This window comes from Dipteris shenzhenensis, chromosome 32 (genome assembly GCF_047967505.1).
Source record: "Dipteris shenzhenensis isolate YYH24624 ecotype China chromosome 32, Dip_SZ_1.0, whole genome shotgun sequence".
Taxonomy (NCBI): domain Eukaryota; kingdom Viridiplantae; phylum Streptophyta; class Polypodiopsida; order Gleicheniales; family Dipteridaceae; genus Dipteris; species Dipteris shenzhenensis.
The window spans coordinates 3,382,694-3,454,782 of NC_141627.1; the positions used below are offsets into that span (position 1 = coordinate 3,382,694).

The following is a 72,089-nucleotide window of genomic DNA, read 5'->3' on the forward strand; positions in this document are numbered from 1 at the left end:
CCCATGAGGGATGTGGAAATGAGGAGAATCACTTTCCAGGATGTGAATCCACCTGCCTATGTTGATAGACAGCAAGCTGTCCATGCACCAAATGTGCAAGAAATGGTACCACCAAGTACTCCCACAGGTATACAATCAAGGGTAGATGATGGATCATCTATTGGTGGAAATGATGAGCCAAATGTGGCTGATATGCAAGTGGGACAGCAAGCTGAAATGCCATTGAGAAGATCATCTAGAGTGTCTAGACCGCCTGATAGGTTTGTTCCAGGGGTAGACTATGTGATGCTTACTGATTGCGGGGAGCCTTCTTGCTACAAAGAGGCTATGATGCGTGAGGATCAACGCAAGTGGGAGTATGCTATGCAATCAGAGATGAGTTCACTTATGAAGAATAAGACTTGGGACTTGGTTTCTTTGCCACATGGAAAGAAAGCATTGCCATGTAAATGGGTCTACAAAATGAAGGTCACAGGTGATGATGTGCCTAGGTACAAGGCCCGTTTGGTTGCTAAAGGGTTCAAGCAAGAGAAGGGTGTGGACTTTGATGAGATATTCTCTCCGGTTGTGAAGATGACCACACTTAGATGCATGCTTGGACTAGTGGCAGTAGAGGATATGGAGCTTATGCAAATGGATGTCAAGACAGCTTTCTTGCATGGGGATTTGCATGAGGACATCTACATGGTGCAGCCGGAAGGCTTTGAAGAAAAGGGTAAAGAGCATTTAGTTTGCAAGCTGAAAAAGAGTCTCTATGGTCTTAAGCAAGCACCTAGAGAATGGTATCAGAAGTTTGATGCTTTCATTCGGTCCCAGGGTTTTAGAAGGAGTGAAATTGATCACTGCCTCTACACTAAAAGGGCTAAGGAAAATAGCCTGATAATCCTGGCACTATATGTGGATGATATGCTATTGGCTAGCAAGAATACTTATGAGCTAGATGCATTAAAGGCCAAGTTGCATGAGGCCTTTGATATGAAGGATTTGGGATTTGCAGGTCATATTCTTGGTATGCGCATCACGCGTGATCGGAGTAGGAAACTCCTTTGGCTTTCACAAAAAGAGTATGTTACAAAAGTATTGCAGCGTTTCAATATGGAGGGGGGGAAGGCAGTGAGTACTCCATTGCCTCCATATGTGAAACTGAGTCATACAGATAGTCCCAAATCAGATGAGGAGAGGGCCATGATGGCCAAGGTTCCTTATGCATCAGCAGTTGGGAGTCTTATGTATGCTATGATAGCTACTAGACCAGACATTGCATTTGCAGTGGGAGTTGTTAGCCGGTATATGGCTAATCCAGGAAAGAGGCATTGGGAGGCAGTTAAGTGCATCATGAGGTACATGAAGGGTACCAAGGAGATGTGCATTTGCTTTGGTAAAGGAGACATGCGTGTACTTGGGTACATAGATTCAGACTATGCAGGGCATGTGGATAGTAGGAGATCCACTTCTGGTTATGTGTTCACCTTTGCAGGTGGTGCAGTGTCGTGGATGTCTCGCGCACAGAAGTGCGTTGCTTTGTCTACCACAGAGGCTGAGTATGTTGCAGCCACAGAGGGTTGCAAGGAGGCTATATGGCTTGATCGGCTAGTGGGAGATTTGGGGATTCATACAGGTGTACCGACATTGCATAGTGATTCCATGAGTGCTATTCAGCTAGCACGGAATCCGGTCTTTCATGCAAAGACCAAACACATTGAGGTCAGGTACCATTTCATCAGGGAGGTACTTGAGGACAAGTGCATAGAGCTTGTCAAGGTTCATACAGATGATAACCCTGCAGATATGCTGACGAAGAGTCTACCGAGTCAGCGGTTTGAGTATTGTCGTGTATTGATGGGCATTGGATAGTATGCTCACTAGTTGTTCTCTCTTAAAGGCACATTGTCCTTTAAGTGGGAGGTTGTGGGGGTTAAAGGTCACTGTGCCTTAACCCCAGTTATGTACAATACTCAAACACATATATAAATGAATGAAAAAGAAGATTAGGGTGGTTCTGCACCCACCAAAACTTGTGTGGCTCTCTGTCTCTCTCTCGCTCTCTCTCCCTTCTTCCGTTCTTGCTTCTGTTGAGACTAGAGTAGAAACTAGTCGGGAATTTTGAGCATGGCTTAGATTGGCAACTTGGGGAAATTCAAAGTGTCCCCTCTATGGCGATCTAGTCTACTCTGATCTAGATCTATACCAATCGTCGATCGATGAAAGAACATCAAATAATTTCTTTTCTTTGGTTCTTTTCATGTGTTACGTCAGATGCGTCAATGTAGAGGTGGATGTGCATGTAGGAAGTGGATTTGTCAGCGAGGCTCAAAAGTGACTGTAACTTGCACCAAAATGTGTGCATGATGTGACGAGTACATAGAGCACAAAAATTGATCGTTTCACCTTTTTGTAGCGCCCTCAAATTCTTCTTGGATCAAGAAATATAACATGATCTAGGTGGAGGGGCAAAAGGAGTGCAAATATGCTCAATGATGATGTGGCAATCAGGGGGTCACAAGCAGTGACTGTGCCTAGCAGGGACTATGCCTATGGAGTAGTGATGCGGTGGTAGTTGTGTGTCACGTGAAGTGCATGTGGAGCACTGTGTGTGCTTGCAAAGGGTCAATGTTGACTAGTCAAAGGGTGACATGGCACTTTAACTTTGACTACTGAGGTGTCAAAAGTGACATGGCAATGAGGATAAGGGTGCCACATGTCAACTGAGGTGGCAAATGAGATGATGTGGTAGGTCGAGGATAAGGATGCCACGTGTTAAAGGCTAAACCAAGCCTTGTTGACCATGGGTTATCTTCACCATAGGGACTGCCACATGGCCAACTGTGGATCAACCAGTTAACCCAGGTCATGTTCACCTGACCCTGGTTATATCCTATCTGCAATGTGTTGAGACGTGGGTAGCCACAATCTTTTTGATTTCGATGAAATCTTGAAGTTTCTGTCGTCTTCCCCGTGGCTGCCTTGCTTGAAGTCGATGAGGGTGTTACAACTATTGGTGATGGCACTAGAGGCATGGCTATTGGAGTCGTGGGTGGTCCAAGGTGGCATTTGCACTAAGGTTTCGCTTGTAGCTTTGTAGTTGGAGCTATGAGAAAGTGGTGCTGCCAACCACAGGACTAAAGCTACCTCATTGCAGTTGGTTGGCTTCCTCAAGGTGCTGTTGTTCGATGAGATGAGGTGTGTTGTTGGTCGTGCGGTGCACTTAGGTGCTACTAGAGCTAGCGCAGAGATGGTTAGGATGAAGCTTGTGGTGCTGATTGAAGATGGAGCTCTATGGAGCATTGCGTAGAGGGGTTGCCAACATGGCTCATGCGCTTAGTTGCCTCATTAAAGGCGTTTTGATGTAGTCACTTGGCCTAGCAGGAATTCGGCAATGCTCCTCCAAAAAAATTTCAGAGTCACTTCGTTGGAGATTACTACCAGTCATTTAGGCTTGTAGCTACTGCAAGGCTTGTAGCAGGAGGTCGTTTAGGCTAGCGAGCTGATGGAGCATTCATCTTGGCTGGTAGGAGGCCGTTGTAGATGGCAAGCAGCTTAGGAGGCCATTATAGGAGGTAGGCACTTGCTACTCAGGTCATACAGTGTGGCTTAGTTGCAGGAGATGTAGGCTGTAGCGTAGCCAAAGTTGCTATTGTAGAAGGAGCTGCTAGTCGAAGCTGGAGTTTGTAGAAGGAGCTACTAGCCGAAGCTAGAGTTTGTAGCTGGAGGTGCTAAGGATGTATTTGCAAGGCTGTGTTGAAGGAAGCCTTCAGCAGCTAGTGGATTGGGTGCTTTGGAAGCTTTCTCTCAAATGATTTCTCATAGTTTGTGCAGTTGTTGAAGTCGATCTCTCTCTCAAATGACTTCTCACAGACTCTCTTTCTCACAAGCTCTCTCTCTGATAGCAACAAGATCTCTCTCTCTCTCTCTTTCTCAATGGAGAAGAACAGATCTCTCAAGAAACTCAATAAATTGGGTAAGGAACACTCAAAGAACTCTCTCACATGAATCTCTCATAGAGATCACTCACACAATCTCTCTTTCTTTCAATTAAGGAACTCTCTCTCACATAGAGATGAACGGAATGGACTGAAATTCTTCCAAGTGGATGGAAATCTCTTTCATCAACAGAATGAAAGGATGCTCACTCAATCGGTCTCAATCTCTCAATCTCTTGATCAATCTCTATCTCACTCTCTCGCGAATTGCAATGCCTCAATGTAAGGCAAGGGAGCTCTGATACCATGACAAGATATGAAGAGGGGAGGGGAGAAGAGTGGAGATGAGGAGAGAGGGCATAGCTAGAGAGCACACCACAAATGACTAACTATACACCAGATTTAATTGAAAATGTAGAATATATACAAACCCACTTAGGGTTAGGGTTAGGGTTAGAGCATCTAACCCCTTCCTTTATAGCACTCTATTGGGTTAGTGCTATGCACATATGATCACATGATGGTGCTATATACATATGATCACATGATGTTGAGCATGATCTCTCAACAGGACAATGCCTTTCCCTTGAACTAGATTCAATGTGTTATCTGCCATGTAGATGACATTCTTCTGGCCTTCTAATGGTTTCATCTTTGTGAGACATTCTTGATGTTTTGTCATATGAGATGATGCGTTGTCGATGTAGCAAGAATCTTAATTTGCTTGGTCGACTTGATAATTGCATTCCCCTTTTGAATTGCAATCAATGTCAAGATAGACTGTTTCAGTGTTTTGCATATCCTCACTTGCAAGAAACATGTTCTCAGGTTCATTGGCATAATGATGACTGTGACTTGATTGTGACTTGAATGTCCACCACCATGATTTCCTCTTCCATGGAAATTCCCTTGATTGCTACTGGATTGACCGCTTGGTTGTACTGCTTCTTGCGGCAATCTCTTTCATAGTGTCCAAATGAGGATGATGTTGATGCTGATTCTGACTTTGATGCTAACTTTGTTGTCGATGATGACCACGTTGTTGGAAAGATCTACCTCTGCCTCTGCCTTTGCCTCTACTTCTATCTGAAGCTATGAATGCTTGATCATTGGAATGACCTTTGCATGCATTAATGGCTCAAGTCTTGAGTTCTTCACCAAGTAAAACTGATTGGACTTCTTCCAATGTCAAAATTTACCGTTGAATGGCAATACTCTGGACTCAACTCTTGTATCCCTCTCCTAGTCCATTTAGGATGACTTGAAACATTTCTATGGGATTCATAGTTTCTCGTGCTAGTGCGAGTTGATTGTTGTAATCCTTGATTCTGAGTACATAAGCATGACCGGTTTCACTACTGTTGCGAAAACTCTGGTTGATCTAGTTTCTCAGTGTGAGAATCCTAGAAGTGTTCTTGGACTCATAAAGAGCTATGAACATATCCCATGCTTCTTTTGATTGTCCACCAATTGCAAGTTTTCCTTGAGGTCTTCCCCAAGTTTTAAGCTCAAGACCTCTTAAAATAGAACCTTTTTGTAACCATCTATCATGTGACCACTTAACCATATTAAAGTCCCATAATATCACACAGTCGCTACCAATATCTACTAAAGAATCCCATGTGGCTCTTCTAGCCATAGAACCAGTAGGGGCATACATTGAAACCACTATGAAAGACTCTTTTCAATTTGAAGATTAATGGAAATCCATCTGTGGTTTAAGTCTTGCTGAACGTTGGGCGAACAATATTTGTAGTGAGATAAGACCCCTATTGTAGTCCCACCCCTACCCTCTTCATGAGAAGAAAATACCAAACTCTTTTATTATTAATACTTTTTAGTATGTTCACCAGAACTTCAATAGTGACCACAACTTCTTGTAGAGCAAGAAATGTAGGGGAAAGAGAGTTTCCTCTTAGCCAGTTGGCTAATTCTCGACTCCTCAAAGGATCAATAAGTCCACACACATTCAATGTGAGGAAGGAAAAAGGGCTACTAACCATTTTTTATTTTCCCCCTTTTTTGCCTTGGGGGAAGGGCTTTTAGGAGGGACCCCTTCAACTTGGGATATTCTTCTCTTGTTTTGCTCTATAGCTTGGGGATTTGCAAGCACCACAGTAATCTTTTCTTGCTATTTAACCAAAGGTAATTCCTCCTCTGACTCATCCAAATCAGAGTCACTCATACTTGCATCTTGATGATTGACATCATCATCAAACTCCTTTGACCATTCAGGTTTCACCTCATCTTCTCCATCTTGGCCTCCTGAATCCATTGCTCAATTTCATGCTCTATCAAGGCCTCATAAGCATTGTTTGTAGCAAGAGGAAACATGACTCTATCACTCAACATATGATTCTTGATGTCCTTTACTTCTTCTATCCCTTTAACTAGACATTGTCGTCTCTTTTCCCTTTCTTATGCTCGAGGATTTTGCTTTTCTTTGACAAACAATTTGGGTTTGGAAGGTTGCTTTGGAGGTTGTTGAGGAGTCTCTTGGGGAGTCTTTGCTTTATTTCTTTTTAAAGGGTAGTTTTTGACAATGTGGGAGGATAATCCACAAAGGAAACAAGAATTTGGTAAGTTCTTGTAAACTAAAGGTTGCTTTATGAAAATGCTCCCATTTTTATTGACAATCACCAGTGTGTCAGGGAGCTCTGCAACAACCACATCCAGTTTGATACAAACTTAAGGATGTCCTCTAGGGTTGATAAACTATTCTTTTTCCACATCAATAACCTAAACTAGACTCCTACAGAGATTGGGAGCTTGATTGACCAAAGAAAAGGGGAGGTCAGGAAGTTCCACCTACATTGGTAAGAAAGTAGACCTAGGTCTCTCAGGATTGAAATCTTGGGACCAAAATTCCAAATATAAAGGTTGGTGCTTAGTGGTCCAAAGACCATGATGGAGGGCTTTCTAGGCCATATCCTTTGTTTCAAACAGGAGAAAAAGAAACCCTTTCTAAGAAATCTCACACTAGTGACAACTAGTCCCTTCCTAATCCAATTATTTCTATGGTAGTTTTCAAGAAACACTGCTGGAGGCATAGGGCCAGTAAGAAGATATCCTATCAAGGTGTGAGAAGAAAGCCATTCAATAGATTTGATCTAATCTATCTTCATCCAAGAAGGCTACCACTTTACCTTTAAAATATGAGTCCTCCTCATCTTCAGACTAAGGAGTCTCCTACTGAGGTGAGCATGGATCTGTTGATGCAATGAGGGTATTGAGCTACTAGTACTTGCTCTATTGGCAATTCTACCAGCACTTCTCTTGGTGTCTCCTTCTCTACTATCGGTTCTATCTGCTATGCCATCATATGCTCCTTCTCCTTGTCCTAAGCGTGTAGAAGGGTCCTTGCTGGTTCATTGCATATTTGTTTCTTTCTTGCCTTGAATGCCTTCCTTTGGTGGAGAGCATGGAGAGGTAGAGATTGTTTTTTTTCATTTTTGGCTCTATCTTTTGGGGCTCTTGTCTTGAGGAACTTCTATCACTCCACTTGAGATTCACTGGGTAATAAAGAGAGGCACGTTTTCAGCTACACGGGGACCTTTCTTGCCTCGCTCATCATTGGGATAGCTAAAAGCACCACACATGAAGGGAGGAGTAAAAATCCCCTACCTTAAACTCATGGATGACACCCACATAAGAGGGCCTAGAAGCCTTCTACAATGATCCATCGATAGTAGTTGGAGGCTTGACAACACTGATGCGTTTATCTTGCACCTTTTCTCCTCGGTTGCATTCGTCGTCTCATTAGGACTGAGTAAGGGAGGAAAGAGGACAAAAGTGACAAGATCCTAGTTCACATCGAAACACAGTCTCCATATCTCTTTTTCATGATGAGCAGATGATATCTCATAGTTCAGAGATCCAATAGAAAAGCCATGCAAAAAGGAGAAAGGGGTCACATGAGTAGTTAGATTTGAGATAGGATAGATAGCTGGTACTAAGTTGGGGGGAGGCTCTTTCCCTCTAGAGTCCATCCAATCTCCTTCTCTGCTCTATCTGTTTTATTCACATCCATTCTTTTTGTGATTGGTGTCCTCCAGTAGCTCTAGCTTTAGGCTTCTCTGGTCTCCCAAATGCAACCCACTGACTTCATAGCTGCTTCACTTATGCTGCATAAGGTGCATCCTTCATGTACTTCTAAAGTTCCTTATTGGCCTTTCGTGAAATTATTTGACACATTTTCTTTGAACAATTCACAACTATTCTTGTGATTGTTTTTCCATAAACTCCTTTTATTTGTTGAACCACTGGGAAGTCACTCAAGTGCAAAATTTTAGTTGCTTCAATTGAGTGATGCCCTGATAACACCCAATAAGAGTACGTGTATATGTCTTTAAATGACACTTTGGTGAGTGGGAAATTGGTGTTTGGATCATATGGCATTCCATTGAATTTTGTGGAGTAGTCCCTTGGATTCATACATAATTCTTTGACCAGGTTGCAAACATGTGTGTGTTGTTCCATGAGGGGCCTATACACATAATCAATTGGTGCTTGTGTACAATTATAATAGGATTTGAGAGCAACATGTTTCCAACCTGGTCGAAGAATTCTATATTTACTTTGCATTTTAGAATGACTAAGATTGTAAAAGGAACACAAAAACCTAAAAAAATCCATGCAAGATTCAAATTTAAATGCAAAATGTAGCCCTAGCATTTCAACTCCCCATCCAAAATCTGTTCTAAAATTGATCTTGACTAACAATGTAGGGCCAAGCTAGGCCCTTCATCTCCCCCTGTAAGATCGGTTTTGAAATCGATCTTACATGGAGAGATGAAGGATGAAGGGTAGGCCTCTCATCCCCCAACTAAGATAGGTTTCAAAATTGACTTGGGTGAAATTGAAATTGACGGGTGAAATTGAAATTGGATTGGGGGATCAAGGAAAATATGTACCATGATGGACCATAGCATGTGCCAAAAACATATGTTCTTTCATCTAGTCTTTCACCTACTCAAGATCAGTTATAAAACCGCTTCTGTATAAGGGATGAAAATGCTCACCCTTTTACCCAACCAAGATCGGTTTGAAATCTGATTTAGGAGAAAGGTAAAGCCTAAGTCTTTCATCTCCCTCCTGGTTAGGGATGAAAGGTAAAGGCTTTGCCTCTCACCGAGATTGGTTTTAAAACCAATCTTGGTTGCATAAGTTTAAATTTCAATGAAGAGCTAGATTTAAATTTTGGCTTTAAAATTTGAAATTTGAAACCCAAATTTAAAATTTGAAAGGCTTATTTTTTACTTTTCACTAAAGATCGTTTTTAAAACCAACCTTAGATGGGGGATGAAGGCAAAGGCTAGGCCTTCCAAACCTTGAGCCAAGATCTAGGTTGCAAGTTTGAAAGGCCTATGCTTTGACTTCACCAAGATTAGTTTTAAAACCAATCTTAGATGGGAGAATTGATGCTTAGACTCTCATCCCTTGGTTGTAAAATTGATCTTGATGAAAGGCATAGCATTTGAAAGGATTATGTTTTACCTATCACCCAAGATTGGTTTAAACCCATCTTGGATGGGGTATGAAGGCAAAGGCTAGGCCTTCCAAACCTCAAGCCCAGATCTTGCTTGCAAGTTTGAAAGGCCTATGCTGTTGAGATATCGAGCTCCACTCGCGATATGCCAGGGTGACTGTTGTGCATTTATGTCACCGACTTGTTAGCTGGAGATGCGGTTGGTACACCACCCACGAATAATAGCTGGTGGATGACAGCTATCCTTATCTACACTAGTTCGTGGCTCAGTTAGTATGCCACCTTAGTTAGTTGAGTTTGGTTTGAGACCCACATATAGGGTTCTTCTATTTCTTTGTACTAGAGTTCTTTTGGCTTTCACAACTAAGAAGAGGAAAACTGTTTTCAGCCTCCACCTTTGAGTGTATTCCCCCAATTGTTCATGTGAGAAAGCCGCAAGTGAGACTCCTTCCCTCTCTCCCACTATCTTCACATGGTATCAGAGCCTTGTTCATGGTAAGGAGCTCAAGAAAGCAAGCCAAGTTCGTGGTGTCCTGGTAAGAGGACCAGTGTTGCTTTCCTATTTCGAGTTTGGGAGCAAATCTCTGCAGGTAGCACAGCCAGAAGTGCAAGAGTGCACTGTTTCAGATTGAGATGCCCTTCGCGGTGTGGCAAGAGTGCAGTATATGCTGCGGGGGCCATTTCTGATTCGAGGCCATTTCGGGGCCCGTTTTGGAGACAGAAGTTCTCCGCAGGCACTCAGAAAAAAGGCCCTATTTTTGCTGTGCGACCACTGTTCGGCGGGTCGGTGAAAAGTTGCCGCAGAAATTGCATTGTATGCCTTTGTGCAGAGATATTGGGAGTTGCAGATTCATGCTTGTTGCCTGTTGATGCAAAATCGTCACTAGGAAGTGACTGTGTGGTGAAATACCACTTTCGTCAGTTTTGCAGTTCTGCCCGTGTGAGGCAAAAGCTGTGTTTTTTGCAGTGACAAAATATTTTGCAGTGTTCTGTAATGGCATCTGATTCTCTTTCACAGATTGTCACTGAAAAGCTTGACAAGAACAACTTCTAGGCATGGCAGTTTAGAATGATGAATTTCTTGATGGGAAAAGGCTATTGGGAGTTCATTACAGGAAATGAAGAAGAACCTGTTCTTCTTAATGTTCCCAGTCAACAGGAAATGCAGGCATTCAAAGGATGGCATGAGAGAGCCAGGAAAGTTATGTACAGGCTGTCTATCAGTATTTCGGACTCCATGATTGTGCATATTCAGGATGCAAATACGCCAAAGGAGGCATGGGATACTTTGGCAAAAATGTATAGCACAAATACGCAAGCCAGGAAAATGCAACTCAAACAGGAGTTGCACAATGTGCAGAGAGAAAATTTGAGCATAAATGACTACCACATGAAAGTGAAGAAAATTGTAGATGCACTTGCTTCCATTGGGTCGCCAGTGGATGATGATGATTTGGTTTCTGTGACCTTGAATGGTCTAGGAAAGGATTATGCACAGTTCCGGACATCCATTGCCGTCCGTGAAAAATTTCCTGATTTTGAGGAGTTGATTGCTCTTCTAATTTTTGAAGAGCAGAGAAATGGGGGTGCATCTTCTTCAGCAGGAACTTCAAAAGAAACTGTCTTCTACTCAAATGCTGGCAGAGGTAGAGGCAGAGGTAGAGGAGGCCGATCTGCAGGCCGTGGTAGAAATCAGAATATGCAGCAAATGCAAGAAAACCAGTCCTATGCAGGAGGACGTGGTAACTCTAGAGGCAGGGGGAGCCAAAGAGGCCGTGGTGGATGGCAGAGAAGCCAAAATGCAAACAGCAATGTTGAATGCTACTATTGTGGCAAAATGGGTCATATGGCTAAGGACTGCTACAAAAAGCAGAATGACATTATGAATGGAAAATTGCAGCAAGGCAATTATGCATCTTCTAGCAGGCAGGGTGATGATAGAAATGAGCATCTTTTTATGGTGCAGCATATGACCAATTCTGTGACAAGTGTAGAAGAACAAAATGATGTGTGGTATGTTGACTCAGGTGCGTCAAACCACATGACAGGTCATGCAGAATGGATGCAAGATGCAAGGAAGATGGAAAAGCTAGGATTTTTGGAGACTGATGATGATACTGCACATCCTATTGTGCAGATTGGCAAAATTCCTTTGTCTATGCAGGATGGGAAAAAGAAATACTTGTTTGATGTATTTCATGTCCCGAACATCACCAAGAACCTGGTTTCTGTTGGTCAGATGGTTGAGCAGGGCTTGCAGGTCAGATTTAATCCTCATGGATGCTTTGTTGAGGATATGAAAAATAATGGTCGCTTGATAGCAAAAGGAAAGAAGAAGGGCAGGATGTTTACGTTGGATGCAGACATGCCTAAATTGAGTGCAGCAATGTTTGCACATGGGACCGGTGTAGTTGTAGATATTGATATCTGGCACAAACGCATTGGTCATGTTAATATACAGTGACTTAAATCAATGCAAGCCCAAAATATTGTTGCAGGATTGCCTAAATTCAAGGTTGCAGAAATGCACAAGATTTGTGAAGCCTGGCAATTTGGGAAACAGGCAAGGAAACCTTTTCCTAGGCATGTTCAAGAGAGTAAAAAGCCATTGGAATTAATCCACTCTGATGTGTGGACTACAAAAGCTGCATCTATTGGAGGCTGTCACTATTTTGTCACATTTATTGATGACTTCAGCAGAAAACTGTGGGTGTATTTTACGAAAAAGAAAAGTGAAGTGTTTGGGCACTTCAAAGCTTTCAAAGCTATGGTTGAAAAAGAAACAAGCCTGCAAATAAAATGCCTAAGGTCAGATTGAGGGGGAGAGTACCTCTCAAATGAGTTTGCAAGGTTCTTGCAGGAGCATGGTATAAAGCAGCAATATTCATGCAGTCATACCCCACAGCAAAATGGAATTGCAGAAAGAAAAAACAGGCATATTGGAGAGGTATCTCGGGCTATGCTAAATGAAAAAGATCTACCAGATTATTATTGGGCTGAAGCAGTTGCTACAGCAGTCTATATAATGAACAGTACTCCCACTGCAGCAATACATGGCATGACGCCAGAGGAGATGTATACTGGTAGGAAACCAGATATTTCTCATTTGAAGATTTTTGTTTGCATTGCCTATGTCCATGTGCCAGATGAGTTGAGGTCCAAGTTGGATCCAAAAGCTGAGAAGTGCGTCTTTATTGGTTATTCTCTGCAGCTGCTATAACCCTTCTACACGTAAGTTCACAGTGAGCAGAGATGTTGTTTTTGATGAGATGAGCAGCTGGTATAAACCAGTAAATGTGATGATTGATGTAGATGCACAAAATGGTAATGCTGCACAGAATGCACAGCAGCAATCACAAAATATCAGTGGCCCTGGAGTATCCTCTACCAGTGGTTCACATACTTCGCCATGGACAGGTAGATTGAGATCAGGAGAATCCCCTCAAAGCAATGCAGAGAGTGGTACGCAGGAATCACGAAAAGGAAAAGAGAAGGTAGATCAGCCCATGTATGATGTGAATGCAGGTCACTCTTGTGTGGATGGTGAATCCAGTGGCTCAGAATAGAGCATTGATGATGAGTTCGGTATTCCTTCTGTTGTTACACCTAGAGTAAGGAAGACCAGGGATGTTTTGAGAGCACCTGGAAGTGAGCCTATTTTGCACAGGTTTACCAGGGTTAGGTATCCTATGGATAGGCTGAAATATGATGGATTTATAGCCATTCACTATGCCTATATGGTCAAAGTGATACAGGAACCAGAACCCACTTCTTTTGAGCAAGCCATGGGAAATGAAAAATGGGAGAAAGCCATGGATGAAGAAATGGATGCCTTGGATGCTAATGCTACATGGGAATTGGTGCCTTTGCCTAAAGGCAAGAATGCAATTGGTTGTAAATGCAATGCAGATGGTTCTGTGAATAGATACAAGGCAAGATTAGTTGTCAAGGGGTATGCACAGACATATGGCATTGATTATGAAGAAACTTTCAGCCCGGTTGCAAGGATGGCAACTGTAAGAGCAGCCATTGCTATGGCTGCATCAAAGGGATGGTCTTTACATCAGATGGATGTAAAGAATGCCTTTTTGCATGGTGATTTGCAAGAAGAGGTCTTTATGGAGCAACCAGTAGGTTATGTTCATGCTATTCATCCCGAGTTTTTGTTTGCAGAGGAGGTTGAAGAAAGCCTTGTATGGCTTGAAGCAAGCACCTAGAGCATGGTCCGACAAGATAGGACAGTATCTTGTCACTATTGGCTTTCAGATTTCCAAGGCAGATTTCTCACTCTATGTGAGAAAAACAGAGAAAGGGATTATGCTGCTGGTCATTTATGTTGATGATTTGATCATCACAGGTGATAGTGATGAAGATATCCTTCATGTGAAAATGCTATTGAGGCAGAAGTTTGAGATGAAGGATTTGGGAGAGCTGCGTTATTTCTTGGGCATTGAGGTGATTAGATCACCAAGTGGGATACAGCTCTTGCAGAGGCAGTATGGATTGGACATGCTGTCCAAATATGGGATGACAGGCTGTAAGCCTATTTCAGTTCCTTTGGAGCAGAATGTGAAGCTGAGCGTAGATGCAGGTGAGCTTCTGGAGGACCCTACTATGTACAGACGCATAGTAGGAAGTTTGATTTACATGACTATTACCAGGCCAGATTTGAGCTATGCTGTTGGGTTGGTAAGTCAGTTTATGCAGACTCCAAGGAAACTGCATTTGGATGCGGCTAGACGCATACTCAGGTATGTGAAGTCCACATTGCAGTATGGACTATTTTATGAGGCTGGGGTTCAGATACAGTTGCATGGATACACTGATGCTGACTGGGCTGGTAGCATTTCCGATAGACGATCTACCAGTGGATATGTGTTCTCTTTTGGGAGTGCTGCAGTCACTTGAAGCAGCAAGAAACAGCCTACAGTTGCCTTGTCGAGCACAGAGGCTGAGTACAGGGGTGCAGCAATGGCCCGCATGTGAGGTAGCTTGGTTGCATAAGCTACTCTATGATATGCATCAGTCTACAGATGGGCCAGTTGTCATTTATTGTGACAACATGAGCAGTATACACTTGGCAAAGAACCCAGTCTTTCATGCTAGAACAAAGCACATTGAGGTGCATTATCACTATGTGTGGGAGAAAGTTTTACTAGGTCTTATTGATCTAGTTTATGTCAGCACAGAGGATCAGGTAGCTGACATATTCACGAAAGCATTGGGCGCAGAGAAGCTGCGCAAGTTTAGAGACCTGCTTGGTGTGCATGATTTGGGATTGAGCTCGAGGGGGAGTGTTGAGATATCGAGCTCCACTCGCGATGTGCCAGGGTGACTATTGTGCATTTATGTCACCGACTTGTTAGCTGGAGATGCGGTTGGTACACTGCCCACAAATAATAGCTGGATGATAGCTATCCTTATCTACACTAGTTCGTGGCTCAGTTAGTATGCCACCTTAGTTAGTTGAGTTTGGTTTGAGACCCACATATAGGGTTCTTCTATTTCTTTGTACTAGAGTTCTTTTGGCTTTCACAACTAAGAAGAGGAAAACTGTTTTCAGCCTCCACCTTTGAGTGTATTCCCCCAATTGTTCATGTGAGAAAGCTACAAGTGAGACTCCTTCCCTCTCTCCCACTATCTTCACATATGCTTTGCCTTCACCAAGATCGGTTTTAAAACCAATTTTGGATAAGGTGATGGAAGGCAATATGCTTAGACTCTCATCCCCCTTCCATGATTGATTTTAAAACTGGTCATGGAAGGCAAGGCATAGGCCTTTCGAACCCACAAACCAGGTCTAGTAGGCTAGGGTTTGAAAGGCCTAGGCTATGCCTTTCACCAAGATTGGTATTCAAATCGATCTTGGTTGCTGGATAAAAGGCTATCAATCTTGACATTTCATCCCTAAAGCAAGATTGGTTTTAAAAACTGATCTTGGATAGGGAATGAAAGGCCATATATTTTAGCCTTTCATCCATAAACCAAGATCAGTTTTATTGCTAAATTCTATGTAAAGTTTAAACTTTCCACCAAGATCAGTTTTAAAACTGATCTTGGAATAGATTGAAAATCTATTCCAAGACAGAGAGTTCCATGCATTGCATTTCACCTCTTCACTAAAAGCATATAGGAAGCTATCACCTCAGTGTAAAGTAGCCAAGGTCCACTATAGAGAGCTATCATCTTGATGCACCAATTAGAAAAGGTATGTACTGCACAAAAATTTGGATACAAATATATAGGATCCAAATGTAGAAATCTTAGACAATATATAGATATGAAATTCAGGGATTGAGAAGCAAAATCTAGGGATATATATGTGCAACAAAAAAAGTATGGGCAGATTGCAACTTATCCAACTTTATCCATGAGGTTTTGGCAAATTCCAAGCTAATCTGTGAAATATGAGAGCATATATTCTGGTGAACTTGATCTTGTTTACTACTCCAAGCATGAGCAATATCAATTTAGCCCAAAATTCTATTTTCCATGTAGGTCCTAAGCACATTGAGGCCTAAAGACCTTAGATGACATGGATTCCTTCTATTCTCTTTGATTCTCTGTTACCTATAGGAATCCCCAAGTCTCCCACAAGCTGTCCAAGCCATATAGCCTCCTTGCAACCCTCTATGGCTGCAATATGCTTGGTCTCTATGGTAGACAAAGACATCCACAACACTGCACCACCTACAAAGGTGAACACATACCCAGAAGTGGATCTCCTGCTATCCACATGCCCTGCATAGTCTGCATAGTCTGAATAGTCTAAAGTGGATCTCCCACTATCCACATGCCTTGCATATATTCCTATCATTCAAACACCTTCATTTCTTATAGGAATATATCTTGTAATTACTCTAGATATATGTGTGAAAATCTTCCTTCATTGTTTTGACTAATCAGCACTATTTTCAAGAGATACATGTTTTGTTCAAGCATGTCTACAAAGTACAAGGTAACTACAGTATTTTGTCCACCCATGGATTGTTAAATATAACCCCAACACTTGCACCATCTAATGTTGGTATACTCCATTCAAATCTAGAGTCTTGTCCAATAGGTTGTTTTTTTCACATAGCAAACAATAAACCATGTCGACTTGCCTTGATATTCTATTATCGTTGCAAACAGAACAAATCGCTTCATACAATGTTGAATTAATCTGTGTAATAGTCAATGCATTGCTTCTCTAGAAACAACAATGAGGATTTGTTAATCTTTCAAGGTGCATGAATAGCAAAAATTTCACCTGATTCCCATACCTTATTTATTAATGAATATGTGTTTGAAACACTTTCGACAAGTGCAATAAACTTAAATGTCTCTTATGCTTGATTTGACCATTGTCACACTAGTGAAAGTATGATCAACATCCTAGGCTTTTGAAACACTTTGGACAAGTGCAATAAAGTTAAATGTCTCCTATGCTTGATTTAACCATTCTCACACTAGTGAAAGTACTATCAACATCCTAGGCTTTTGAGCATCCCTCTCTCTCTCTCTCTCTCTCTCTCTCTCTCTCATGAAAATTTTTAAAACAAAGTTGTAAGCTTCACGAGTTACACCAGCAGCATCACAAGCTCCAAGCACCTCCTTTGCTTGGACAAGGCCCTTGAAGTCCTTCATCGCCTCTCTAGCAACTTGTCCATGCAACCCTTTTTGTCTAGGGTCCTTTAACACTTCAATGACATCACTTGGCTTTATTAAACTTCTCAAAACATGTGAAAGGTCAATATCATTCATTTCCATCGTTCCCATCACATCCTCGATGAAATTCCTAAGTAGAGTACAAATGAGTCTTAGTGGAAACAATGCAACAGCACGAATATTTTGGAGTAAGAAATTTCTTTAAAATGTTAGGGAACTAATCTTGCAGCCCATACTCTCCTCTTTTAGGCACCACTTGAGAGTGCTCTCAACAAAAGCAAAATGGAAGAGGATGAGAGAAGACAAGAGTCAGAAGAGATCCACACAAGTTTTGGTAGGTGTAGAACACCCTAATCTTCTATGTCATCCATATATATATACATGTTTGAGTATTGTACATAACCGAGGTTAAGACACAGTGGCCTTGAACCCCCACAACCTCCCACTTAAATGCCAATGTGCCTTTAAGGGAGAATAGCCAGTGAACATACTAACCAATGCCCATCAATACATGACAATACTCAAACCGCTGACTAGGTAGGCTCTTTGTAAGCATATCTATAGGGTTATCATTTGTATGAGCCTTGACAAGCTCTATGCACTTGTCCTCAAGAATATGAAAACCCATCTCATTTCAAATTAATGCAACGTTTCATGTGTTACCCAAATTTCAAGATGTAAAGACATATTTGAAGCTCTTTTCGTGTAGAACACAACCATGTTAATTTGAATAATTTCTACCCATGGCATATTGTTAAATTCATCTCATACTTAAGATTTTGATAGGTTTTCTTACTAAAGGGAGTTGGTGCCCCAGGGTACCTCCCTGATGAAATGGTACTTGATCTCAATGTGTTTGGTCTTTGCATGAAAGACCGGATTTTGTGCTAGCTGAATAGCACTCATGGAATCACTATGCAATGTCATCATATAGCCTCCTAGCAACCCTCTGTGGCTGCAATATGCTCGGCTGTTATGGTACACAAAGCAATGCACTTATGTGGGTACCTCCTTGATGAAATGGTACCTGACCTCAATGTGTTTGGTCTTTGCATGAAAGACCAGATTTTGTGCTAGCTGAATAGCACTCATGGAATCACTATGATATGTTGTCATATAGCCTCCTTGCAACCCTCTTTGGTTGCAATATGCTCGGCCTCTATGGTACACAAAGCAATGCACTTATGTGAGCGAGACATTCATGACACTTCACCACTTGCAAAGGTGAACACATACCCAGAAGTGGATCTCTTGCTATCCACATGCCCTACATAGTTTGCATAGTCTGAATAGTCTAAAATGGATAGCCCTTTTAGTGTAGAGATAGTGATTAATCTCACTTCTTCTAAAACCCTAGGACCAAATGAAAGCATCAAACTTTTGATTCCATTCTCTAGGCGCTTGCTTAAGACCATAGAGACTCTTTTTCAGCTTGCAAACCAAATGCTTTTAGACCTTTTCTTCAAAGCCTTCTACCTATACCATGTGGCTTTCCTCATGCAGATCCCCATGCAAGAAAGTTGTATTGATATGCATCTGCACAAGCTCCATATCCCATGCTGCCACAAGTCCAAGTACACATCATATGTGGTCATCTTCACAACCAGAGAGAATATCTCATCAAATTCCACACCCTTCTCTTGCTTGAAGCCTTTAGCAACCAAACGGGGCTTGTACTTAGGCACATCATCACCTGTGACCTTCATCTTGTAGACCCATTTACATGGCAATGCTTTCTTTCCATGTGGCAAAGAAACCAAGTCTCAAGTGTTATTCTTCATGAGTAAACTCATCTCTAATTGCATAGCATACTCCCACTTGTGTTGATCCTCATGCATCATAGCCTTTCTATAACAAGAAGGCTCCCCACAATCAATAAGCATCACATAGTTTGCCCCTAGAACAAATATATCAAGTTGTCTAGACATTCCAGTTGATCTTCTCAAGGGCATTTCAGCTTGCTGTCATGCCTACATATCAGGCACATTTGGATCATCATTTACACCAATAGATGATCCATCATCTTCCCTTGATTGTGTATCTCTGGGCCTAGTGGCACCATTTCCTGCACATTCGGTGCATGGATAGCTTGCTGTGTATCAACATATGCAGGTGGATTCACATCTTGGAATGTGATTCTCCTCATTTCCATATCCCTCATGGGTGTCTTATGCATCTTCTTCTCATTGAAGACCACAACATGGCTTTGTATGATCTTCATTGCTTCTAGATCCTAGAGACAATAGTGCATCTCTCCACTTTCACCGTAGCCTAGAAAGATGCATTTCCTAGACTTAGGATCTAGCTTCTTTTGAAGCTCTTTTGGCATGTGCATATGCCTCACACCCAAATATACACAAATAGGAAAGCATACATTGCAACCTTTCCTAAATGGTGCAGTTCATCTCTTCTACAACTGTATTTTTCCCTAGAGTACAAGGGGACGTGAGCTCCCACTTGATCCCACGTGTATCACAGAAATGCTGAAAGTCATGAGAGAGATACTCTCCACCATCGTCAATCTGTAAGCATTCAAGCAATCTACATGACTGATTTTCAACCAAAGCCAGCCATTTTTGAAATACCTAGAGCACATCGCTCTTCCAAGTCATAAGATAAGCCCACAATTTCCTAGTTTCATCATCAATGTATGTTGCATAGTATTCAGCCCTGCCTAATGATTATGTATGCATGGGACCACATATATCTAAATGCACCAAATCAAGCTTTTCAAGCTCTTTCTTTCCCCTTATTTTATGGGCTGATTTAGTCTTCTTGCCATAGAGACAATGCTCACAAAACTCAAAGTCAGAAAAACTCAAATGCGGTACATTACCCAAACATCATAAGAGTTTCATTCCATTTTGGCTCATATGGCCCAACCAGCAATGCCACAAAGAAGTACTTGGCTGCTCGATTATTGCAACAACATGATCAGACACCCTTGATACATGTAAGGGATAGAGAGTCCCACACTTGGCACCTTTTGCCAAAACCATAGAGCCCTTTTGAATTTTCCAACTCTAAAAGCCAAAGGTGGTCTGAAAACTAGCATCATCTAGCTGAACCACTGAAATGAGACTCTTGGTCAGCTTAGGCACATGTCTCACATTTTTCAAAACAAAAACGGACCCATTTGCAAAAGAAAACTTTATGTCACATGCATAGTTATTTCCAAGATGCACACAACTTGTCTTTCCATTGTCATAGGTGGAGAATCATTCCCTATGGGGAGTATCATGGAATGAAGCACTAGAATCCAAAATCCAATCCTGGGAATATGCATCATCTAAAGTGGTAAGCAACTCTGTAGGTAGACTAGACATGAAGAGAATGTCATTGTCACTATCATCAATGACTGCATTGATCTCCTTGATCTTCACTTTTCCTTTGTCCTCCTTAGGACTCTCTTCCTTCTTATTTTCACCCTAATTTGCATTCTTTTTCTTATCCTTTTGCTTCCTTTTCAGCTTGTAGCAATCCTTTTTCATGTCGCCTTTCTTGCCACAGTGGAAACACTCAATGTTCCATGCCCCAGATTTGCTACGAGACTTCCCTCTTTCTTGGGAATTCCCTGTGAATTGTGATCTACCCCTTTGCACATTTAATGATGCATTCTGCTTGTTGCTATCCATAGACTTCCATCTAATCTCCTCGACCAACAAGCTACCCACAACATCATCAAACTTCAGTACTCCACCAAGGGTAGAGTTACTGACAAGTGTACGAAAGGTATCCTATGAGAATGGCAATGAACACATGAGGAATATTGCCTTAGTCTTCGCATCAAAATTCAGCTTTTGATCCTAAAGCTGGTTGAAAATAATATTGAATTCATTCAAGTGAGAAGCAATGGAGACCCCTTCCTTCATCTGCAGCTCAAACAACCTCTTCATAAGGTAAACTTTATTAGAGGTAGTTTCCTTCTCATAAGTGGCACATAATTTCTTCCACAAATCTTTTGTAGTCTGCTCATTAACTACTATGAAATCAATTGACTCTGCAAGATGAATTCTAATAGTAGACTTTGCTAATGCATCTAAGTCATTCCAATTATCCTTAGACTAAGTTGCAGTCCCTTCCAAGGGTTTAATTTGCTTCTTTTGAATAAGTACATTCCTTAACTATTCTTTCCACAAAGAAAAGTTTGTCCCATCAAACTTTTTAATGCTGAAAAACTCCTTTTCAGACATGGAAGAGGATGTCATGATGCAAATAAAGCAAAATCCCAAATGCTAGTGCCTGTAAGAAAGAATCACACCAAATACTAGGTGCACCCAAATATGTTTGCCACAATGGACGGTAATATCACCAAAAAACTTAAAGCTCAAAGCATCAAAATGCATCTAACTCATGTGCATATACTATGCATCCATATGAGCAAATATGGACCAAAAGAAAATGCCAATCTACAATGATAAAACAATGGCAAACCCAATGCCAATAAGAGCCAAATGCCTCAAGAATAAACACCGTCCATGGGCATAAGCATCCAACAAGAATAAACACCGTCCATGGGCATAAGCATTCTCAGTGCATCCAACAAGGATCACAATGCATCCAAATGGCCTATAAAGTGTCCATTGCTCCCAATGCACACCACGAATGAGCGCACACAGCTAAAACTGCAACCAGAGTGATTTGCATAAGGTATGCTCAAAATCATGGCCTTAAGGAAATGGCTGATACTGTAAACCAAATCTGAGATGCCTCATTACATGAATGTTTCCGAACTCAATGATGTAATCGTCACATTTCTCCTTTTTACGACAACTCCAAAATCTTATCCGGTGAGAAAGTAAAAGCCAGTCAATCCTTGTTGACTTGAAATCCCAATCACCAGGTCCAACACATGGATTAAAAAATGGTTTAGCAAACCAATCTATTTGTAAACACCACCGGAGTGCAAATGATGAGCAACACAGAATTTTAGGACCTCTTGAGTTCACCGAAACTGATAGATCTGTGAATGGTTGCTTCAAACTTGAGTTCCAATACACTGGCAGAAAAATGTTGAAGCAAAGACAGTGAGTTAGGAATCCAACGAAATGATCCAAATTCAAGAATGAAGGGGTTTTCAAACTCCCAAAGTGCAATCGACACCAAAAGCAGGCAATTGTTGCCTCTATAAGTCATTCTGGACTCTCAGTCGTCGTCGTCGAAAGGAACAGGGGAATTGTCAAAAAACATCTTTTTGCTCCAAAATCACCTATAGGCTTGCAAAAAACCACTTAGAGAGTTCCAGAAACCGCTTGTAGTCAAACAAGCACCCACAGAGTTGCTCCATCCTCCCACAAAGCTATAGTAGCAGCCTCCAGCTCTAGGGACACACATGGGCTCAGCTAGACCACCCACAAGCATCAAATAGACCACCTAGGCTCTGATACCACTTGAGAGTGCTCTCAATGATAGTGGAATGGAAGAGGATGAGAGAGAGGGAAAGCCAGAAGAGAGCCACACAAGTTTTGGTGGGTGTAGAACACCCTAATCTTCTATGTCATCCATATATACATATGTTTGAGTATTATACATAATCGGGGTTAAGGCACAGTGGCCTTTAAAACACACACCACTATTGGCCGACAATGCATCCATAGATTGCAAAATTTTTTCCCTCTCCTTCAATCCCAAAGGTGTTTCCTTCAACTTTTGTAGTCGTTTTATTGACTTCTCCCATTCCTTCTCCACAGCACGTTGAACTTGGCCATAGATAGACCTTTTCAAAGCTTGGTTGCTTTCGGCGAGCTTATGGATTGATTCTTCCAATTCCTATCGCTCCAAGTCTAGTGCACGAGATTTGTCACTGAGATCCTTGTTTTGCAATTGGAGATCTTGCATACTATTATGCATTGCCACAATAGTAATATTTTCCAAATGTGCTAGCTCTTCTACTTGGGCTCTCTGCACCTTGCTTGCTTGCATAGCCAGTGTCTGAGCATGGTTCAATCGATTACAATAACCAAGCAATCTAGATTACAATAACCAAGCAATCTAGCATGCCCATTGCCAATAAATCGAACATCATGCATTGTATGAAAAGGAGGACTCTTTTGGGTGGAAGGGTCTAAAAGATACAAGGTTTTATCCACCCAAAGGTCAAGATGCTTCTTCCCTTGCAATTGAAGATTGTGAAGCACATTTTGAGGAGTTCCCCTAAATCCCAAACGGTGTGTGCTTGCATATTCAGCCTCCAGTTGTAAGTTCACATGGCACTTGTTGGATTTGTCCTCAGATGGTGCTATGAGTACTCAAAGAGAGGTATCAATGCTACAGGCTAAAATATAGGGGAGAGCAGGCAAAGAAGACGCTAGCAAAGAGGGAGCAATGAGAGGGAGGGAGTAGCAAGGAAGAGGGAGGAGGAGAAGAAAGTTAGGGCAAGAGAAAGAGGAGGAGGAGAAAAGGGCAGCTAGTGTAGAAGGGAGGAAAGGAGCTACTGCAAGAGGGAGGAGGAGGGGAGAGCTGCTATAGAAGGGAGGAGGAGGGGAGAGGAAGGAGGGAGGGGGAGCAGGGCAGCAGGAGGAGGGGAGAGGGAGTAGGGAGTAGGGCGGCTGGAGAAGGAGGGAGGAAGAGGAACCATAAGGAATAGGGTGGCTGGAAAAGGAGGGGAGAGGAAGGAGGGAGGACGAGGAGCAAGAAGGAGGAGGGGAGAGGAGGAGGGAGGGGGAGGGAGGGGGAGGGAGGGAGAGGGAGAGGGAGAGGGAGAGGGAGGGAGGGAGGAGGATGGGGAGGAGGAGGAGGAGGGAGGCAGGTGGAGAGAGAGGAGGGAGGGAGGGAGATTCGAAATTTAAAAATTCAAATTTCAAAAAGTGGCCCCCTCCCCTCATTGATGGGGGGGGAAGGTGGGCTCAATTTTGGCTTTAACCCACCTAGGTTGGCTTGGTTAGGCCTCCTTGGTACCCTCCAAGACCCTTGCATTAAGCATTCCCTAATCCATTCCAATTGAGCCCACCTCCCCTCATTGATGGGGGGGAGGTGGGCTCAATTGTGGCCTTCACCCACCCAGCCCAGGTTGTCCTGGTTAGCCTCCTTGGGACCCTCCAAGACCCTTGCATTAGCCCACTAAGCATTCCATAATCCATTCCATATGAGGCCCTTTTGAGACCCCAATTCTCCCCTAATGTCAAAGCCATGATGATATGCTGCCTACCTTGGTTTCTCATCAAAGACAAAATCCAAAAATGCAACCATCTTGTGGATGAATGATTTTTAAATCTAGTATGTGCATCAAATTTGCCTCTTTTATCTTTTTGGACATGAATCTATATTATCGATCCAAAGACACGAAGATGCTAGACACTCAACTTTTATCTTGTCTATGATTTCTCTAGTATGATGCCATGTAAGACAGTATTGGGTGATCTGATCATCATTATAGCACCTTTCATACTAATTCCACTCAAACCTATCACGGATGTTTTTTATTTGTACCATACTCCTTACACTTTCAGCAATTGTGTGGTTCTTCCATTAAACCTCACCATCTTTTTGTTAAGTTGTTGGTGACAAAAAATTTCTACGGGCACTTCTATTTACAAATGTTAGTAAATGATTTTAAAGGTGTATCGTTCTATCATTGAATAAAAGGAATCTCATTTGATAATTTGTCTAAGCTTCTACCATGATGCTCAGATCTTTGAAATTTCTCACGTAATTCAAATGCCCCTTCAAGGAGTTTCTCAAGCGCAACTCATGTGCAATTTGAATGGCACACATTGTAAAAGTGAAAAAGTATTACCCATCAATGATATTGGAATATCCCTAATATAATGACACTTTGCACCAATTCTAAAGAAAAATGTTGGCTATGTGGCCTACTTCTTGGGGTGCAACTCAACTAGAGACACCCTTCATGCAATCACATTCCTTCACAGAGGGGAGTCCATTGAACATGTTTCATTGTTCAAGCAATTGCATGGCTCTAGAATGAAGGTGGCCAAACATTTGTCTCCAAAAATTGGGTCCCAATGTGTGCTATATGCACATATGGTGTCTAGGTTGCAATTGCAAGCTTATAAACTATGATGCCATGTCCATAACTTTCTTCTCATAAAAATAAACCCTAATCTTTTGATCAACATAAGATTTATTGCAAAATCTCTTGTGAGTGAACTATTGTCACATAGATGGACATCCTATGAACCCTTACTTTAAATAAGGGTTTTGAACCATTCTCTATTGCAACAGATGTACCACGATGCACTTGATTCCACTATCAATATATCAATATATTTTAAAGCTATGCTTCATCCATTGAGTTTGCATGATATTTCTTTTTGCCTTTATTGCCTTGCCCATTTTTAGAGTTGCTATAGAAATGTCTCGCAATGCTACCCATTTTCCCACAATTATATGTTTCTTTTGAATGATGGCTTTTGCTTTGAATTAGATTGAGGGCACTGCTAAATTTATTCCACTCTTTATGTCTAGGCTTGGGGCATTATGATGTGGCTTCTTACATTTGAAGTGCTTTCAGTGTATCTCTACAACTAATACCACATCAATACTATCTTCCCCATCCCTTGCATCAATCTTTTATTTGGTTCAAAAGGCTAATCAACCCATTTGAGCTGATTGCCATGCCTCCACGTTTGTGGAAGGTTTGCAACTGAGGGAGTAAGACTTGGTTCAAAAGGCTAACAAACTCATTTGATTGGATTGCCATGCCTCCAACAATGATTTGTTTGTGGAATTTTTCCAACTAAAGGAGCAAGATTTGAAGGATACTTTCTACAAGTTCATTATCCTCCATCCCAAAGTCATTTTCAAGTGTTGATCACATAGAATTGTGTACTTTAGGGAGTGTTGTTCCATATACTTGAGACAAAAATGGATACATTTCCATATGACAAGCCAAGAAAGGCTACATGGGCTTTCATCCTAAGGCAAGTACATAAGTTGGCAAATCTACATAATCTTTCAAGTGAAATTGAGCTAATAGTGAGTAGCAACATGAACCAAGCTCAAATGGTAGTACATTATTATTAACAACATGATGTTTGGTGATGTGCCTTTCTATGAGTGTAGCTAGATGTTACTATTGAAAAAAGCTCGTCTTAATTTAATATTGTAAGACAAAAATTCCATGCACATTTGAACAAGCATTCATTAGCATGTATTCCTCATGCATTATCCAAAAAAAGAACTTGTTGCATGCTATCACACATAATAAAGGCCAAGGCAAGTTGTTAGTAAAAAACCCATTGTGGCAATGCATAGAATGGTGCAACAATAAAGAAGACAACATAGAGCTAGGAAATTACTATGTATGTCTGAGGCCATGAGTTGCTCAACATATGCATACACACATGATTTGCATATACTAGCAAGATCAACACTAGATCAAGCTCGCCATCTTGCATTTTACATACCAAACACAGTAAGGGAAATTTTAATTCTCAGCTATCACTTGCTGTACACAATACCATTTTGAATGCTTTACAAAACCTTCAAAATAATTGCAATTGTCATCAAACTAGTTTGAACATGGCTCCCCCTTCCCTCCTCAAAATGCCTTTCAAACACAATGGTCTTGTATAGTTTAAAAAGTTCCACCCTCGAAATGGGTTTTAAATATGTTTCCTTTTGAGCTATATGCTCCATGTGCTTTTTGCCTTGAGAGTTGTGTGCTTTTGTCCTTTGTGAAACTATTGCCAAGAAAGGGATAAGTGGGGTTGAAGCATGTTATGAATTGCAATCCACTATAAGCCATGGTAAGAGGGTTGACACAATCTAATCGATCGAATCTTTGATCCTTGTAATGATGACAATCTATATGCCCTTGATTATGCTAACATGACCCCATGAGTGCTATCATATTCATAGAAGTTGGGGTAACTCAACAATACCGATTACGTGCCTATTGGTTGTGGGCAAGGGAAGCCCCATTGTGCTTATAATGCAAGCATCAATTTTATGGAAAGCCAAACCTGCTAAGCTCAAGTAGGATATGCATGGTGAAATGATAAGGGTGTCTTTCATTGAGGCATAAGGTGTCATCGTACATGTGCTTTATATGACAATTGCAAGATACTACTATTTTTCCATTGCAAGAATCATTGTGAAACAATGATACCATCTCAATACCGTATGATTGAGCTATGACCAAGCCAAAAAAGTAATTGGAAAATATATTGTGGCTATCATTAGATGCACTGAAATAATACACCCAAACCATCAAGTTAGAAAAAAGGAGGTCTCAATGCAAATTTCAAGGGTCTTCACTTTAAAATAAGCTTATTGCACGTTGTAATTCCATTATGGTTAATGTATGACAGAGGGTCATACATATGAGCCAATTGGAAGGTGAAGTAAGTGTCTACTAGAGACATAATTTTTGGAGTTTGGCACAAACTACGTAATAAAGGAATGCAAATACAATAACTTGAGATATCAGGTTATGGCCTCATGGGAAGCAACCCTAAATTCTCCATGGACATATATATAGCCTGGCATGCAGTATAAATAACCCGTAGAACATCTTATACGTGGTATTTACAAGTACTACAATGCAATGTACCTATTGCTAGCAATAGTTTGAAACCACATGGAAACTATAGCCTTGTGGGTTAAACATTGAAGTCAATGAATGCATCCTCGTTGCCTCAGACTAGACTACTAACATTGTTGTTGCCAGTCATTGCCACCAAGTTTACCCTTCATCTTCATTAGAGGACCTAATGCACCAAGCTAGCAAGGTTCATTAAGTGTTGCCTTGGTTAGAGTGCGTTTCCATGTGGATGAGATGATGTTGAGGATGGTGGATAGGCTTGTTCCCTACTATTGTTGAAAATCATCCATAGGGTGGTTCCAAACTATTTACTCAAGTCTCTAAGACCGTAGAGTCATTAACAGAGCAAGTACGGTTATGTGAGGTGTCCTAGTCAATGCCTAAGGGTGTCCTTGTAGAGGAGGGGGATTGTTTGGCTTGGCATCGCGATGCATATGGAGTAGCTACACAAAGACATTCTAGTTTTGCAAGAAAATAGTTGACAAGGTGATTTTTTTTTGGCTTAAGTGTCCCAAATGCCAATTGCCTTTGACAACCACTTGTTGCCCTAGGGCTCTCCTCATTGGCCTAGTGGCGTTGGCATTTGTGTGTGCTTACAAAGTGTTCACATGGGAGGCATTTGCTCTTGAGGGGCAAGATGAAGGCACAGCACCTTGAGCCCATCCTTGAGACACGATGTCGGTAGCCGATCAATCTTGTAGTACTCTATGGTCCTAGTATGTTTAGCTAGGCTCTTTTTATGTGCATGGCCTTTGTGACTACATGCACGGAGGTTTAGAGGGTGGTAAGGAGGGTCATATTTGAACAAAGGTGCCAGCACATGCAAAAGCAAACAGGGGGTGTCATCTCCATGTGGCCTTGTTTTCCTTCTAACACCCTCTATTGTTGAAATTAGGTTCCATCGACCACACCGAGTGGCCTAAGAGTGAGGTCCTAGTCATTGCCCAAGGAGCAATATATGCTTGCTCGACTCTATGCTGTGAAGTTCTTAGTTCTCTTTCCCACACAGTGTATAGCTTGCTATAGTGTGCCAATACCTCCATCTTCATTGACATCATACTATATGAATCGATAGTTGCATTCAGTGTAGATGATGCATTGGTTCCATTTAGCTAACTCTTATGTGCTCAAATGGCAAGGGGCTTTCTTTCGTCTCTATTGTGCCATGAAACTGCCCCACTTTTTGGTGGAGAAACTCTCCCATACTTCTGTCTGAGTAAGTTTCCGGGTAGTTGGTGGGATGGTAGCTAAAGAGATTGGAGTGCAATGGCGAGTGTAATTATCTACAACATGTACCATACTGCTGTTAGGTGTTGTTGGAAGGTTGGTATGGTTGTGACTTACACTGTAAAAAGACAACTACAGAGAGTTAAAAACACTCGAGAGGTACCTGCTAGCCAGTGGGTCTTTTATGGCCCTAAGATCCCGGAGGTTTTGCTTAAGCTCATTGAGCAACCAAGGTAGTCTCGCCCAAACAAAGACTATGAAAGATTGAATGGTCCCTTTTTTTGGGGTGGTAATGAAAGTTTGTTGTTTTGTGGGGAAAAAAAAAGGGTATGGTCAATTTTGTTTTTTGTTGGAGTTGCTGTTGCTCCAAGCTGCCCGAATTGGGAACAAGGCGGGGGGAAAGAGTTCTCCATGAGATGTGTGGTGGGTGTAAGCTCTTTTACAAGCGCGTCACACAACAAAGCTTTATTATTATTATTAGCTTAGTAACGTTGTGATGCATGGACGAGAGAGGAGTCGTCCACAGTGACCACCTTCTGAGATATTTTGCCATGCGCTGGGAGACGGCCTAAAATAAGCGCCTCGTTGGAATCAGCAAAAATGAAGTCGAAAGCTCTCCTCTCATCAAATGCCACCAAGAAAGGTAAGGAAGAAATGGGATTGATGCAGACGACGCTGGAAGATCCGAGGAAGAGCAAGGAGGAGGAGGAGGAGCAGGAGCAGGAGTAGTTTGGCGTGTGTGGACTGATGGTGGAGTAGCGCAATCAATGGCGATTTCGATGATGATGAATTCTTGGCTCGTCGAAACGACACATGACTTTGGCTTTGTCGGCCCCCCCCCCCCCCTCCTTGTATAGCGGGCTCCCTATCGCTCGCTTTGCAAAAGTGATTCTCTGCGCCTTTTACCATTTCGCCGCACCCACGCAGTAATCGCCCGTAAGCGCAGTTTCACAGAGGGAGGAGATTGGCAATCGAGCCATTCTTGCGAGGAAAATGTGCAGATTTTGAAAGCAGGAGAGGCGAAAGCACCCAAGTTTTGTCGGGCAGACAGGAGTGAAAGGCCACGGCCTAGCCAGAGAAGGGGACACACTCCATTGGGCTTTGGTTTTCCAGCAAGAAGCTCGAAACAGGCACTTCCATCTACACTCCTCCAGCAGTGGCTCGATGGACCTTGCCTTACTAGAAAACATAATCTCGCGGCTCCTTGAGGTGCGCAGCGCCAGACCGGGCAAACAAGTCCAGCTCTCGGAGGCAGAGATCAAACAGCTCTGTCAGCATTCCAAGGACATCTTCATGCAGCAGCCCAATCTCTTAGAGCTCGAAGCGCCCATTAAGATCTGTGGTATGATTATCGTGTAATGGCGCAGAGTGTTTTTCCGGGAAAAATCTGTTCTTGTTGTGGGTCTTTGAAGCGTGCTCTGCCAAAGCCTTCAGAGCTGGATGCTTGTGGCGATCAAGCTTCAGAAGGTGTTGCGGAGGCAAAACGAATGCGACTCGAAGGTTTATCGATGTTCTAGTTGCTCAAATGGCAGCCTGTTTGTTGATGGAAATAGTCTCTTCTCCGCCTTCTAGGTGTGCAGTACAAAATTGTGGCCCGACAATAGGTTATAAATTTCAGGGATTAAACATCTGGGGACTGCTAAAGTCGCCATGTGCTGATCGTCTGAGACGCTATCCCCGACCAATCCCATCTCGTGAGCTAAGTTCAGCTTTCGAAGATTGGGATTGAGAGCGTAAACGATATTGCTAATGTAACTTCGATCCCGGTCATGTGCTCACCTGTGATTGCTCTGCAAATTGGAGCAGTCATGTCCTGGTTTACACGAATTCAACGCCCATCCTGCAAAATCTGAAACGTGACCCTTTCAATAACTTTTGAAATTTACCCCTTCTTTTTGATTTTGAAGAGCTCTTCTCCCTCCTCTCTTCAAAGGATTGGTAAACTTAAAATTTTATCCCAGAGGATTGATGAGATCCAACTAGAAGCCATAGGCCAATCCAGAGTCCTAGTATAAGCACTCACCAACAGCATGCTGCTAATCATTATGTTATCGGGTTTCCTTATCTGCACGGCAAGGTATACAAAAACATGGCTGTGCTGTAAGTACGAAGGAACAACTAGTTTGTGCTTTTGGTTTAGCCAGAGCTAAGCTCAAATTGCGTTTATCTGGATATGCTATATTCTCTCCACAAGTATCACATGCAAGAATTGATAGTCATGGCTGTCATGAAACTAGTCAGCCGAACATGATTCAAACTACCTGTTGACTAAGAAAGGCACGAATCAGATAATTGAATGTTTGCTACAGCTTTACCCCACACATTGCATTGCGTTGCAAGGAATTTTTAAGTTGACAATACTTGACGTTACAAGAGTATGTCGTGCAGCTCGTTTATTATAATTCTGTGTGGTTTTAATAGACATCCAATGCTGTTCCAAAATTGCAGCCTACTATCTTTGGGTGAACGTTTCCATTTTATTGGTGGCCAGCTAATTTCATTTCTCCTCTTCTTTTTCAGGGAAGGTCATACTTTGCCATGTTGATAAGCTAAGAGAGTCTGTATCTAAGTCCTAGAAGAGACATGGAAGATGTGTGTGGGTAGATCAAGCTTCCTCAAGAAATATAAGCTTGCTACATGGGATAATGTACGTTTAGTGGCCACTGGATTCATTGAGGGACTATTCCGCCCTTAGCCTAACGTGGGCAAGTCTGCTTGCTGAAGGACTTCAGGCTCTAGATTCCAAGATATAGGGTGGCTTACGTGTGGGGAGTTGACCCAACTTTCTGAATAGGAGATAGCTCCACACTAGCTCCGTACTGTGCTCACATCTTCATCCTCAGATCTCTCATAGGAGAGGCCAGCCACTGTACTGCTAGAAGCCCTTCGACGTTGCACCACAGGGCTGCCTCATCTCATGATTTCGGACTTAGGGTTTGCACACAAAGTTATATGGGCAGTCAGGGCCTTGTATGTGAGTCACAGGCAGGGGGTGCACAAGGAGGTGAGCGGCCATTGGAGTGAAACGGGTATGCCCCCATAACTCCCATCCTTTTTGGCCTATACATTGATGAGGTGGCCTCTTTTGTGGACACCTTGGGAGGACAAGGATCGAGAGTGGCACATACCCTCATCCCCATCCTGCTTTATTGGAATAGTGAGGTTGTATGTCTACTTGAGATGAATTTTCATAGGTTCCAAGCTCACGCCGAAATTGGTAGCACAGGCATGATTGACTAGAGGGCATGTTTCACTAGCGAGATTGGAGCGACAGCATTTCTTGGCATACTTCCAATACACCAATACAAAATCCCTCCTTTTTAGACCGATTGACAGCCCTGTATGCAAGAGCTTTTTGGACGGTAGACCTCAGAGATATGAGTGGGTAGGCTTCTGTCACAATGCTTTCCCACATGGATGTGGGGAAGGAGATTTACTCTACATGATATCATATACAGAGCGTTTCCCCCACTTGAGCGAGGATAGCTTCATTTAGAAGCCAGGGTACCTATAGATTCACCAGTCCCTCGCTGTACGGATCCCTATGTGTCAGCTCATGACCTCATCGCATAGGTTTCACATAGAGGTAGGATGTGAGATTGCGGCCACATAACCCGGAATACATTTGAGACTATGCATCGTCTTATGACATGCATGAGGTGGAGGTGGAGGACATGCATTGATGAGATGTCTTAGATACTATGAGATTTGATGGCCATATCACATTCTATTTACTCCTGTTCTACTTGGACATGAGCAGAGCATTGATTATGCCAACCAAAGACATGTCACACTCCTTGAGGGCGATATCACATTCAATTAACTCGATATCACATTCTATTTACTCCTTGGTCTTGGACATGAGCAGAGCATTGATTATGCCAACCAAAGACATGTCACACTCTGTTTAGTCAATATCACATTCTATTTACTCCTGGATACTTGGACATGAGCAGGGCATTGATACTCTTTGTACGTTAGATCAACAGACTACGATTGAGGCTTATCACTGGACTGGGCTCCTAATAGTAGGAGATAACAGATTTTGCTTGTCAAGGGAGGAGATCGCATTGATTGGAGGTCGTCAAGCTCGAGACCCCAAATCTACCCCTCAGCAGAGATGCCCTTCCGGCAGGAGATTGGAGGTCCCGTCCCATTCGAGGCACCCTCGTTGCTGCATCATAGAGTAAGGCTGCATAGAGTAAGGCTCCTTCATGATGGCTATGGGTGCATCCAACAGAGATGAGTAGGGGGGACCGGTAGAAGGTTTCTGCTGTCATCCTGTGGCACGAGTAATAGAGCTCAGTTTACTCATGGATGACTGTAACACTAAAGTACCTTTCCGAAATGAATACTCACATAAATTTAGAGATTGTACACATTATGCAGATATTTATGACCCGCCAATGGGGAATGGCGTCTGCAATCTGTGTTTTCTTATACAGTGCAAACAATGTGCTGGACGAATCATGAGTGAAAAGAATGACAATGTGTGTATCCACAACAACCTGCATGGACATTACAAGGCATATGCAACTAACATGTGCACTAGCCATCTGGAGGGGGACTTGTCCATTGGGTTTGCACCCTTAGAGAGGAGGTGTCAATCTCCATTTACGACTCGCTTTTAGCCTTTAAGGCTAGACTAAGGTCTCCTATAGCACCACCAATACCCTTTAGGTGCCTAATGCACATGCATGCATTCTATATTAATTATAATTGGCCTATACAATAAGTGTTTCCCACACCAGTGGTGCAGTGGTCCCATGAGAACCATAAGGTCTCGATCTGAGTCAAGCTATAGCCAGAAAACAGGTTGTTTGGACAATGTCAATCTATATGTCTTCGTACAAATAATTACAATTAATGGTTATAACATAACAATTTATGATACCTTCCATCTCTCTCCCCTCACTCTTCTCCTAGAGGTGCTGGACGTTTTTCAATTGTTCTTGTGCAGTTTTTGAGCTGTTTCAAGCCTGCTTTCAGCCGTTTTAAGCCTATTTGGTTGTTCCAAGGCTAGTTTGCACTTCTAGGAAGTGCTAGAAGTCTTTTTCCAACTTTCTGAAATTTTTTGTACGGACTGTACATATGTCCGTACGGCTGTATGGAATCCGTGCGGACGTGTACGGCTGCCTCCAGTAGGTGCCTGGGGTTGTCTTTTTCTATGCTGGACCTTTCTGCACGTGTTTCTGGTTGCGTGGTGGCTACTAGAGCTGTTTTGGACCAGTGCAGGCTGCAGGAGGAACTTTCCCTACTGCTTTTGGCATCCTCTCTTAGGACTCAAGCACAGATCCCGAGGCAGTCATTTCGGGGCAGATCTGTGGACCATCTTTCCTATACAGCTCTTTCTTGTTCACCCTCCACTCTCTACCTTCATTTCTCTCTTGTCCGGATTGTTGGAAGACACTTGCACCCTGCGAGGAGCGTGGACAGAGGATAGGTGCGAGGAAGGAACTCGCCCCTCTGCCACAGATAGCAGGAATTGGTTCCAGGTTCTGTTTTTTCTTGTTCTTTCTTGTTTTGCAGCTTTTTGCAGTGCATGCGTGTTGTTTGCAGTCCTTTTAGGACTCCTATAGGTTCTAGCAAGCACCTAGAGGCAAGGGTGCTCTTGTGGAAGGCCTAAGGACAGTGTGGATGCATGTGATAGCCTTGAGGCTGCTGCCTTGAGCTCAGTTTGTCAGAGGTATGGATGCCTGAGTATGCCTTGCCAGTGGGAATTCTAGTGGTGCACTTGGATTAGCTGCCTTGAAGTCAAGTAGAGGATTTGCAGAGAGGGACGATGTAGGGTTGAACCCCTGTTGTAAAGCATTTCCATTCAGAAGCATTAAATAAATACCATAAGGGGCGCCAAGGCATTGGGAACCAGTGGGTGCAGTGTGTACTATTTTCATTGAGCAGGGGCATTCTAGCCTCACCTTGTTATTGTTGAAGTTTGTTTCTAAGTTGTGCTAAGTGATTGAAGTGACTGAAGCTTGCATTGTGGCCATTTATGAAGTTTATGATTGAGTAGAAGAAGATCACTGCCCTTTTGTTTATCGAAGGCCGGTTTCGAACACATTGTGGATCATGGGGGTGGGTGGTCCAGTTGATATCTGATGCCCCTAACCTTGTAGATGATCTTGTAAGGGCCATAATACTGAAGAGTGGTTACCCTTTGGGGAGGTATATTGAATTTTGTGGAGACGCGGATGTGCATAATCCCCTTCTTTGAAAACCAAGTACCTCCTATGCTCATCTGCACACTTCTGCTGCTAGGTTTGGCATTTGTATGTTACTGTAGAGAAGCCTCCATCCTTTCCAAGTCATCTTGGGCTTGCTATTTTTCCACAGCTATGTCTGTAATTGTGAAACGCATCCCAACTTTGCATCCATACATTGCCTCAAATGGGTTAATCCCAAGAGATAAATGCTTGGTGGTGGTGTAGCAAAAATCAGCAAGTCCAAGGCATTCATCCCAAAACCTTTGAGCGTCATGGTACTGGGAGTGAGTATGATACTAACTACTATGAATAACTCCTACCAGAAATGAGTTGTTTCTTGCTGGGTTAGGGGTCACTTCTTGGCTTGGTAAGAAGCAACCAAAGGTTGGTCTTTCATCAACTGAGGCAGACTGCAGAGTGGCATGCATGGCATCATGCGAGCCCTTATGGATCAGATGGATCCTTCAAGACATGGAGGTCATTCAGGAAGAAGCTGTGGAGATCTATTGCAAAAAAGATTGCGAAGAACTTGGTGTTCCATGCTTGATGAAACACATCGAGGTTCACTACCACTTAAGTCATCAGGGAGCTGATAATGGATGAGCTGATCGAGTCGACCTACTACCCCACAAAAGAGAATGCTGTGGGCATTTTCACCAAAGCTCTTTCTTCTCATATGATGAGTACGCGGGGCCAATAGGTTAGGGTTGGCAGGGGTAGGTAGAAGCAGAATTCTGGCGTCTGGAGGTGCAAAGAAGGGCTGTTCAGGGTGCCCTGACAGTGCAGATAGCAGGCTGAACTGAAGTCAGCAGACCTCAGTTGTTGGTCTGTCCAGTTGGGCATTTGGTTGGCTGGTATACACCCCTGGACGGGCTATGCAGACCCAGATCTGGTCTGCTATTTCTACAGACCAGGTTGGCCTGGCCTGTGAACTCTCAACTCTATAACAGGCCCCATTTGCTGGTCATTTGGGTATCTCATTGAAGCCCTGTGTTGAGGCAAGCAGGAGCCCATATTACAGCAGCAGTCTGGCCTTCATCCTCAGTGTACTGGTGTCCATCTATGGCTGCACTTTACTGCTGGATGCCTTGTGCTCATTCCTAATCTTTTTATTTTACCCGTGCTTGTGGAGATATATACTGAGGTGTTTTGGCCGAAGTGCTGTATTATCTTCTGTTGTTTTGGCCTACAAGGTGCTGTCTACTGTTCCCGAGAGAGATTTTTCTGCATTGTGAGTTTGCTGCAGAAAGCAGACCTGTATTTTCTGACAGCTCTTGAGGTCTGGCCACTCAATGGCCTTGTATCCATCTCTGATGCTATGTGACCAAGGAATTGCACCTCAGATAGAAAGAATTCACTTGTCTTGGCATTCATGAGCAGCTAATTCTTCTTTAAGAGATCAAATACCACTCTCAAGTGCTCCTTGTGCTCTTCCTCATACTTATATCAAAGAATGTCCCCACAGGATCTATGTCTCTAGAAAGTGCAACTCATCATCCTATTGAAGATGTCAAGAGCATAACACAAACCAAAGGGTACAACAAGTTCCTCATATGAAACTGGCTGTCACATCAGGGACATGCTCCTCGGTCTCAGCCTCATTTTCATTGCAAATAGTTTAGATCTCTACGATGTCGTGTGGCAGCGATTTCATGTCCTGCCTTGATTTGGAGTGGTTAGGAGCTGGCCCATGGTGATCGATATTGCATGGGAAAGGTGGATCTATAGATATTCTGGTGCTTGGATGAAGAAGTCCTTGCTTAGGTGGAGGAAATGCTCTATGTTGGTTGCGTGTTGCTGTGGAGGAGATACCCATGTCGTCCATAGGCCATCTCGGATGATCTGAGGAGTATCTTGGTGTGTCAAACATAGGAAAGGGATGTCTAGTGAATACTAGTATCATGTGTGGTGGGAAGTAATCCATAGACATGCCCTGTGATTGGAACTATCTACTCTTACGAAATCATTGTACGTCTTTGGTGATCTTCTCTGGTTTGATGATGAGTGTAGAGAGATGCGAGCCCACCTCACACAGGATCGAGCCTTGGGTCAGTTGACGTCACATGGGGGACACATGATCTTTCACCGGTTGACACGTTGCAAGAGACGAGCCTTCCATGGATGAGATCATCAGATCATTTCGAGGGGGAGACCCAACCACTGGGTGGGGATTCCTCTCGGAGGGGAAGCCACCCATCCCCATCATTGATCCGGGTGTGTGGCACACTTATGCATGCTCTTTATATGATGTCCTGAGGTAGACACCGCCAGATACATCCTCTATGCCCAGGCCCACTACCTGTGATCTATTCACTATGCAGAATGTGCAGGCTGTACTTCGTCGACTCCACAATTGAAAAGCACAAGATCACGAAGGCCTTCAGACAGAGCACTTCGCACATGGGTAGGAGGTCCTAGCACTGATCCTTGCACATATGTTTAACCTTGCAGTTTGTCACGGCGTCCCACCAGCATGGAGCACCACTACTATCGTACCGATACACAAGGCAGGAGACCTCATGGACATTGGGAACTATCACACCCTCATGATTAGCCACACATTGGCCAAGATATATGGATCGGTACTAGAGAGAGAGATCAGCAGTCATACAGAGGCACGGGGCAGTGAGCACTAGGGTAGGCAACGAGCACTAGGGGATCTCCTCATACAGATATTGCTACATGCTGATGATATAGTCCTTATATCCTCTTCAGCGGAGGGGCTGCAGAGAGACCTAGAGACATTAGAGGTGTTTTGCAGAGAGAGAGATCTGATGGTCAACCTTGGGGAAACTAAGGTTATGATCGTCAACACCTCACGAGCAGTGACTCACCGACTTGGTTTCACCTATCTTGGTGAGCCAATGGAGATAGTGCAGTCATACACATATTTGGGAGCAGTCTTCACACGACCCATCTTCACGATGAAACATGCAGCCCAGGCATGGCTCACATGAGGACGTAGTGCTTTGGCTAGACTAGAGCGACAATGTTTCCAGGATCCACCGACGACGGGTTGGCTTTTCGACACACTGGTGCGGTCGACTGTCATGTATGCAGCACCTTTCTGGGGTTGTGATCTTCCAAGGACAGATTGGAGGAGCTTTGAGCGGTTACAGGTGACGATGGGATCCATGATGATTCGATGTAAGCCCTTAGTTCCACATGAGATAGTACAGGCAAAGTTCGCCATGACCCTCTAGGTTGATGCCATCTTTCAGACAGTGACTTTGATCCACAGAGTCTGGGACTTACCCCATTTGAGACTTCCGAGGCTGGCCCTAGAGTCATCCAAACGACTCGCACGAGTGGGGCAGACACATGGTATGCACACGTATCTACATGGCTTGCCAGGCACGGTATCCAGATGGACATGCTCCCCCCCTTTCAGTATAGCATGGATGCACCTCTTGAGTTGATCCCGCGAGATGAGATCAACCGTATCATATGGCTAGACCTCCTCCAGCTTCACGCATCTCGGACTTGGGGTATCAGACCCTAGTATCTCGAGGATAGAGGAGTCTCTCATGCACTGAGGATTGCCATTGGTCAGATGTGGGTTTCGTCCCATCAGCTGAGGATCGAGGTAGGAGAGCAGCGGGTATACCTAGAGAGCAACGGATCTGCATGCTATGTACGTTGGGGACGGTTGAGACAGAGGAGCATTTTTTTTGTGTTTGCCCAGCCTACTACGAGATTCAGGGACGCCACCACTCTCTCTACCTAGAGCGGAGTAGTTTCGGTCCTTTGTTAGGACTGATCCATTTCCGTAACCAGGTCTGTATCGGGCTTTATCTGATGGAGATGCGGCGACACAGGGAGACGCTTCTACGACAGGTCAGAGAGCAGTAGGGGATGGTCAAACCACTACAAGACATAGAGGGTAACGGGCATATCGGCACACCACCGACTTCTATACATTTGAGTCAGCCCCCGGACACAGTGGAGTGGAGGAAGAGGAGCTAGCTGATATGAGAGCAGTTTGGATGAGCAGCTGTCACAGTACCACCGGGAGAGGGGCGCAGAGGCCACATGTGCGACAGAGCCCCTCTAGAGTACACTCTATTGAGGTCCGACCTATCACAGCTTTCCTCAGGGGAGACCGACAGAGACGAGGGGCCACTCTAGACATAGCCTAGAGAGTCCAGAGAGCGAGGAGACCGCATCCCCCATCGTAGCGCGAGACAGCTTGACAGATGCAGATACGAGACATCTTCGCAGCCCACCAGAGAGCCATCATTGTACCACGCTTCGATTTCGTCCCAGCGCTTGAATAGATTGATTGATATTTTTTGTCTATGATTATGATGATGATTATGATTCTGTTAGCATAGACTAGTACTTAGCAAGTGTACCCTTTGCTTCAGCCCATTGAGGCTTGTATGAGTTCGCTTTTCTGTGCACTTTGTCCCATAGGCCCGTGAGCTAACGATGATGGCGAAATCTGAGAGAAGGATGCCCGGTGCAAGAAGCGAGAAAGAGTTGGAGTAGTGCTGCTATGGAGTAGACTGTGCGTTGCAACTTGCAGAATCTGTCCTGGAATCCCTTCGTGCTAAATTGCAATGAAGATAGGGAGGGTAGGGTTGTAAAACTGCTAGCCTGGGCTTTTGGTTTCGGAAAAGCATCTGAAAGCTCCAAAACTGAATTTCGTTTTTTGTCTTTTTCCCAAAAAAACATCTGCTTTTTTGGAAAGCATAGCTTTCCAAAGAAGCTCTCTCTTTTTTAGACTTCCAAGGCGCTCCTGCTTTTGGCAATTAAAGCTTTAAAAAGCACTTTCCAAAAAACAAGGCTTCTAAAATGAATTTCCAAAAGCAAAGCCAGGAGTTGCGTTGCATCCGAGCTCTTCTCCCTGTGGCGCCATCCCACGTTTTGATTTCCTAGCCATCCAGGTCCAATTTGCATCACCCTATCTCCATGAAACTCAGCATCCTCCCATCGCTTCTACTCAAGAATGATTCGCTACTAGATTTCTCCTTCCCAAGACAAACTCGTCTTCTCTCTTGTTGGCCCCAATGAGAATTCTCACCAACTGCCAAGTACTGCTCTTGTTTTCCCAGATTCTTGGCGAATTTCTCTCTTTGGTTCAATCTTCCTCACCACAAGGATCCTCTCATGACGAATTCACATCCCTAGCTGACAAAGCTACTACAAAATCTTCATCAATTGCACATTGGATCCATACCTAGAATTTGTCACTCCATCATACCTTGCGTCACTTCGACCATGATCGAGATCATCCACGATAGGGCAGCTCTATCATACCCTCACAAGATCTAACCCTATCGAAACCATGGTCTAGAACACAAGAATAATGTGTAGGCAACTCGCCACCCAACCACGTGGATCCAGAATTGATCAGCCCCACCGAGCCTAGGCTTGAAAGTCTTGTAGAAAGTGCCAGCCCTACAAGCTAAATCTCAGCCTTTGCGTCGCACACCGGCTGGTGGACAACTACGCTGGTAGCTCCTAGCTCTGTTCCCTCTCTGGCTGGGGTGTGCAACTATGGCCTTGACCCTCCCTTTATAGCTAAGGGAAGAGTGCTTGCCAAGAAAAGCCAAGAAAAGCACACAAGAGCCAGGGAAAGCGAAAAAACAATCCTGCTAACCCATGTTCCCATGGTAGCACTCTAGCCCATCATCTGCCTGCTTGTCCGTAGCGTGCACATGACATATTCCTCTTCCTCTTGGCTTGTCTTGGCGAGCACTCTTCCCTGAGGCTAGAAAAGGAGGGCCAGGGCCATAGTTGCACACACCGGCCAAGAAAAGTGAAAAAACAATCCTGTTGACCCATGTTCCCACTGATAGCACTCTAGCCCGTCATTTTCTTGCTTGTCCCTAGCGTGCACATGACAATCTTGACCTTGAGACCTTCCCTCTTCCTTTTTCTCTTTAGCTGTACAAATTATGTGTTTTCACCTTGGAAAATTTCATAGTACTTAAGAGTGACCAAATAGGAACCAACGGCTCTATGAGCCACATCTTTTGTTGTCTGCTGCATGTTACAAATCCTGAGGTGTAAGTTCTTGCAGGTCTTTGAGTGATGTCCTATAGGAGATGTCCCTGCTTTGTACTTAAGTAGGTTGCCGGGGATGACTAAAGTATGTGTTTAGCTGCTAGATATTGCATAGCCAGCTTATGCAACTGGTCTTATGGACCCTGAGTGCATAGAGTAGGCTCGATTTCATAGTGGGTTTGAGAATTTACTGATTTAGTAACACACAATCTCGCTGCACTGTTTGAATATGAATTTGAGGTGGTATTCACTGTGTTTTGCTAGGGAAAGAGGTGTGCCAACACTCCTAATAGGAAAAATTTAGCCCCCATGACCATAAACATTTGGTGCCCGCAGCCCTTGTCTGGAAGTAGGTCAAAACAGTCCAACATTTGTAGAACTGTTTATTGTAATAGTGATCTTGTGTTTCTTGGATTGGAAAATACAGAAGTACAAAAATTTTGTTATCCTGCAATCACTACACATCATTGTTTGTTGATATTGCTGATGCATGGTGGACAGGTGACATTCATGGGCAATATTCAGATCTGTTGAGATTGTTCGAGTATGGAGGATTCCCACCGCAGGCCAATTACTTGTTTCTTGGTGACTACGTTGATCGAGGGAAGCAGAGCCTAGAGACTATATGTCTACTTCTTGCTTACAAAATCAAGTACCCTGAGAACTTTTTCTTGCTCAGGGGCAATCATGAGTCTGCTTCAATAAATCGCATCTATGGATTCTACGATGAATGCAAAAGGCGGTTTAACATCCGTCTTTGGAAGACATTTACTGAGTGTTTCAATTGTTTGCCAGTTGCTGCTCTCATTGATGAAAAGATTCTCTGCATGCATGGCGGGCTTTCTCCTGAGTTAAACAATTTGGATCAAATTCGTAACATTGGACGGCCCACAGATGTGCCTGAGTCAGGGCTTTTATGTGATCTTCTTTGGTCTGATCCTGAAAAGTCCATAGTAGGATGGGGGGAAAGTGATAGGGGGGTTTCTCATACATTTGGATCAGACAAGGTTACTGAATTTCTACAGAGGCACGATTTGGATCTCATTTGTCGAGCTCACCAGGTCTTACAAACATGATTGCTCTCTGCTGTTTCAATTTTGTGATTTTCATTTTAGCCGAAACTGGAATGAGCACCTATCTTATCTTGACCTTGACCCTTGTGACAGGTTGTTGAAGAAGGCTATGAATTTTTCGCGAATAGGGCTCTAGTAACAATATTCTCTGCTCCAAATTACTGTGGTGAATTTGACAATTCTGGAGCAATGATGAGTGTTGATGAATCACTGATCTGCTCATTCCAAATTTTGAAGCCACCAGAAAAGAGAACCAAGGTTAATTTTAGCAACATGAATGCAGTGATGCCATGGGTTCAACCACGGAAGGTTTGTAAATTCAATTTTCATGAAAGACTGAATTTAACAGTTCCATCTTGAATAGTTAGTGGGCTTCGTGTAAAGCAGTGGTAGAAAGGTGAATAGGGATTTGTGCCTTTAATTGGGCCTGAGAGAGAGAGAGAGAGAGAGAGAGAGAGAGGGGATGATGATATGATAGTATTAAAGTCCTTTTGCCTCCAGAGAAAGTGATAGGATTAAAGTCCTCTTGAGACCCTACGGGATCTATGGGACTGGTGACCGCTATTAAACTAAATAGTGGTCAGTTACATCTAGTGATAGATAATTTTCACAAATCCTTTGTACTTTGTGAGATTTGCTGAGCTTATATGTGTCCTAAATCCGAGAACTTTGCTGTGGTGTTCCAAAATTTCTTTTATCTAGCTTCCAAGTTTGTGAGCTGGCAATTCCAATAAGCTCTTCAGATTATTGCTACTATCTCCATGTCTCTCCCTGATGTGTACTATCTAGAGAGAGAGAGAGAGAGAGAGAGAGAGAGAGAGAGAGAGAATAATAATCTACAATAGGCCATAATGGCATATGAGACCAAGGTGTTACATTGATATCCATGATATGTCTCATCAAGGAAAGAACAAAGTAACAAAAAACTGAAACTAGATTGAGCTTGATACAATGTGGGGACTGGAACGAAAATCCAAACAAGCTCCATGTGACGTGGTCCACCATTGTGGGTTTGGGATCTACTAATGCGCTGGATGGCAAAGGCTCGCTCCAATGTGATGACCCAGGGACATTTCAGTGGGGCCTCTCTTGCCGGTGCTTCTTGCAGCTGGTACAAGGGCAAAGATACTGCATAGAGAGGATCCTGCTCAAGCAGCTCCTGAGTAGAGATTGACTAGAGCTCCACATTCTTGGATGATTTTCTGAAGAATCCCCAATGAATCCACGAACTGGTCTGCCAGACCAGGCAATCATAATGGCCAACTGTTGGCCGGAGACGGTGATAGGACAAAACCTTTATCAAGTTTTTGAGCACTATATATAGCTGTGGGTAGGCACATAGTTGTACACATCTAGGGTGGGTGTGGGCTTTTGGCATTTGTGGATTTTTCTTTCACAAGCATGATGGACTAATGTATAGTTTTTTGAGACAATAAAGTATGTTTTGCAGGGACTTCATGGGATATGATGATAATGCAGTGTGGTTGCACCAGGGTAATCAAGAGCATGATATCCAATGTGCGACGGTGTTTTGTTAAGGGATGACATGTGGTCTTTGTGATTGTCCCGAGTCGTATGTGTATGAGGGCAATAATTTTCCGGGCCGTAAGTGTATCAGGGCAATAATTTTGCAGGGACTTCATGGGATATGATGATAATGCAGTGTGGTTGCACTAGGGTAATCAAGAGCATGATATCCAATGTGCGATGGTGTTTTGTTAAGGGATGACATGTGGTCTTTGTGATTGTCCCGAGCCGTATGTGTATGAGGGCAATAATTTTCCGGTGCGTCGGGATTGGTTTGTTATGTATGATAGTCTGTGGGTGAATAAGCATTAAATGCTTGCATGGTAAGGGTGTGCGTAAAGGTTGGATTTTGGGGCAATTATTGCTTGGGTGTGTGATTTGGGAGAAATGTCTTGAGAGTGGTAAAATGTCACTGATGAGGTGGCAAATTAGGCTGAGGTGGCTGGACTGATTGGGAAGGCATCCTGCTCATGCAAAGGTGGCTATGCAGCAAGGAATGTAGAGCTTCTGGATTGCGATCGATCACGTGTAGAGAAATCTAGAATTTCTGAAGTAAAGAGGAAGCGACGCATGTAACTAGGAGTTTGGTAGATGAAAGCGAAAGGCTAAGCGCCCATCAAGTGAAGGCCTACGTACGTGATGGGAGGGGGATTTCTGACTGCATGCTTGGCACAAAGGGACTCCAGGTTTGGAAAGGATAAGCTCTAGGTGCTCCGGGGTTACAGCTACGTGGTGAATTCAGATTGAATGGGAGAGAAGGGCTATTGCGGACGATGCTGGTTATCTTCACGTAAGGGAGTTTGTGAGCTTGTGTGCGTTGAGAAGAACTTGGCACTGGAGACCTCCAGAGATAGCGAGCTGTTTGTAGTTGGCTGAGCATGGCTACCACACAGGCATGACGGTCGTCGTTTGCACATGAGCTGATGCACAGAATGCATGGTCTGGCTAAGATCATCTAAAGGACTATTGGTGGCGCTACGATGCAGCATGGAGTAATCTTAGCGACAGAGACTCCATGAATTCCGTATGCAAGAGATAGAGGGACGAAGAAATTGCAGGCTAAGGGCAATGGAACGTGACCTTCATCGATGATGGTTGTCCTAAAGGAGCTGGGCACTCTTCGTGGAAGAACATGAGATTGATGCTTGCTGCAGATGTTCGTCAATCACTGATCTTCTGCTTTGTGAGGGAAGAGAAGCTATCCTAAAGGAATTGGAAGCCTCTTTGACATGGTTGTGATCTTATGCTGATTTGATTGTGGGAGATTCCTGGGTGCTGATAGAGAAGGAGAGGAGGTGGCGCTGTTGCAGCTTTGTGGGAGTGACAAGCTGTTGTTCTTGATGGAAGCTTAGGAGTGTGGGCTGTGGGTTCATAGTATTCTAAGGCTGACTGTTCTCTGAGTTTTGGGGGGAAGTTCAGTTCTATGTCTATCTGTTTCGGGCTGTGTAGTCTTTTGGCTCTGTTTGAGTCTGTGTGATCCATGTTCAGTCAGTTTTTGTGGGGGGTTTGTCTCGGTGCCTAATACGAAGACACATGCTCTGGAACCTGGTTCATAAGCTCATCATCTACGAGCCCACATTGCAGCTGATCCCTATGAAGTCTCAGCTATTTGACGTGGTGAAGTACATAATTCCTGGTTGTCTTTCCGTTTTTTTCCTTATCAACGGGGTCCAGATCTGGCCGCAAATGATGGCGTATATATATGCTGAAGCCCTGCCAGCTTGCCAGAAGAAATGCAGCCATATATGGGAATGTGCTCCCATTGTTGCCTAGCTTCCAAGTCTACTTGCCCCTGTCCTCCTTGTATGGGGGCTCACATGTGGGGCAATGACTGCCAAAAGCATGTTCAGTACATTGCCTTCCTAAGTTCTGACAAGAGCTTCTGATATCAATGGAAATTATTAGGCTGCAGACATGTCATAATCATTTGTGTTTTACATGTCATAATCATTTGTGTTTTGTTCGTATCTTTGCTTTATCTTGAGTAATTTGAAGTTCTGAGATCATTGGAAAATATTGGGGGTTAGACATGTCAAATGATACTTGTTTTGCAAAGATATCTCGTATAATTTGAAATTGTTTCATTTATTCCTTTTGCTATGCTTTTTACTAAGTCTGGTGTTTCTTGCATGGATTTTTTTTTCTTCTACAGTTTTTGTATGTTTGTTGGGCCTCAAAGGAGCTGCTATAGCTAACAAGGATATCTTTCTGCAGGGTGGCAGGGATTAGGTGTACAGAGACAAAGATTGATCGTGAACTGCACGGTAAGTTTGAAAGCACAGGCTGATGGTGATGGATAATGCCATTCTTCTTTGAACCCTTTTTTAATTGGCAAATGTATTACAATTTTCAAGCTTCACACTGTTTCTGTCCTGTGCTTATCAGAGGTTGCACAGAGGTGCTCAGTGCATTCCTTTTAGGCTTAGTTTGACAAAGATTTCCCTTATATGTAAGCCAAGTCAGGCATGCTTATATCGACCAGGGCTGAGCAATTTCAACTGGGCTCCCTCTTTTTATATATACTGTGAATTTTGAAAAGCTGCCTTGCTAAATTTTGTGTTAATATCATCTAATGCAGCTTTAATGAGTCTCTTGTTTGAAATCACATTGAATGAAAACTGAGTATTACTATGCACTGACAGGGTATTATGCATCATTTCTTTGGGCATGCTTAGTACTGTAGAGTTGAAAAGTTTGATGTTATGCTCTAGCCGAGATAGTATGACCTCGGAAAGATCGGTGGGCATTTTCTCTTAGATGACCGACTTTTGTAATATTTTATGTGCGTAAATAAAATGGCCAAGGTCCTAGGTGAGGGTGTATTGGCATCGACTAGGTGGTTCTGAGTGCTCAGGCCTAGGTGCACCTAAATGTGTAATAATGCCAAGGGGCAAATGTTTTAATTGTGCCCCAAGAGAGGGGTAAATGGTGTACCAAGCTAAAGGTCTAGAATGATGACATGTGGCAGAAGGAACCATCTAGGGAACTGAGGGCTTGTGGATATGCATGAAAAGAAATTGAATTACATATCTTTTGTACATGGGAACCACGAGATAGGCTGGGTGGATATTCGAGATGCCAGCGCCTGTGATTTTGGATTAGCTAGTGAATCAATGGAAAGCTGAAGGATTAGAAAGTGTTCGTATCATTTGGTATTAGAGCGCAGGGGATTGCGACGTGTGCTTTAAATGGTCACGGGATTTGGCCGTCTCGTCCGTTGGCATCAGGCAAAAATTAGAAGTGGTTATTCAATTGGTAAATCAGGCGTAGCGATGGATGATGCACGGACAGCGATATAGCCCGTGAGCGAGGTGTTGGCGGTGTCAAGCGTATCAGTGGCCTCATTGACGAAGGAACTCTGATTCGTTGTTTGCAAACCTTACGCTCCTGCCACAAATTATAAGCCACGCAAAATTTGGTTCAGTCGACCAAAAAGCAAGGGAGATAAGGGAGTGTATCATTCGGAGCACCCACTTGAAAATATTCGTATAGAATGTAACTCAAAGAATGCGATGGCTGGCCGCTCAAACGAGCTGTATGAAGGGAAAATGGTTTCGAAAGAGCGGGTCTTTAGTCTGAATGACGTGCGATCCTTTTGGAAGGAATAGAGCCTATCATTTCGCTGTGATTGACTGAATGAAGGAACAGATAGTAGAATTAGTCCGTGAATTGACGATGCCTGTGAATGACGAGAGAACCAAACAGCCAGCAAAAGTTAGGCTTGACGAAAGGAACTGAAAGCGAAATAGGAGCGTGTCATTTGGTATCACCTGATATTGATACCGGCACGAGCGGCTGATCAATCCGAAAGAGAGAGCAGGCTTCGGGATATCTACGTTATGTGGAGCTTCCAAGGAGCATCATTTATTTCTTCTGTATAAATTTTAATTTTCAATTGGCAGTCGATTTATTCCTGTACAGCAGAGTTTGCAGTCGATTTATTCCTGTACTGCAAAGGGGAATCTGAAGTGAAAAAAAAAAAAAACCTATTTTTCCTTTTGAAAGAATGGAAGCCGAGGGACAAGATTCCAGGATGAATCCTGAAGAATCTAGGATTCAATCCACACAACAAATGTCCCATCACACAACACCTACTCTGGTGGGTAGGATTTTTGTATTAGAAGATGCTTACAACAGATCATGAACCAGCAGCTTCAAGTGAACGTTGGTCAAAATGAAATTAGGAAAATGGTGCGAGCCTTGTCGGCTAGACCATCTAGAAATGAAAAGGGCAAAGCTCCAGCAGAGCCAGAACCCAGTATACACTCATCAGAACGTGCGAAGGTCAAGGTACCTAATATTGCCAACTATAGACCGGAGAAGTACGCTGGTCGGATGATCGAGCGCAGTTTTGATGTGATCGAGGTTTGGTTACACAAGTGGGAAGAAGCCTTCGCCATTTGTGAAATCAGATCTGATCTAAAGAAAATCCATGAGACCACTCACCTGTTTATTGAGGCAGCGGATAGATGGTGGATGAAGCAACAGAAGGATCAAGTTGCCCCTACCACCTGGGAAGGGTTTAAGGCTGAATTTAAGAAACACTTTCTTCCACCTGACGAAGAGTCTCGAGCTTGGGATGCTTGCAGAAACCTTCGCCAGAGGAATTTGTCGGTAGCAGAGTACACTGACAAGTTCAGGGAATGTGTTATGAAAATAACAGACCCTCTCCCTATGTCGGTTTAGTTGAAAGACTATATCTATGGACTGAATGACAAGATTAAAATGGAAGTTGGGGCTAAATATGTGACTACATTAGATGAATCTATTGCAGTAGCCCTGAACTATGAGGATGTCAGAGGCAGTCCTAGTGGGTTTGTGCAGGCAGGGACTCAGCATGAGTACCCGAGAAAAGGGGGATTTCAGAGGAAATGGACTTCAAAGACAAGTGTCTCGCAGCCAAGTGGCCAAACCAAGCAGGTGAAGCCGGTTGAGGGACCAGCAAAGACAAGTACCACTGTTAGGGTGAAAAGGAAAGTAACTCCAATGGCAGCCCGGGCTTGTGGTCAAAGTCCTCGTTGACCCCTGAGCAAAAGGAGAAAACTAGAAAAGAAGGATTGTGCTTCGGTTGCCTTCAGCGACATCAGTGGAAAGATTGTCCACTAAATAAAGATCGTCGCATGGCCAACATGATAATATCTGAATGCGACGCGGAAATGCAGGAGAGTCCCAATGTGCAACATATGCAGATGCAATTGGGGGGACCTTCTCAGAGGTTAGTACCTGTGTTGTTAAGTGTGTCTGTTACTAAGTTAGTAAGCGGTGCACCTGATAACATCCTTTCAAAGCCCGCAGCAATGGGGTATACGGTTTTCGATGAGCCCGAGTTAATTAAAATGAAAGGGCAAGTAGCCAATCATGATGTGATTGTGTTGTTTGACTCAGCATCAACGCACAATGTAATTAACTCGAAGCTTATTAAGAGGCTCAAGTTGAAAACTAGTCCGTCTGACTATGCTTATACGGTCAGGATGGCGGACGGAAGTTCAACTGAAGTATGGAACCAGAGGGTTACCCAGTTGGAACTTCGAATACAGGACTATGTCGAGAAGCTGGACTTTGAGTTGACCAGGCTTGCTCACGCAGATATAGCCCTAGGTATGGCCTGGCATTTTTGGAAAAATCCAGCCATTGATTGGAAAAAGCATATTTACCAGTTCAAGATGAACGGGGTAGAATATGTTTTGCGAGGTGAAAAGGATTTACCCCGAGGACCATTGATTTCAGTCATGAAAATTCGAAAGACTCCGAAAGAGTTTCTGTGTCTGTGTATAGCATCGGTAGAGTCGATTGATGATGCGTCGACTAGCACTGAGGCTACCCAAGATGGGGAAATGGCCGAGTTGGCTAAAGAGATATCGGAGAAGTTCTCTGATTGTTTTAGAGATGAGTTACCTTATGGGTTACCTACAGATCGGAATGTTCAACATAAAATTGAGCTTATCTCGGGGGCAGAACCTGTAAATAGACCTCCCTATAGATTAAGCTTTACAGAAGAAGCTGACCTCAAGCTGGGGCAGATTCAACCCAGTTTTTCACCTTTTGCTTCGCCAATGATATTAAAGAGGAAGAAAGATGATACTTTTCGTCTTTGTATAGATTACAGAGCATTGAATAATATCACTGTTAAGCACAGGTATCCGATGGCTCGGATCGATGATTTGCTAGATGCATTGCATGGGACCGTAATTTCAGTAAGATAGATCTTAAGTGTGGCTACCATCAGATCCATATTAGAGCCGAGGATGTGCATAAAACCGCTTTTAGAAGCAGGTTTGGTCATTATTTGTTTTTGGTAATGCCCTTTGGACTTACCAATGCTCCAGCTACATTCGTCATGCTTATGAACGATTTACTACGTCCGTATATCGAAAAGTTTGTAGTACATTTTATTGACGATATTCTGGTATTCAGTAAAAGTATTACTGAGCATCGCGAACACTTAAGAATAGTATTCAGTACTTTGAGGAAAGCCAGTCTTTATGTAAATAAGAAGAAAACTATACTGTGTATGGTTAGACTTAAATACTTAGGATTCATAATTACTCCAGAGGGGGTAGAAATGGATCCAAAGAAAGTGGCTGCGATACTGACTTGCCAATCCCTCAGAGTTTGACCGCTTTGCGATCATTCTTGGGATTTGTCCAATTTTATCGAAGGCATATCAAAGGATATTCCGAAATAGTATCGCCATTGATTGATCTGACCTCAGATAAAGTACCTTTTATATGGGAACAGAATCAACAGGAAAGTTTTAACACCATAAAACAAGCTGTGGTCATAGGACCAGTGTTAAAAATAGTTGATCCCTCGAAACCGTTGTTCCTGGAAACCGATGCAAGTGGCATTGCGGTAGGAGCAGTTCTCCTCCAAAGGGAAGGCCAGTAGCATTTGAAAGCAAGAAGCTTTCTCCCTCTCAAAGAAATTGGCCAACTCATGAATTAGAGTTGTATGCTGTTGTCCATGCTTTGAAAACATGGCGACATTATTTGTATGGATCAGAGTTTTATGTGGATGTTGATCATGATACTCTGAAATATTTTTGTAAACAACCTGACTTGAGAGGCCGCCAAGCTAGGTGGGCAGAACTCATGCAGGAGTTTAATTTGTTGATTCGGTACCGAAGAGAAAAAGATAATAAAGTTACTGATGCGTTGTCATGCATTATGCATAACATGAGTTTCACGGTGTTAGAGAGTGCTCTAATGGCCAAGATTAGAGAAACTCAAAAGGTGGACGAGTTTGTCCAGAGTCAATGGGCTAAGGCTCATATATTGAAACCTGGAAAAAAGGATGACCTAGCATCCAGAAAAGGCCAAACTTATGCAAGATATACCATAAGGGATGGTATGCTAAAAAGAAATGGCAAGGTAGTAGTACCTAATCAGAATGATCTCAAGCAGAGAGTCATTCAATAGTGCCATGATAGCCCATGTGCGGGACATCTAGGAGTCGAGAAGACATATGATCTCGTGAAGCGAGATTTCTTTTGGCCAAAGATGAAAAAGCATATTCATGAATATGTGACACATTGTTTTTCGTGTTAGGTAAGTAAGGCAGAACGGGTGAAGCCACCTGGCCTTTTACAGCCCTTGGAGATACCACTAAGTAAGTGGGAGAGCATTTCCATGGACTTTATAGTAGGGCTGCCTACGACACAAGGTGGATATGATTCTATCCTTGTGGTGGTTGATCGTCTTACCAAGATGGCTCACTTCATTCCAACTAGAGAGTCTGTTAGTGCCCCGTAAGTGGCGGATTTGTTTATTAGACATATATTTCGTCTACATGGATTACCTAGATTCATAGTGTCAGACAGAGATGTCAAATTTACTGGTCATTTTTGGACTGCGGTATTTGAGACACTAAGGATTGAGTTGGGAATGAGTAGTGGGGATCATTCAGAAACGGATGGTCAGACGGAAAGAATCAACCAAAGGTTAGAGGATATGCTTAGAGCATATATGTCATTGAGGCAACATACATGGGACAAGTGGTTGCCATTGTTAGAGTTTGCCTACAATGATAGGAAACATTCCTCTACAGGGTTCAGTCCGTTTGAATTGAACTATGGTTAGACCGGTGAATCCAACTATAGTTGGAATACCTCAGAAAGTGCCTAGTGCCGTGAACTTTGTGGTTCAGATGCGGGAGATGCTAGCACTTGCGAGAGCTAACATCCGCCAAGCTATGGATAGAGCTAAGGTGTATGCGGATGAGAACCGATCCACTAGAGAATTTAAGGAAGGAGAAAAAGTTTTTCTCAGAGTTCCTTCGCACTCTTAAGTCTTTGACTACAGGAGAGTGTGCTAAGTTATCACCTTGATATTGTGGGCCATGGTTATTTTAAAAAGAATAGGCAAGGTAGCCTATAAATTAGAATTACCACTAGGGTGTAAGGTGCACCCAGTGTTTCATGTTTCTGGTTTAAAGAAATTTTTGCATACAGGTGACTCACAAATCGAAGGTGTTGTTTTGTTTCAGGAGATAGAGGATAATGCAAGATGCAAACCAACAAGAATCCTGGACCGAGGAACAATGCAAGTGCGCAATCGGAAGATACCTACGGTGGTGGTTGCATGGCATGGTCTACCTCTATCAGAAGCTACCTGGGAATCCGTATACCAGTTACGAAGAGTGTTCCCAGATTTCATCATCGAGGACGCTGATGCTTAAAGAGGGAAGGAATGTTATGCTCTAGCCGAGATAGCATGACCTCGGAAAGATCGGTGGGCATTTTCTCTTAGATGACCGACTTTTGTAATATTTTATGTGCGCAAGTAACTGCCAAGGTCCTAGGTGAGGGTGTATTGGCATCGACTAGGTGGTTCTGAGTGCTCAGGCCTAGGTGCACCTAAATGTGTAATAATGCCAAGGGGCAAATGTTTTAATTGTGCCCCAAGAGAGGGGTAAATGGTGTACCAAGCTAAAGGTCTAGAATGATGACATGTGGCAGAAGGAACCATCTAGGGAACTGAGGGCTTGTGGATATGCATGAAAAGAAATTGAATTACGTATCTTTTGTACATGGGATCCACGAGATAGGCTAGGTGGATATTCGAGATGCCAGCGCCTGTGATTTTGGATTAGCTAGTGAATCAATGGAAAGCTGAAGGATTAGAAAGTGTTCGTATCATTTGAGGCTCCTTCCATTGAGGGGTATTGGATCTTCGTCTTACTCCTTACCAACATGATTTGAGAAAACAAGAGGCATGAACCTTGGCTAAACTGTATGCTAGCAGTACTAGTATTTAAGCTTGCAGATCTTCATGACTTCACATCTACCACGCAGTTCATAAAAATTTTGATTGCCTTTCAGAGTTCCCATTTTTACCCTTAAGCATTAGCATCATCGAGCAAATCATCAACCTGTGAAGGGTTTTCTGTCTTTCTTGCCAGTGGTATTCCTTGAACTATAAAATTGATAAATACTTGAGTTTGGAATGTGTGTGTTTCAAAATGTCAGCAATTCTTCTGCGTAAGATGGAAATTTGTATTCGAATGAGATTTCATTTATGCTAATCTTTAGGTATGTTTTGTTTTTCAAGGGAGACCCTTATGGTCGTTTTTTCCTTAATTTTTGGTCATATAAGGTTGAAATGGCAGTTAAATTTCCCTTCTAAATGCTGCCCTATCTTAAAATTGATACATACTCAAATGATTGGATGTTCTTTTCTTTGACCTTAACGATTATCAGAGCCATCTCCTTTGCTCTTGAGCTTGCATCCAAGAGGATTAATGGTTGCTCAGAATCAATACATATGCCACTGTAGAAGGAAGTCTAGGTGAGTCAGCCCCTTGGATTTGTGATTCCTATACAGAAATGTAGAGTTGTAAGCTATATAAAGCATTGTATGGTCTCAAGCAGGCTCCATGGGCTTGCTATGAGAAGATACACACTTATTTAACCAGCCAAGGTTTGAAGTATAGTCCAGCTGAAAGTACCTTCTATGTCAACAGAGACAAAGGGGATTTAATCATAGTCATCATTTATGTGGACGGTATGCTACTCACAGGCACCCATGAGGACAGAATTACAAATTCAAGACTGGGAATTTAGCTATGCAATCAAAAGAGGGTATTGTCATGAAACAAGGGATTCTACACAGGTTCAGAATGCAGCCAATTTCACTACGGTTGAAACTTAGGCTTAAGCTGTCAATGTATGACGGCAGTGAATATTTTGATGCCACTCTATACAACCAGGTTGTTGATTGCCTCATTTACGTATGCAACACACGGCGTAACATTCGGTTAAGGGTTTCATAGGTGAGCAGATATATGCACAATCATAAGACCACACAGTAGTATGCAATTCAGTGAATTTTCAGATACTTGCAGGGCACTGAACATCTTTGGACGTGTTCAATGCAACGATAGGTGACTTTCAATTTGATGCACTCATTGAATCAGCTTGGGCTAGTGACTATGATAGCACGTAGTCAAGTGGAAATTGTTTCTTTCCTAGTAACACATGCATATATTGCTTGAGCAAGAAGCAACCCACTATGGTCATCTCCTCATGCGAGGCTGAGTACAAGATAGCCTTCAAAAGCACAATTGGGTGTGTATATCATGGAAGATCGTTGAGGGATATTTATGGAAGTTTGCAATCATCAACTCCTATCTTCGCTGACATTCAAAGTGCTATTGCCATAGCATAGAATCCTGCGGTCATGCTTGCATGAAGCACATTGAGATACACTAACACTATGCCAAAGAGATATTACAAGCAAGAGAGATCAGCTTGATCTATTGTCTTACACATGACAATGCTCCAAATCTTTTCACCAAGGCTTTATTCAGTGAAAAGTTTGAAACTTTGTGCAAATATTTAAGCATGATAATGTACTTTGTTGTTGTATATGATTACACTATCACTAGTGTTAGATTATGAGTACTATGGTGTGAACTCACCTTGGGCTGATTTTTGCTCCAATTAGAAGGTAATTTCCCCTAGGGATAATATTACGGTTAGCTTCCTTTGTAGAGTATATATTTCTCATTTTGGTTGGTCTTTGTAATACAACTTTTGCATTCTGAATACAATCCTTGTTTTGGTATTCTCCTCTCACCCCCATTCCCAAAGACACCGCAACATAGTGCAAAGGCACAACCACAAACAAAAATACGTAACCACGAGGTTGAAGGGAATCATATTCAACTTATTATATATTTTTAGTTGTAAACCATTGGTGTATATGGGACTATGCCCAAGAAGGTGCACGTATTCTAGGCTACAAGCCAATCGCACTTGCTTTGCTAAGGTTTTGGACTGGCGAGTTTGTATATGGGACTATGCTCGAGAATGTGCATGCATTGCAGGCTACAAGACAATCACACTTGGTTCACCAAGGTTTTGGACTAAAGAGTATTACATCTTTTAGAAGATTGCCAATGGTTGGGCATGTTTGGAAGACACAAATTAGTTTCATGAACTAATGATAGCATTATCTTCCCAACTCCTTTGATAGGATAAGAATGGTTGGCATATGACACCTTTTGGCCAATCGAAGTAGGCTACAAATCTACAAATAGTTACCTTTGAGGGGTAATGTTCTTGCATGCACGATCAAAAGTACCAATCTATCTAGAGTTTCAACCACATTGAGTGATGCAACTTCCATATACATACATGAAAAGCCCATTCTTCAGCCACAAAGTCGGATGAAGAATCATGTTTGTTTGCATTAAAATGGTTGGAATATATAATCAAAGTTCCAGACTCTCCCATCTTCTCCTTTGCAATCTAGACTTGTATTCACTAATGAAGTGCGAGCCCCCAAAACAAATGGGTGAACACCTTGGATGGGGCCCTAGGCTTTCTTGAGTGGTAGAGGATCCGAGAAGTGGGATGCTTGGACAAGGATTAGAACACTGACCTAGCACCAATCAAATCAGAGCAAGATGGGTCATGTTGACTCTAGCTGTGGGAGGGTTGGCACCTATGTGAGGTACAATGGGATTCAAGAAAGTGGTTTTGGCTGTCCAAAGTAGATAATTGGAGAGATGTGTGGCTATACCCTTTTTCTCATATATGAAATGCATTGATCGTGACTCATTGCCTCTAGCTATTGGAGGCAACTGTATAGACTCCTTCGAGAGAGTAACATTGGCTTGAATAGGTGCCCCAAGGAGGTGATCGCCCATGGGAGTCTACCCATCGGTCCCTCTTGAGTAGATGCGTGTTGATGGGAGGTGCCATCACTGCACGAAGAGAGACCTTCAAATGATCCGCATTGTCTCTGAAGCTGCACTATACCGTAGAGGGATTTGGGAGGGAGCCCTTTGGATAGTTTCTCAAATACAAAGCATGCAGCGAGACTTTACTTGGGCAATGGTAGCCTAGCTAATGAAGGGCCATGCCTTATCCATTGACATGGTTAGCCCAACTTATAGGATCTAGGGGCAAAGGGTCATTCGGATCAAGGGTACATGATGCAACTTCCCCTCTACTCGGCAATGTCTTGTTTCTACATTGCCACAATACTTGTTCCACCATGGTTGTAGACAAAGCCATCAAGCAATATCTAGATGGTCATTTCACATTGATAGCATTGAAAGAAGACTTTTAAACAAGGTTTCAACATGATTTCAACAAGAAATATGTCATGCTAAAGCTCAACAGAGTGAAGCAAAAAGCTATAGAATTAGTGTATGACTTTGCAACCCAAATGAGAATCAATTAGCAATAGCTCAAGATGAAACAATGCTTCATTCATGGTTGTTGAGTAGCCTCATCAATGGTGTAGGGTTGAGGAGTATGGAAATCATGGATTCGAATAGGATGTATGAAAAATTTCTACATAGAGAAGGGGGTCAATTAGTGAGCCGAGGAAATTTATCTTCCATGATGTAGAGAGCAAAAAAGAAGATGAGTTTGGTGTCAAAAAAGACACAAAAAGGATAGAAAGGAGGAACCAAAAAAGGGAATAAGACAAGCTCTAAAAAAAGGAGAAGTGTAGTTCACCAAGTGCAAAGTGGATGGGTGTACCAACAAACAACAAATGTCAGACATGCAGCACTCAACATTTGCAATTGTTAATGCTACATGGTTGAAAAGTGCTAATTCAACAAAACCAAATGGAATACGAAGTATATTTGATAAAAAGAGGAGGAGACCCAAGAATGCCAATGCTACAGGTTTAGTCTATAAGAAGTAAGGCCACCAAAAGAAGGATTGCCATTGTGGAAAAACAACGACCAACACATGCAGGCGCACCAACTGTAGCTTGATGTCATCACATATTGAGGAAAATGTGACCACAAGGTCGCAAGAAACCTATAAGGACCAAATGTATCTAGAAATCCAAAAGAGCCAAGGATTTCTTGGAAAGAAGAGAAGAAGATGGCAACCAAGAGTGTTCATGCTAGCCTTATTAGTGAACCTTTGGCTTGTTAGCTTGAATCCTCTATGAACTTTTGTATACTTTGTTGCTTGTGGAACACTTTGTATTAGAGGTTGGACTAGATCAATTCATTCCTTCATCTAAGTTCCTTCTCTCAGCTCCTTTCTTTAAGCTTAAACTTTCCCTCTTAGGCAATTCGTGCATGGCTTTTTTTTCCTTACTTTATTTTCTATGTTCACTTTGAAGATCTATCCAAGATACGGTTTTGAGTTGAAGTTTGGAGATTGGTGTGCTTTTAGCCAATTGACTAATTTATCATAATATTTTGTTTCATCAAAATAATCTATTTATGACAAGATTCTTCCAAGCCATGTAGCTTTACATGCACCTATCGTGAGAGCTCTATATTTTGTCCCGTTGAGGACAAAGAACCTATTTCTTGTTTGTTTGATACCAAGAAATAGCACCATGTGCTAAGAAAATTTCATATCCTTCTATGGATGGTCTTGTTTCATGATCACCGAAATTATCACTATCACAATATCCATACAATTGTGTATGACTTCTTGTGTATGCTATTCCAAAATACTTAGGGTATATTTGACCCTGGTGGTTGTAAGATAAATCAATGAACCAATGACATATATATAACGAATATTTGACCCTGGTGGTTGTAAGATAAATCAATGAACCAATGACATATATATAGTATTTTTCATTCATTGTAGGTTTTTCTTCTTTAATTCTATTCCATAGGCATAACTACAAATTTCATCCATTTATATATCCACATATTTGTATTAACTCATGAAAGTGCTTTTGAATCTTTCTAGAACCTTATGCTAAGACAATGATGCTTGAGTCCAATATCTTTCATATTACACTTTAAAAATAGAACTTGTATTAGTATGTTATTGAATTTTCTCATTACATCTACACACAATAGGGCAATGGTGATATCTTTCATGTGAGACTTTGAAAATAGATCTTGTTTTGGTTTGTTGATGAATTTTTTTAAACTTCTTGTGACTACTCAGATCATCTACATGCAATAGTGCATTGGTGATATCTTTCCCTTGAACTTTGGAGTAGAGAGTATGATTTGCATAAGACTTTTGTGTACCAATGATTATCAGTTTTGCTATACTAATTTCCTTGTGCTTGTTTCAAGCCATAGAGGCTCTTCTTAGGTCTGCAAACTGGATTTGACTCTCTAGTTTCAAGATATCCTTGAGGTTGTTGCATATGAGCCTCTTCATCCAAATATCCATTAAGAAATGCATTCTTGACATCGATTTGATGAATATACCATTTTCTTATGGCTAGCAATGATACTAAATATCTGATAGATCCATTTTGGCTACTAGAGAATGTGTTTCTTCATAGCCTTGTCCATACTATCATGTGAATCCTTTTGCAACAAGTATTGCTTTATGCCTCTCAATGCTGCCATCTAGATTGTATTTAACCTTGTTGTTTGCAGTTGCCTTCTTTCTCGGTGGCAAATATACAATTCCCAAGTGTTTTCTTTCTTCAATGCACTCATTTTTTCATTCTTTCTTGTTTGCCATTCATGAATTTTTTACAATGCACTCATTTTTTCATTCATTCCTGTTTGCGATTTTGGCTATTGGATTGCATCTTTGAAATATGATGGCTCTTTAGTTTACATGATTTTTATCATAAGAGCACAATTTGTGGTTTCGAATTGGATTGCTTTCTCTTGCTAAATATAACTCAATCTTTCTTGTTGTGTCTTTTCTCTGTCACTTCCTTCAAATATTAAGGATGCCCAACTATTGCTAGTGGCCCTTGTGATGTCCTTTTCATTTATAATGACCATATTTTCCTCTCATCATCCCTTTTATACAATTAGAAAAAGGTTTCATGTCTTGGCCCTTGCGATGTGCTCCTTTTCATGTATAATGCCCATATTTTCCTCTCATCGTCCATTTTATGCGGTCAAAGTTTTTGGCTTCCCTTCTCTCATTATATTCTATGGTTTTCTCTATCTCATCTGTATCTTCCCGTAGACCTGCTTGCTCTTATGATATCATGGTAGATTTCCATCCTAGTATTGTAGAGTTTCCCAATCTCGTTATTTTGTTTGCAATGTCTAAATTTTGTATTGTAAAGAGAAAGAGAGAGAGAGAGAGAGAGGTGGAAAGAAAACATGTTAGAAAGTAGAAAGAAAATAGGAGACCCATGATCGAATTTTATCTATCATGCCGTAAATTTGAAAGCACTGTACAATAAGCTTCTAAGCATGTCAATGATCCAAGGCTTAAACTATTGGTCAAGCCACTACCACCTTCTCAACTCCTTCCGGTTGGCGTTTTGCTTGAACAACTCCTTCTAACAAGGCATACTCATCCTCAAGGGAGAGAAGAAACTCCTAAATCACAACATCCTCTTCACATATATATTTATCAACTTGAATATCATCATCATACACATAATGATCTAAATTGGCATCAACATTTTGATTCATTGTTGTCACTAGTTGTATTGGATCCGTTAGTCCATACCAAAGAGAAAAACCATTTGGACTTGAGCTTTCAGCATAGTCCTCAATATCTTCATCATCCTCACACATGAAAGATGCAATCTTCAAATAATCCACAACAGATGGTGCATATATATCATGACAAACATTGACTTCATTGATTTGCATGGATTTGGAATTATTGCGTTCAAGCGAATGAGAAATGTACCCCAATCCTTCCTCGTTGTAAGGGCTTTTGTAGTTAGGATCCTTAAACTTTGCATTTGGATTTGTATCTTCTTGATCACAAATCACATCAACAACAAAAGCTAGTGCAAATGCATAGCATGCACACCCACCATCATATGAATCTTCTAAACTTTGATCATCTTTGGTTGGAAAGCAATCATCTTTTGAATCTTTATCATCATTTGATAGATCTCTTTCTTGTTGCTCCATTTATTGATGAAGAAATCCAGAACTGATTAGCACTACATAGTCTTCATACACACCTTCCTTGCTTAGAAACTGATTAGAAATGGTATTTGACTGCTTGGAATCACTATTCGACTGTTTCAGTTTGTTGTCCGACTATTGAAGCTTACTGTACAACTCCAACTAGACTGTTATTGGACTATTAACACTTATTTCTCATATGTCTACTCTTGGACTAATCCCAAAAATCCTTCCCAATTGAAAAGTTTACTTTATGAAAATATCATTCGAGAATCAAAAGTTCACTTTTTGGCACTATCATTTCCACATAATAAATTTCACAATCTGTCTCTATAATGGTGCACCACTAATGCAAAAACCTCAATCAAATCCTACTTTTGTACTTCTTGTTTTTAACAATCCTATTCACGTTAAAAAAAAATCATGCTCGTTATTAATTTAAATCCATGAAAAATCACTTTCAAAATAAAGACTTATTTAAATAATTTAATCCAAAGGAATGCACTTATAATTTGATGTAGAAAACTATAACACTCTTGAAGTCCCAAAAAATTTAAAGGTTAAAATAGACAAGAGGCATGGAAGACTCTTTAAATGTGCTCCAAAAATAGTAATATCTATGCTTGCAATTTTACATTGTCATATGTTTACAAGAAATATTGCTCTCCATGAGTCTTTGTACAAAGGAGTCTGACACACAGCCTTTTCAATAACTCAATTCTGCCTTTACAAATGTGTTAAGTACAAATTTGTTTGAATGTCCGATTCATCATCACTTGTTGCTTGGATGCTTGAATGGTATTGTCATGTGCATTCTTCATTTGCGCTATCTCCTTCTACTTCCTCTTTAGCGAGCATCTTCAAAAACTCTATAATGTGCAAAATAATGGGTAGCGGTATTCTTATTTTTTCTTCTACATCATATCCCATGTGCTTCCTTGTTTTCTTTGTCCTTGATTTCCAGGATACTATGACTGTCTCTGTGGAAAGCTTTGAAATTGCTTCATGGTTTGGAATCCATTCCTTTTTCAAACAACCAATATATAGTGTGTTGTTATCATGGTTCTCCTTCCGACCCCTTGGCTTATACCATAGTGCTATAAATGTTGTAACTTTTTCCTTGTCATCCATGCTCACGTCCACCACTTTTGCAATCCAGAACTTAACATTCTCATGCTCATCATCCGATGAACTACAACAAAACAATGGATGTCTATGTCTACTTTTGGCATAAACTCTCTCTTCCTCGGACCACAATATGGACGTGGGAGTAGCGAATCAAAGTCATTTTCAAAGACATCAAACGATGGGCGCAAGTCGTTACCAACATTTGGGCCAAAATAAAGGCCATTTTGCCTTAGCATCATATGCTCGCATTTTTTCAAGGTCCTTTATCAATTGATAGGTCTTCTAAATTATAACAACAATGTGTACCTTTCAAGAGGGCTTCTAATCAGGAAATCTACAAAGCATTTTCTCTTTGTATGTAATAAAATATTTTAAGCCTTCTATTTCACCTTTAGATTTCTCGCTGAATTCTTTTATAGGAGCCCATATTGGATGCATTTCTTTTCTCGGTATTGAAGTTAAGAGACAGTAAGGTTCTTTAGGTTCCCATGTTGTATCATGAGAATAGTGTTGCCACTTCATCACTGGTTTTTCATCCTTTAAGAAAAAACAAAAGTAGTGTGGAGCACTGTGACCACCAATCAGGGCATCACCATCTTTTTGTATGAAAGGTAGAATAAAGCTCTTCCAATCATACATCCTTTTAACGATGGATCATACACAATAAAGGGGCTAAGGGACAAGCGTATCTGATTGATATTTAGAAAGGGATGAGTCATCTCACCATTTACACATGGACTCAGTATTTGTGCTATACCTTCCTTGCAGCCACCAACTTGCCTCCCACATTTTCTTATCAAGTCATCCATCGTCTCCATGTCCTTGTGTTTTAGCTCTCTTGAGACTGTGCTAAAAACCTGATCTATATCCTCATGTGTGTGTCCAACCAACAAAAACCCAACTTCAATCTCATTGAGAAGATTCAATGAGCGATTATCATTAAGCAAAATGCAAAAAAGAGTACATTCTTATTCTCTCATTTGCAATTGTCTGCTTTATTCTCAAATTTGCTGATAGGTGACCTTTTTTTGCATGTATATTGTGAATTGCCTTCATAATTGATGTTACAACTTGATTGCTATCATGTAGATGCAAGGAATCAATCCATATGTCTGCAAAAAACTTAAAACCATGCACTAACACTCCACATAGATGTGTCTTCAAAAAGTATTTTCCTTGTAGCTTAGGTGGAGTATTTATGAATCGAGGTAATGTTGTTGTGTTCTGATCCATACCATCTACAATAACGCAATGTACTCATTTGGATGAGAAATAGCTTGCTCCTTCCAAAATGCATATTTTAGTCTAAAATGCCGATGATGAAATTCTCTCTTTTTTTTGTATGATTCTCTTTGTTTTGGAGACGTTGCACTCTCAAGTGCTTGCTTTAGATCATCACAATCATTGTACTTTGATACTTTTTGCCTTTTGGGATTTTAACATGTACAAAGCTCTTCTTTCAAAGAGTATACAAATTGTGAAAAGATGTCAGAGCATGCCCACTTTGCCTCTATGTTTCTCCAATAGACTTAAACACTTCTTTTTTTTGTTAAACCTATCGGAAGATGCATTTTCGATAGATGGGGTTGAGGTAAAGCATTTTCATGAATGTAGTCTTTTAACATTGCTGTTGCCGAGACCGTTGAGGTTCTTGTTTTGGGCCTTCCTGTGTTTCCATGAATGTTAAACTTTACTCCATACTTTGCTTTGTTTGTCAAATCCCAGTATGTGCCATGTGATAATCCTGTAGTAATGTGATATAGATTATTGCAAATACTTTTTTCATTTATATGAGGCTTTATCTATTGTTCGAAATTTGGCTTTTTCGTGTCATTTACGAGAAAGCAAGAGAGCCTCATGAGTAGATATTCATTTCTTTTGCTTCCTCTTCTTTGCCACACCTGTTCTCTACATCCCTTGATGTCAAGTAAGTTAATGGAATGCATACAACTTCACTTGCAACATGTAGATCGCATTGCTTTTAGCATAACATCTTCATTCATTACTCTTATTCTCTTTAGTTACTTTTCTAACATCTGCCTGGACTCGTGATAGATGCCACATCAGAGTCAAAGTTTCAGTGGGGGTAGAGTTTCAGTGGACACAATGTAATTGTTAATGATGGACACATCATACTTTTATTTTTTCTCATCTCATTGTAAAGCCTTATTGGCTATTATTTTTTAATTCATATATATATATTGAGCCTTGTAAAGCCTTTGAGGCTATTTTTGATCATTCATTCAAAGATTTTGTTAAATGGACACACACATAATTGTATCAGTGGACACATTATAGTATGATGGGCAAAATGTATTGTCTTTTAGCTTGGGCACATTACAGTATGATGGGCAAAATGCATTGTCTTTCAGCTTGGGCACATTATAATATGATGGGCAAAATATATTGTCTTTCAGTTTGTACTTTAAAGCCTTATTGGCTATTTTATTGAAGCATTGTATCTAAAGTCTTGTGAATTATTTTTCATGTAGGGTTTTCAACTATTATGGAGCACTCTCAAGAGATTAGAGCTTTTGTCTCTAGCACCACCTTACATTTCAATGGGAAAGAGTATGCCCTTGATAACTTTGAAGGGAAGTGGACTCACATGCACATGGGAAGAAAAGTTTGGTTTCTCATTCAAAGAAAAACTGAGCTATATCTGATGATGTCGAGGAAAGATATGGAGCAAAATGAGGAGCTATGGAATGCAAGATTCTCTAAGAAAGATATAACTTCTAGCATGGTTGTGGGAATTACTATGGAAACAAAGAGCCCATACTTGGATACTTTTGTGAAGTGTTAACAACCTAATATTGGGGGCTATCATTTTATTTTATCAAGAGGTCTAAACAAGTTCGGAATGCCACCTTCTCCACCATCAAACTTTACAGAATTACAAACTCCATTACAGGCTCTCATGGATGAAATGGAGTACATTTTCGAATGAAGAGTGTGCTACAACTGTAAGTTGCTCCCCATTGAAATATTTGATGTGAAGGGCTCACAATCCTCAATGTCTACATATTCTGATGCAGAACTATATACATTTGTGGCTCATACCATTCGATTCATAATTTCTCAACCTCCAATTAAAGTAATTGAGACACCCAAGTCTACATCAAAGACTCTTGAGGAAGTAGAGACTCAATATACTCCCAATCCATCACAGCCTTTCAAGGAGTCTACTCCCTAAGCATCACAATCGAGTCCAATTGCCACAAAAGTAGAGATTCAACATACCCCTGAGGAGGATAAACCCAAAGCATCAGAAGGGAGTCCACTTGTGAAAGTAGAGACTCAATCTACTGCGAAAGAATCACACCATTTTGGGGAGTCTATGCCTAAAGCATCCCAACAAAGTCCATGCGTGGAAGTAGAGACTCATTCTACGCTACGGGCATCACACCCTCCCGAGGAGTCTATGCCCAAGGAATCACCATCTACCCCACACTCAAAAGCAAAGATTCAATATATGCCCAGAGAATCACAACCTCCACTGGATTCTACGCCTAAACCATTACAACCGAGTCCACACTTGGAAGTAGACAAATTCTATGCCTGAAGAAAGAGTCCATATATGCCTAAAGCATCAAAGCCTCGAGAGTTAGAGTCTACTTCCAAAGCATCATAACAGAGTCCATAGAAAGCATCAGAATCCACTTCATTGTGAAGCTTTATGATGGGGTTTAGCATGTACATGAGTTATTTTTTGAAGTAGAAAAAGCTTTATTGGCAAGTGGTTAATGTAAAAGTGCAAAGTTGCAAAACTTTGTATTTGTGATTTTGTTGCTTATAATGTTATTTTGGTTGATTTTATTAAATGTGAATACATAATGGGCATTTATCATGAATACATATTAAATGTGTGACTTGTTTTTCTTTGCTCACAATGCTATTTTCATTGATTTTATTAAATATGTGAATACATAAGGGGCATTCTCTCATGGATACATAAGGGACATTTATCATGGATACACTTGATGAGAATTTGTGACTCAAAACAATAAGATTACTCAAATCATGCTATAGGATCAAAGTTTATAACATTATAGAGTCATAAGAACCACACTGCATGAGAATTTGCTACTCAAAAATAAATTGTATTAGCAATTCTAATATGATCTGCTCAGCCCTACCAGGCTTGTTGCAGAGAATACAAAATAAGATTAACGACTATTACAAGCCACACAGGCCGAGACCACACTAACGACTCAAAAATAAATTGTATTACAAATTCTAATATGATCTGCTCAGCCCTACCAGGCTTGTTGTAGAGAATACAAAATAAGATTAACGACTATTACAAGCCACACAGGCCGAGACCACACTAGAAGATCTCATCATTAATATCTCTTATCTTCTCAACAACCCAATCTTCCACGGACTCCATGTCCATATCCTCAACATAATTACAATGAAGGAAGAAATTCAAGCAGTCACAGATTGTTTCTTTATAATCTCTTTGGGAGGCCCTTATTGTTCTTTTAGCATTTGCATCAAATCGGCCATACTAAGTGCTGTGATAACGTTGGTTGCTTAAGAGGTCTAAGAGATCTTGTCATGCTTTTATAATACATTATAAAATTCTCTCGCTCTCTGCTATCTTTTGAGTCTCCTCCCTTTGTGTCTGCCTCTGTGCATCAAATTCCTCTCTCTCCATTTGTGTCAGTGGAGAGCCTTGTTGAATTCTTGCATCTCTCCTTGCTCCTTGGTCAGCAATCCATTCTTTGAGAGTGTTGATTCCAGACTCCATGTCTGTGATAATGCCAAGGACATCCATGGTGGGAGGGAGATGATAAATTAAGAGTGATGAAAGAAGAATGTGCTTGTAGAAGGACTAGGATGGATGAAAGAAGGGAGTCTGATAATTATATTATTCTTGTCTTCAATCACTTTATTTCATAGATTTAAATGTATTCAAAATCTATCATCTCATATGTCTCTCACATTATGGTCTTGCATCTTTTATTTCACTCAATCAACAACTCACCTCTCTAAATTTATTTAATCAGTTTCACTTTATTCGAAGTCTAACTTATTATATACAATAGATATCTCATGATGAGAATCTAATAATTATATCATTCTTGTGCTCCATCACTTTATTTTATAGATTTCCATGTACTCAAAATCTATCATGATCTCACATGTCTTGCATTACGGTCTTGCATCTGCAAGTCTAACTTATTATATAAAATAAATATCTCATTTTGAGAATCTAATAATTATATCATTCTTGTGTTCCATCCCTTTATTTTACATGTACTCAAATTCCACCATCTCACATGTCTTGCATTACGGTCTTGCATTTGTTACTTCACACAATCTAGTCATCTCAACCTCTCCCAACTCTTTATTCTAAATCTTTCATCTCACATTATGAATTTGCAGTTCTATAAATCCCTCTCTGGCCATTCATCTTCTACATCTTGCCCACAGCTTTACTGCCAAACACTTCTTCCACTTTTCTCTCATTACCTTCCTCCTCTCCTCAAGCTTACTCCTTCCATCTTACCAGTAGCCTTACAGTAAAACACTTCTATTATTTTGCTCTTGTTACCTTCCTCCTCTCCTCAAGCTTACTCCTTCCATCTTGTTGCCCGCAGCCTTATAGCCAAACACTTCTTCCACTTTGATCTCATTACCTTCCTCCTCTCCTCAAGCTTACTTTTTCCATCTTGCCTGCAGCCTTACTCTGGAACTCGAGTCTACTCCCATTATCATTCTTGCACTCATCTCATAAGGAATCATCAAGTGATTTTTTCACCTTTCTCTTCAAAATATAACAAAAATATCAAGGGGTTTCTATCATATCCTATCATGAATGAAGAGAGGTCAGAAAACTAGTCAAGGTAAATGCATGTGTTAGGGAGGTTGTTTAGGATAAGCCTTCAAGATTTGTTGAGTCTAGTTCAAAAAAAAAAGATTAAATAACAAAGATAAGGACTTTTAAAGAGTAAAAATTACGAGGCTATGCCTATGCCTATATGGACCAGCAGATCCCCATTTCCTCGTGTACCATTTGCATTCTAAAGGAGGGGTATTTTAATTTAACTTTAGGGAAAAATTTAACGATAACAGGTGGTTTTATTGGGGGAAATATTTTAGCTGATGAGTTTTTTAATACCCCTTGAATGTATGTGATACATAGAGTTTCTTTTAGTAGTGCAACCCCCAAGCTTTTACATTTCCCATTGTTGAATATTATCCCCATTCTCCTCTTCCTTTCCTTGCCCTCCTCACTCTCTATTACCAGTCCCCGATCTTTATATAGCATGCTACTCCTTTCTTGTGATGTAGGTAACATCAATTACGGATGCCGACCTTTCTTGTGATGCAGTTAGCATGCCACAATTATGGATGCCGACAAGCTCCCTTTGCTGCTAAGGACCTCAAAGAAGGTGACCTTGTGTTACTATATAGCATAAGGAATATGAAGCGTAAGTTGACATATCATGGTAGGGGTTCTTATCGAGTAGTGGAAATCATGCCGCTGCAAGGGTCATGCCAGATCGCGACCCTTGACGGAGTTGACATGGATAGATACATTAATGGTAGTAAGCTCAAATGTTGTTATGGCGCTGGATGCTTTCAAGAGGAACACATGGGACATGGGAAGTGAAGTTCCTTTAACTTGATTTTTTCCATGAAAAATCCATGAAAAATATGATACACGAGGCGAAAGGAAGGGAAAACCTCCTTTTTGAATTTGAGAGGAGTATAAATCACAAGATTGAATGACTTTCGATTCCCAAAAAAGTTTTAGGGAAATAAAAAAAGAAAACTATGCATCTTGAACAATGCCCACACAGAGTGACAATGGATGTGGTCCCTCAAAGGGGGCATAGATGCAGGAGGATGGGGAGGAATTTGGTGCTTGAAGGGAATCTCAAAAGCATTCAACTTTGACAATGAGGTGGGGGTCCCAAAGGAAAAAGAGAAAAATGAATGCTTTTGTTTTTTTGTTCAAATTTGTTGTATATGGACATTTTGTGTCATGTGTGTTTTTTGAATAGAGGAAATGTCATATGGGTTTTATAAGGTCTATCCATACACTATGAGTTGGAGAAGTCTCAAAGACTTGGAGCCTTGTCATTTGTACAAAATTCCTTATGATTTTTTATATTTGACCTCGTCAATAATTGTTTCAATGAGTTTTGCTTTTTTGGATATTGTTTGCTCCAGTTTTAGCCATCATCACTAAACAATATGACCTCACCATTAATTGTTTCAATGAGTTTTTCTTTTTTTGATATTGTTTTCTCCATTTTTAGCCATCATCATGGAGCGGTTACAAAATCACACCTCATTTTTTGGCCATTTTCTGCCATCATCATGGAGGGGATACAAAATTACACAACTCATCCTTGATGCAAAATCTTTTATTGTTATCAATGTTATTCTTGGGTAAGGATTTCAAATCCAAAAATCTATAGGATGCATGGACTTTATTGGAAAAAGAATGAATGACTCAATTGAAAATGAGATCTAAATTCCTAATAAGGAATACAATAGTCAATGAGAATCTTATGCATTATCTATCCACAACTACGTTTCCTAAAAAATTGATAAAAAACGAAACAAAACAAGTGGCACTCTAAGCATGCCAATACACACTACTTGCAAAACAACTTTATATAAGAGTGAATCTTCCATTCTTCGCATGTGCATCCATCATGAAATACAATAAGTATAAAGTTAAGCTCGTGCATTTGGAGGCCATTTTAAAGTAGAGAGTTGATTACAAGAAAAGTATTTTAAGTATGGTGGGCACACTTCAAATTTGTTATACTGCATATTGATGGTTGCTAGAGGATTGGCATATGATTGCTAATAAATCGAATTGCATTTCGAGCTCTTCTTTCTTGAGAAGCGTTTCCAAAAGAAACATTTGATGTTATAAAGTTAACTCTTCAACAATAGTCTATACTACTACATCACATTATGTTTTAAATATATGACACCCAAAAAGGGGCATGATGAATAACACTATAAGACGTACATCAATATCCTATATAAGAGCACCATTCCTATAATTGTATACTCCATAGAATTTGAGTACAACCACATTGAAAAGGATGAAATATGTGCTAAAACCTTACCTTACACTTTGACTAACAAGCTCGATGAAATACAAAAATGAAGAAAGGCATGGCAAGGTAGACACATGAAGATAGATTCTACTTTCAAAGTATGAATTTTTAGTTTTTAGTAATGGTACCATTTAAGTTTAGGACAAGAAACACCACTACCAAGAGCAATTAATGGCGTGACTTTGCAAATTCAAAAGAAAATGGTTTCAATGTTAAATTATCATCATCTCAATCAACTTGAATATTAGATGAGGGTATACCTTTGGAGTAGGTTGAATATGGCATCTACATTTTCTAAAAACAATATCCTAACTCGACCATGCATGTAATTAAATCAACTTGCGAGACCAATCCTATGAGTTAATAGCTATTTGAGACTATGAGAGCAACTCACTACCATAAATGGGTACCTCAATGAAAGCTCTTTAAAAAAATATAAGCATGAAAGATCTTTTAAAAAATATAAGCATCATTTCACAAAGATTGACTAGAGATGAAATTTAGTATCATGCTAATGATCATGACTAGGGAGGGTATGCCATTTTTGCAAAAAAAGGAAATTTTTTTTCACAATGAGTAGTTGGATATTTTGAAAGGTAGGAAGATATCACATCATTGTGAAGAAATAGACATAGATTTTATGAAAATAAGGCCTTTATCCTTGAGGAATTAGAGCCAAATGTTGCATGAAAAGGACGCATTTCGAATTGCTAACTGATTGTTATGTTGTGGTAGTTAAAGTGTGAATATGAAGAGGAACAACTCAAAGAGGCAATGCTACATGTGGCTTTCGTTTATCAAATAGTAGGATGCTTGGATATTTTGGCCTTTAATCATTGGTTCATATGTGCCAATGAATTCACTTTGGATGATGAAATGACTATAAATGACTTGTGCTCAAAGAGTAAGGTATTTTTCTTGACCTCATTACAATTTTACATAATATCATGGGTGTGCTCCGAATTCTCATGATCCATGAGTATAACATAAACCTTTATCCAAAGAGTATATATTTTCTTAACCTCATTTACAATTTACACTATATCATGGGTGTGCTCCAAATTCTCATCATGCATGAGTTATACCTTTACACAATTGTATAAGCACTGCTTGCAATTCTTGGCCATAAATTAGCACATTCCTTTCCAATAAATTTTATTATTTTAGGAGTTGTAGTCAACCAAGCCAACTTAACATCTCTCTCTCTCTCTCCCTCTCTCTCCCCCCCTTCCTTTCAAACTAGCTTGTTGCGCCCCCCTCTCTCTCTCTCTCTCTCTCTCTCTCTCTCTCTCTCTCTCTCCTCTTCCTTTCAAATGAGCTTGTTGCTCCTCCTGTCTCCGACTAGCTTGCTCCCCCCTCTTCCTCCCTCTAGCAGAACACCTTGGCTTCTCTAGGCCTACCCCTATCCTTTGTTCCTCCCTTTACTTTTCAAGCCCCTTCTCCTTTTTTTTCCTTCCTCCATGCCCATGTGCCCCCTTCTCCTTTTTTTTCTCTTCCTCCATGCCCATGCATTTATACTGATTCTTTTTTTTAGCCCCCTCTCCTCCCCCCGTTTCCTTGTTTTTTCTTCCTCCATGGCCATGTGTTTGTACTTCTTCCTGCGCCCATATTTGCATCCTCTCCTAACCACCTGTTTGCTTATCTCTTACTTGCCTCCCTCCTCCTCTTTCCCTTCCTCTTCCTCTCTTTAAAAAAGCAAATGCATTGTTTCACAAATTCATGAACCATGTGAACACATTGTCTTTCCTATGTATCATTCGAGCTAGTAACTCTCATGCTATCAAAGTTTTCAACCGTCTTGCCTCATCCTTGATTATTCATCAACATATGCTTATGATAGATGCACTAAATTACAATAGAAGGAGTTAAACATTCTTGGGCATAGCGGCACCTTAAGATGACATAGAGAGTTATAATGGATAGGATTTCTCCAACAGGGTGGGTGATCAAGAAACATATTAGAGGAGAGAAGGTAGGATTTGAAGCTTTCAAAGGATGATAGAGAAGGGCAATTTGATGAAAATTGTCACAAGTTTACCCTCTAGGCCATACACTTCAATTTATTAGGTAGATAATACACGATTGGATCTTTGTTCACTTGTTTTATGTTTTAAGTACGCTGGTTATAGATCAACAACAATTTTCTTAGAGGTAGGCAAGCTATTGAAGGCATCACAAAGTCAATTGGATGAACACAATCATTGTCAACATTCATGGGGTAGACAAAAGCATGCTCATCTTGGACAAAGGGATATAGTTAGACCGCATTTCTTGGTTGAGTGACATCTACAAGACAAATTGTTGATGTAAGACCAACAAAATTTCAAAAAAACAAAAAATGAATTTGATATGAAATGGCAACCTAAAAAGTGAAGAGAGCATGGACTTTTAATTTTAAGGTTTGCTTCCCATTAAGACATGGCCATAATAAAATTGAAAAGTTCAATGCTTGTCTCATTGGGCATTCATCTGCCTGGATTAGTAACTTTTTTTACATTTTCTTTTCAGTGGTATCATCAATCGTAAGCAAAGTAAGATCTTTGCAAAGGATGGCTTTCCATACCTAATACTAAAGACTACTGTATGCATGATTTATCTTCAATGGCTAGGATGGCCTTATTTGCAACCTTCCAGTTGTAGACTAAATAGAACAAAGAAGTCAACAAAATGAGAACGAGAGCACAAAGTGATGAAAAGACACCAATCGAGGAAGTTATATAAGTGGAGCAATGGAAAGTGAGTTGAGTGGAGGAATGGAGTAGAGCAATGAGGCAAGCCTTCTTTGTGGAAAATTTACACACACAACTACATCACAACCCACAATCATTTTTGAGTAGGAGTAAAAAGGTAGAATGCAAAAACGTTTTAAACTCAATGAACATTTGAGGTTCAAACTTCAAAAGAAATCCACGCTACACCATCCACCATGAGTAACGTTACAAAACGGTAAGGAGTCACTGTACCCGGA

At 41.5% G+C, this 72,089-nt stretch overlaps 1 protein-coding gene across 3 annotated transcripts; it reads left to right on the top strand.

Annotated features, from left to right (window-relative positions):
• Positions 1 to 29,336: 29,336 nt before the first annotated feature.
• On the top strand, positions 29,337 to 46,180 carry LOC147880188 (serine/threonine-protein phosphatase PP1 isozyme 3-like). Of its 3 annotated transcripts, none has more exons than XR_015540535.1 (5): positions 29,337 to 30,134; positions 41,509 to 42,068; positions 42,174 to 42,389; positions 43,531 to 43,598; positions 45,822 to 46,180. XR_015540535.1 is itself a non-coding variant. In XM_087370435.1 (4 exons), exons 1-4 carry the CDS (start codon positions 29,957 to 29,959, stop codon positions 45,834 to 45,836), a joined length of 969 nt encoding a protein of 322 aa, XP_087226561.1. In that variant the 5' UTR covers positions 29,338 to 29,956; the 3' UTR covers positions 45,837 to 46,180. The 3 variants fall into 3 exon arrangements, 1 of the variants encoding a protein (XP_087226561.1); XR_015540537.1 differs by having other exon boundaries at positions 29,344 to 29,435; XM_087370435.1 differs by lacking the exon at positions 43,531 to 43,598 and having other exon boundaries at positions 29,338 to 30,134.
• Positions 46,181 to 72,089: the final 25,909 nt, after the last annotated feature.

Excerpts from the sequence above, each read along its gene's own strand:
- LOC147880188 (XM_087370435.1), top strand. The coding sequence starts at position 29,957 with ATGGACCTTGCCTTACTAGAAAACATAATCTCGCGGCTCCTTGAGGTG. Across the intron at positions 30,135-41,508 it reads AGCGCCCATTAAGATCTGTG|GTGACATTCATGGGCAATAT; the intron begins GTATGATTATCG and ends CATGGTGGACAG. Across the intron at positions 42,069-42,173 it reads TCATTTGTCGAGCTCACCAG|GTTGTTGAAGAAGGCTATGA; the intron begins GTCTTACAAACA and ends CCCTTGTGACAG.